The 72,089-nt window shown below is 42.5% G+C and overlaps 1 protein-coding gene across 2 annotated transcripts; it reads right to left on the bottom strand.

Annotated features, from left to right (window-relative positions):
* Positions 1–21,948: 21,948 nt before the first annotated feature.
* On the bottom strand, positions 21,949–48,648 carry LOC148036238 (uncharacterized). 2 transcript variants are annotated; one of them, XM_087678247.1, is made up of 5 exons: positions 48,275–48,648; positions 46,728–48,186; positions 24,671–25,110; positions 23,985–24,282; positions 21,949–23,894 (listed from the first exon to the last, which is right to left on the bottom strand). In XM_087678247.1, the coding sequence occupies exons 2-5, from the start codon at positions 47,929–47,931 to the stop codon at positions 22,846–22,848; spliced, it is 2,991 nt and encodes a 996-aa protein (XP_087534373.1). In that variant the 5' UTR covers positions 47,932–48,186; positions 48,275–48,648; the 3' UTR covers positions 21,949–22,845. The 2 variants fall into 2 exon arrangements, with proteins under 2 accessions (XP_087534373.1, XP_087534372.1); XM_087678246.1 differs by having other exon boundaries at positions 46,728–48,648.
* Between the last annotated feature and the right edge of the window lie 23,441 nt (positions 48,649–72,089).

Genomic DNA, 72,089 nt, shown 5'->3' on the forward strand with positions numbered 1-72,089 from the left:
GGACCACTCGACCCATTGCAGTAATCGACTTAGACCAGCTCGTCCGATTCCCAAGATCGAACCAGCCCATCCGATTCCTAGAATCGGACCAATTCACTAAAACTTTAATAGAAGGTTTTTAAACCTGCCCCACAGTCCTGGCCACCTTGGTCACATCTCTGATCCCCCAGGGAACCCAGTTTAGCCTTAGAAGCCAAAGGCCAGACATGATAATCGAGGATTCACCCCGAACAGCTAGACACTGAGCAAACCAAATTTAGAAATTGACTTGACGTTCGGTGACCAGCCAACCAACCAACCCTAAAGCAGAATAGAGAATGCAGCAGGGACTTTCAGTAAAACTTTAGATCAGCCAGAACTTGGGCTTAGAGCCACATCAGGCTACGAACATGAGGGGAAGAGTGCAGTTTGCATTGAGCATTTCGTGCATCCGCACCTCACTTTTTAATTTCATCACCTAAGGTGCACTACAAGAAAAGGAAAAGCCTGTTTTCTCACTGAGCATTAGAAAGCACAAAGCACAACTTGTGAATAAGATTGACGACTGCTTTTAATAACAAGGAGCTTATTAGGAGACATAATAACATCAAGGAACCCACTACTAGGAGAAGATCCCAAAACATAGTTGGCTACTTGAGAGCCCCATCACTAGGACCCTAAGAGGACACGAAGATCCGAAAGGCGACAACATAGAGGATTGGACGCTGCCGGAGCTACTCAAATTGATCGACCTTGTGGAGCTGGAAGTGGGAGCAATGTCAGGATCACGAGGCGGACAAGGAGAGGATCGACTAGACTTGGGAGAATTCCCAGTCATAGTGCAGGAGTTAGTCAATGAGTATGACTTGTTGACTAGGACGGTAGTTCAAGGTAGGCTAGTAGAGGAAGTGATAGCAAACCTAGAAGAGGAAAGAAAGGTGATCAGAAAGGCACTAGAGAGCATAATTGCCTATAACCACGAGCAAAAGGCTAGGAAACTCCAACAAGATGTAGACATGTACGAGGCCCGGCGTGTGTTAGACCTAGCTGGTGCAGCCAAAGCAGGACCAAATGCAACAAGATGTAGACATGTACGAGGCCCGGCGTGTGCTAGCCCTGGCTGGTGCAGCCACAGCAGGACCAAAAGCAAAAGGCTAGGAAACTCCAACAAGATGTAGACATGTACGTGTGCTAGCCCTGGCTGGTGCAGCCAAAGCAGTACCAAAAGTAAAAGGCTAGGAAACTCCAACAAGATGTAGACATGTACGAGGCCCGGCGTGTGCTAGCCCTGGTTGGTGTAGCCAAAGCAGGACCAAATGCAGAGAGAGAGCGAGCAGTAGAGGCTGACTTATCATTGAGTGAACTTGTAGCCAGGCGGCTTATGGACAACTCGTCCGCTGAACAAAGCACAACAGCCTTAGCCACATCATTACTCTCAGGATTAGAGGTCACACAAGGGGCAAAGGGGCAATCTAGGATCCCTGTTGTAGCAAAGCAGCTAGACAAGTATGAACCTAGCAATGACCCATATAGCTTTGTGGAGCAATTCGAACAAGTTTGTGAAGCAAACGGCCTCACGGACCTTGTACAACGCTCCCAAGCTTTCGGGCTATGTTTAGGTGATAAGAGGAGAATTTGGTACACTAGTCTAGATGCAGCTGAGCGTACGAACTTTGCCCATCTCAAAGACCATTTTATCAAGAGATTCTCTGAGGCAGGGTACTCTGATAATCTCATCGTCCGGTTGATGAATGTCAGTCAGAGGAAAAAGGAAGACGTAAGAGACTACATCACTCATGTGCGTAGCCTCTTCAAGAGGATCCCGACCAATGAGTGACCTAACGAGAAGGCTGTGTCTACAGTGTTTATAAATGGAATTTGAAGCGAGGATCTCTACAAGGCCTTGTCTAGTAACTCCACCCTCCAAGATCACTGCACGTCAACGCTTTCTGGGAAGGCACAGAGATGCATGTAGTCTTACCTATCTTAGCCTTGGGGGAGGCAACACGAAAAGGAATCGTAGACACAAGCGCTGTGGTCAGTGTCTTGAGCCACGCAGTTCTACAGGCCTGGGGAAACCCACGTGTGGAAGCGGCTAGGTTCAATGTTACATTGGCCAACGGAATGAAGGTCAGACCATTCGGGGTCCTAAAGAATTGGCCAATGAAGGTTGTAGGAGTGCAGTTTTCCGTGAACTTCATTGTCATGAAGGGAGTGGACTACGACATACTACTAGGCCGACCCTGGATGAGGAACGCGCGAGTTATTGAAGATTGGGGGAACAATCTCATATTCTTGGGGAATAGAACAAAAGCGGTAAGGGTTGAGATGGACACATGGAAGACTACCCCAACCGACCTCGATGCTATCTCAACCATGCTAAAAGGTGATGCCCAGGCAAGCAAACCCTATGGGTCATTGACCAAGTATATCCCTTGCCCTGAGGACGAGCGGGATTGGATGCATGTCTTGGCAACCGTTGACCTACCGTTCTCAGATGAAGAAGAGCTATATAGGCAAGCTGTAAAATCACCAAGCATGCCAGCAAAGGAGCCCATCGTGCCACTCTGCATGATGGCAGGAAGCTCACGTGACCCAGGGAAACCAGTTTCGTTCCATATCCCCACCAACAAGCTCGAGCTTTAGGAAATCATAGAGTGCCTGACCAATAAATTGAAGGGCAACATGGCTGCTAATCTAAAACCCCTAAGTGATCTCTTGGCTGGGCCTGAGTGGAAATGGACCAAAATTCACGATCTTAACCTATTATACAATTGGGCTTTAGTCACTGACGAAGAGGAGATTGGAGAGGAAAACCTGGGGGATGACGAGCAGTTAGAGGGGCAAGATTCCGATGATGAGGGGTACGAGGATTGTTGCTCTGTGGGGGACGAGAGTGAAGAAGAGTCAGACACGATAGAATATGACACTGAAGGGAGAGCAATAGAACAGATCAAGGCAAACTCTAGGCCTAGAAGGAAAAGGGTAGGCTGGAATGAAAAAGGAGTCATGCTGATGGAGTGTGATAGGTCCTAGTTGGAGCACATGGGAGCCATGGATTACGAGCAGGCAGGGGTGGTGCAGCCACACTGGTAGCTCCAGTACTGAAGATGCATTCACCTACTGAATTACAACCCCCTGGCGAAACTTCTTCCTCAAGTGAGGGATGTGAGTTTAACTCGGAGTTTGAAGTCAGTACAGAGAGTGATCCCGAAATACCCCAACCCTCTAAGGTCAGACGCACCAAAGGGGACTTGCTAGTCCACTAAGACGTGGATGGCTAAGGGAGGAGGCCAGGAAGCAAACTAAAGACTCTAAAGAAGAGAGGCAAAAGAAGCCGCAGGATCTCCCCAAACGCTTCACGAAGTTTAAGGAGGGTGATAGAGTGGTGATTTTGCTAGGAGCAAAGAGACAAGGGTAAGCCAGTGAACCAATTGAGGGACCCGCCAGGGTCAAGGAAGTTGACGTGGTAGGGGAAGGCGAGAAGCCTTGACCTGCATTCATCGCTGATGACCTGACCAAGGATGAGGAGGTTAGACTTGTTGCTCTCCTACGGGAGTATGTCGATGTGCTTGCATGGTCCTTGGAGGAACTTAGAGGAGTCGATCCTAGGGTTGTGACCCATAATATTCCAATGGTTCCAGATGCGGTGCCAACAAAGTAGCGACCTTACCCTATGAATCCCAAACACGCCCATGCAGTGAAGGAAGAAATCGATAAGCTCATGAAGGTGGGATTTATATATGAGATTGAGCACACGGATTGGGTATCGCCCATAGTGATCGTTATGAAAAAGAATGGTAAAATTCAAGTGTACGTGAATTACAAGAAAGTTAATGCCTCTACGAAGAGGGATAACTACCCCTTACCATATATCGAGCACATGCTGGAGAGAGTGGCAGGCAAAGAAGCCTACAGCTTCCTGGATGGTTTCTCTGGCTATAATCAAGTGCAAGTGCACCCTGACGACAGGCACAAGACTGCCTTCGCCACGGAGTGTGGTGTATTCGCCTACATCGTTATGCCCTTTGGGCTAATGAATGTGCTTGTAACCTTTCTACAATTAATGTGCACCATCTTCAAGGATATGTTGAGATGCAAGTTAGAGGTGTTCGTAGACGACTTATGCATACACTCTAGTTGGGTCGAACACTTAGAAAAGTTTGAGAGCTGTCTTTGAATGGTATCGGTTATACAACCTCTCATTGAACCCCTTAAAGTGCTAGTTCTGGGTGAAGCACGGATGTATCCTAGGGCACGTAATGTCAAGGAATGGCATTGCCACCGACTTCTCAAAAGTCAGGGTCATTGTCGACCTACCACCACCCATTAACTACAAGGGCGTTCAGTGTTTCTTAGGCCATACGGGATATTACCGACGCTTTGTATTGAATTATGTACTGATTGCTAGACCATTGTACAAGCTACTAGTCATATTCGAGTGGACTGAGGAATGCCACGGTGCATATGAACAATTGAAGAAGACTCTCACCCCCACTGCACCAATCTCATGAGCCCCAGACTGGAGTATAACATTCCATGTACACATAGATGCCTCTAAGTTTGCTATTGGAGCTGTTCTATGCCAACCTGGTGAACATAACCTTGATTACCCCGTGAGCTTTGCCAACAGGCAGCTCACCGAAATGGAGATGAATTATTCCACTACAGAAAGGGAACGGCTAGCCATGGTGTTTGCTGTGAAGAAATTTAGGCATTATCTGTTGGCCACACCCTTCGTCTTTTTCGTTGACCATCAAGCCTTGCTTTATCTTGTGAACAAGCTGTGCGCTACAGGCCGCATAGCGAGATGGTTACTTTTCTTGTTGGAGTTTGATTTTTCTATGGTTGTATGTAAGGGAAAGTAGCACTACATGGCTGATCACATGTCCCGCATACCCACAGGAGAAGCTGCTGGACAAGGCATACCTGATGACTTACCGAACACTCATCTCTTTGGCCTATCTAGCGAAGGAGACTTGTTTAGGGCTGATTTGACGCCATATTAGGCTGATGATGTAGTTCAAGTGCTAGAGAACGATTTGCATGAGAGACCTATTGAGAAAGCCAGGCTAAGGAGACTTATCTTAAAAATCCAGCCATACCAACTGATCGCCGGCTAGCTCTATAGGTTAGGACAAGACAGTTTGTTACATAGATGTGTGTGTGAGCACAAGATGCACGATGTATTGAGAGAAGCGCATGGCGGGATAGCTGGAGGACACTTTAGTGGGAATATGACCGCCCGCACGGTGCTACAATCCCAACTATGGTGGCCACCCTATTCCGTGATGCTACTAAGTTTGTCAAACATTGCGATGAGTGCCAGAGGACCAAGGTGCCCATGCGCAAGGATAAGATGGATTTGACCCCCGTAATAGCTCGACAACTCTTCGAAAAATGAGGCATTGACTTCATTGGACCTATCAGTCCTACGGCACAGTACTCCCAGGCACGCTACATCATTGTGGCAACTGATTACCTAATGAAGTGGGCGGAGGCAAGAGCCACTAGAAAGAACGACGCTAGAACCATTGCGAAGTTTCTATGGGAGCAGGTCTTTTCACGGTTTGGTTGTCCAATCAAACTAGTGAGTGATCAGGGCATGCACTTTAGCAATGAAGTGATATCCCACCTGCTCTCAACCTTCCTAATCATTCATAGAAGGTCCTCACCCTACTACCCTCATGCAAATGGCCAAGCACAGTCCACGAATAAAATCCTAGTCAACGTGCTTACTAAAATAGTATCCACATCATGAAGAGACTGGGATAATAAATTGATGGCGGCCTTGTGGGCCTATCGTACAGCTTATAAGACGACTGTAGGACAGACGCCCTTTAAGCTGACTTATGGAACGGAGGCCATTCTACCCTTAGAGTTCTTTGTCCCTAGCTTAAGGATAGCAGCTCAGGAGCGTTGGGAGGGAAGAGAAGCTTGGACCGACCACTTAGTGGAGTTGGACTGTCTCACAGAGACTCCACTCTTAGCCACCCACGCTCTGATTTGTGAGAAGACATGACGAAAGATGTGGTTTGACAAGCATGTCAACCAGCGCAACTTTGATCAGGGGGACCGCTTTCTACTATACTTTGTGAAATGTCACAAACATAAAATGAAATTTCGAGGACTGGGACCTTTTCGGGTACGTACAATTAGTAGAACGGGCAATGTCGAGTTGGAGACGCTCGAAGGGGAAGGAATAAGCTTCTTCAATGGCAATCGCATGAAAAAGTACTATCCTCCTTCCCATCCTTTGCACGAGCCACCTATGCTTGAAGCCCCTGTCAACGTCTGTGTGGCCACAATTACCGAACTAATAGATCAAGACGAAGAAGCAGTAGCACCCGCCTACCTACGAATCACGGTCACTGCAGAACGGACGTATTCTTTTGATGCCGTGATCGACGAAGGTGCCGACTGTAACATCTTGATGCATGACCATTGGACATGCATCGGTCAGCCGAAATTATAGCCCACAACTGCTAAACTCAGCCCATTTGGGGGCAACACTTACTCACTCTTAGGAAAATGCAAAGTGGCTATCTCCATCGAGTCTAATAGTATCCCAGTCTTCTTTTATGTGTTACCAAACACTAAAGGGGCCGGTAATAAGTCACTACTAGGTCGCACTTTTAAAAAGTAGACAAATTGCAATCTGGACTACAACCTAGATCGCATCCATCGTGTTGTAGGCAATGTGCCCATAGTGACTACTTTCAGCAAGGGTTATCTTACACCTCCTATAATTGCAGAGCCATCGATAGAGACCCCCACGGCCACGCCCATGACCAAGCCTAAGCAGAAGGGTAGGGATATCTCACCCCATGCTCAAACTACTAGAATCAAGCCCACCCAAGTCATTCACAAGGCCAAGGATTCCACGCTCATATGGGTGCCAAAATGACGAGGGCCACCTCCTTGTAAACTGCAGAAATGTGCTTCTAAACACAAAAACTATCAGCCGCCACAGCCTAAGAGGTAGCTTAGATGCTATTGACATAGGCACACTACCATGCCACGATGGATCCCCAAAGATCTCTTGTGAGCACAAGGATACTATGAGGGAAACCCCTGGATATGGGTGCCTAAATGTGGACATTCAAGAGGCTCAACTCTGAGTAACCCCACTCCAGCTAGACAGGCTGGCACATACAAAAGCACAAACTGCAAAGAAAGTTGAACTAGCACCAGTGGTGATTAATGACTCCCAACACATTTACCATCCCAAGCTGGATGCCCCAACATCATCTAGGTCAGAGGAGTTGCTCACCCCCATGCCGACTCGAATATAATGCAGCACGCTTCCTATGCCACTGAAGCCCACTACAGCATATCGAAGTGCTCCAGAGTGCAAAGTCCCATTTGTGATGCCAGCAATGGAGTCATCACTGTCTAGCCCAATTGCACCATCACCACTATTAGGTCTTAGGCCCTCATACGAAAGATAATCTTTCCTGAGATGTGTTAGCTAGAGTTTTTGAAGAGGCAATAAGGGTGGACGATCAGCTTAGGGAAAGAAGCATGAGGAACTCTAGTCGGGACAGTACAAGCCAGAGAGCTCCAGAGCGGACAACAGCTTTGGGAGAGAGAGAGAATTCTAGCATACGGGATAAGGGAAAAGGTGTTGACCAAGGCCAAGAGCTTGCACGATTGCAAGAACAGATGTCAAGGAGTTGGATGACACCTTCACCACATTCGCTAGGAGCTATGAGAGGCTTGACCTAGGACTTCTTGACGAACCCCTTGCTTTTGATGTTTGTGCGTTGCCATGCACTTGGGAAGACTATGAGTTTATGACCATCAAATTTTCCAAAATTTCCGCCGAATTAATCGCTAATGGGAGCAAGCTGTTCTCAAAAGACTAATCACGTCTTACCGCAAGCCCGCTCACTCTACACCTGAACAAGAACTGGAGGAGCTCACGCAGCTTGCCGGCTCTGCTTCTTCGTTCTTACAACCGTGGTATGCCTTACGACTCCAATGGGAGAAAAAAGGCTGTCGTATCATGACCAATGCTGAGCAAAGGAGGGCAATCAAAACAATTGAACGCGACCCTACTTATGTGGCACCTCTTTCATTTAGAGTTTTGGCCATTACACGCAACATACACTTAGATGATCAGGTATTGGCCCATCCCTACATTGACCAGTTCCTCACGGAAGAGGAGTTGCACATTGCTAGTTGCCTCAACTCTAGGGACATCTTTCATGATGTCTTGACCTACATTACTCAAGCTTCCATATGACCATGTGAACTTGATCATCATGCCTAGCTTGAATACAACCCTAACCTTTATACTTGGTTGTTGGCCAAGTAGCTCGCCCCACACAGCCCATGCGAGCCTTCCTCCTCGCCTTGCTAATCCTAGGAAAGGATTCCATTAACACTTGAGGAAAGGGGGGGGAGCGAATGAGAGCCAAGTGATGTAGCAAGATGTAAATTTTTTTTTTTAAAGGGATGATGAAAATGATCAACTGAATTCAAATAGGAAAGAATGCAAGGAGGAAATTGATGTTGGTTGTGAATTATTTCCAAGTTTCATTCCTCTAAATCAGCACAGCAAACTATCACACGCATTCTTTTTTGGTTTTGCTAGTAATGAATCAAGTTATAACGCTAATGTTGACTTGGTGTGATGATAGGCACCTATCATGGCAGGACAGGGTAAACTTCCATTCACGAAAGCGGAGCTGACAAAGTATGGAATCAGCATCGAGACACGTGGGTTTAGCCAATTCATGTTCAAGCATACCATGAATCTAGATGAAGCATACCATGAAAGAAGGGTGCAAGTGCCCCTTAACGCATACATTGTCGAGAGAGCCCTGGGGCTTGTGCCCAAGAAAGAGAGGTGCCCAAAAAGAGATGTGTATGCCATGATGGGAGTCAGAAAAGAGGACGTGCACATGGTCGATGGAATCAGTTTGGCTGACATTCCAGACCCTGCGACGAGGATGCAAGCTAAGATGATCCACGCTCGTTTCTCGGGCCACAAATACAATGCACTAATGAATAGAATCAGGGTGCCACTATTGGAAAGCATTGCGGCAAGAGTTCCAGAGGAGGTGGATTGGAAAGGCTTTGTCCAAAAAACTATCAGGAGGTGGAGTTCCAGAGGAGGTGGATTGGAACGGCTTTGTCCAGAAAACTATCAGGAGTTCACCCGCCCTTCTAGCTCCAGCCTCAGCACCAGCTGGTGGGGAATCTCTGGCCTCTATTGCACGATCCACAAGAAAAAAACCTACCACAAAAGCCTCTACAATCAGATATGGAGGTATCCTCATGGCAATCATCGACGAGGCTATCAAGGATGCCGGCATGGAGGAAGAGCAAGCTAGGCACCAAAGCTCACCTCACCACAAGGAAGAAGGCTCGAGAGTGAAAAGATGACAAGCGATGAAGGAGAGCCAAAAATACCACCCACTCAAACAGCCAAGCCACAGAAGTAAAAGAAGACCGACAAGAGCCAGAAAAAGGAGGAGGAGAGATTGAGCAAAGAGGAGCAGGCCGAGGTGAAGAGGGCTCAAAGAGAGTCAAGGAGGGTGGAGGAGCAACGAAGGAAGAAGGAAGAGGGAGAACTCGAAAGAGTTAGAGAAGAGTCAAAAAGGGCAGAAGAGGAGAGGCAAAGAAGGGCGGAGAAGGAAGCCAACGAGCTAAGGATGAAAGAACTGGCTGAGTTGGTAGAGGCCACTCGTAGATCTATTGAGGAAACCCATGGAAAAGGAGAGATCAACCCCTTGAGTCCCCACCATGAGGCCGAAGCAAGTGGTAGCGCGGAAGCAGCCACAGTGATTGTAGGCAAGGGCAAGTCACTGTTGCACCCCCTGCCTTCCTCCTTCATGCCGGTGCCAACCGACACCACAACCGCCCCGCAACCCACGCCCTCTCTAGACACGGCCCAGCTAATGAGCATGATGCAGATGCTTGTCAATAAAGTGGCTGAGATTGTATCGGAGACTGGAGCGAAAAGACCCGCCACTGCAGATGCTGAGTCTAGGAAAGATCCAAAACGGCAAAAGCTAGAGGCGTCAACCACCATAGCCCCTACTCCCATGCCACCTGGTGCGGACTACGACGCTTACATGGCTGAGCTCCTGGCACAGTTGGATAAAGCAAAGGAAGAAAAGAAGGTGGCCCTGGTGGAGCTGGAGAAGGAAAGGGAAACTTTGGCAACCTTGAGGCTCGAAGTTTCAAGGCAAGGAGCCAACCGAAAAAGGGAGGTGAAAGTTCTACAAGATCAACTGGAGGCAAAAACAAAAGAAGCCCAGGACAATGAGAGCCACCTGAGACAAAGGCTGGAGGACAAAGAGCAAAACCTGGTGGTAGAGCAGCGGAGCTTAAAGTTGCTAGTGCAGCAATATGCTGACCTGGAACAAAGAACAACTAGACTAGAAGGGTATGGATAGTTAGCAGCTCAAGAAGGTGAGTCGAGCGAGTGGCAGGAGGATACCATACCAAAGCTATGGTATGAACTCGAGGAACAAAACAGGCTGGAGAGAGAGATAGAGTTCCTAGCACGGGAAAGGCAAGTGATCCTCGCAGCAGAAGTACAAGGGCGGCAACAGGAGGCACGACAACTGCAATGTGCATGGGAGATTGCCAAGGAAGACACAGAGGCCCTCATGGCCATGGCCTTCACACAACAAAGATTGCACCTTGCAGAGATCCAAAGCCACGAGTAGCTAGCGCAAGAAAAGTCAGAACTAATCGCTGAGGCAGAACAGAGATTCAGCATTGCAAATCAAGCAAAAGAAATCGTTGAAGAACAGCTGGCTCCGAAATCCAAGGAGTGGCACCAACTCTAGGTCTTAACAAATGAACATCAGCGTAGTAACCACATTGGCAAGTGAGCTAGAAGAGGGAAGGAGGAAGATGGACGAAAGAGCCAACAAGTGGGAAAAGAACAACTTTGAAAGGGTTAGGCAATTAATGGAACGCTTGGCGGTGTGCTGAGTGCGAGAGAGTGCTTGCCGAATCCAGGGCAGAAGCAGCCGATGTATGCACCAACGCACAAAGGCAAGCTTTCTCAGCACAGTACTACATGTCACCCAAGCAAAGGGAAATGATTCAATGGAGAAGGTAAAAAGGAAGCTGGAGTTGACTATCTGAGCGCTAAGATATGGCCTTCAAGAACAGGAGCTTCCCACCGGCAACACAGGAATCACGAAAGAGCGGCAATTCCACTACCTGCGTCGTGCCGGCCTCTCCACTTTTGAGCTTAAGGAACTAGGGTTCGAAGAATAGGAGAACAGGAGCAGTCAACACCACCACCACAAGTGGCCCCAACAGTGGCCGAGCAGAATGTCTAAGAGGGTCCAGACTTGGAGCAATAAGCTGAAGAAGAACAACGAAGAACACCCAGTCCGCCTCTACCAGACCCCCCGCCTGAAGAGCCCGATGACGCCCACATGCTGAGCGCATTGTGGCAGCCAAAGAAGAAGGCAGGAAATGGTAGAGGAAGCACAATGCAGAGTGCGATCACTGCCCACCAAACAATTCCCTGAAGAGCCGGTGCCACTACGAGGGGATCCCAACCCTATCGATTGGCCCTAGGAATTGATCATATGGCGTGACCGGGAGTTCTAGACGAGACCACTCAAGCTTTCATTTGCTTATCCACGATCACTGGACCGTGCATTGCCTCTAGGCATTCTAACCAAGATCAAGGACTTGGCCAATGATCTGGCGAACAGATGGATAGAAGAGAGGAGCCTTATAATAACCAGGTGGAGGCAAGAGCCTGCAGATTACTGGCAGGACAAGGTAAACAAGGTTCCCAAAACCGTCCAAGGCTACAAGGCACAACCAAAGCGGCGAAGGAGGATTTGGGATGCCAATTTTGACACTAGACCGCCTTCTGCAACTCACTTCCTGAAGAACGCAACAACCCCATCTACATGCCCTATCCCCATAGGCATGGAGTTGATTATGGCCACCTATTCATGGGGATTTTGACTTTCCTAGAATATATAACGTAAATGCCCGGAGTCCTGAGGACAAGCTAGTTTTTAGAGTAGAAGATCTCCTTCCATCCATCAACCGCTTCCTCGCGGATTTTTCTTCTTGCCCGGATCCAGCCTTCCTAACCACTTGTAATTATCTTAGGCTTATCAAATTCCTATTAATGCAGAGACCTACAGCCAAGGAAGTCCACCTTCCCCCCCTCTTTTTTGACATCAACCTAGGGATAGATAGTAGGGTTATGACTAGATTAATGATGAGGGCAATCCTGCTTCCCTCCTTTTGCCTAGAAATCTTAGAGAATATGAATGATACCTGCTTCACGAGGTGTAATCATCCCTTCTTGTCATCCACACCTTTGAAGGCCCATGCCGCTATTAAAGAATACCTACAAAGCCACGCATTTCTGTCCCAATGCCTGCGACCACCCCGTGCTTCGGATGAAGATGATAGGCATTAGCCAAAACACCTTCATGAATGTAATTCTCCACAAAAGAAAAAAAAAGCAGCACGAGGGCTCACTTTTCTCACTACACCTAGGGTTCACCCCTAGCCCCTCCCCCCACTTCACGCTTAGGGCACATCAAGGGCAGGACTTCAAGACCTGTCACCCTAAGCTCTGCACTGCACCTCCAACAACACATGAACTGGGTCCTCAAGTGTGGGACATTACCGAGGGCCTACCTAAGGTTAGACCCATCTCCCAGTTCCACTGCACATGCACTTACACCACACCGTGAGATAGACACACCCCTTAGGAAGTGCACAACTTTCTCTTGCAGGCTATGATCATAACCCAGTGATGGACCCACCATTGGCATAGATCTTGGAACCACGTGATTCTTAAAATGATTATGGAGCCCTGATTTTGACAGTCATCGCAGAAGGAAAGTTACAACTGTGTGACAAATGCCGAGCATCTTCATGAAGATCAAAGCACGCTGGAATCTCTCCCAATCATCAGGAATCAACACTCCATCATCTCTCATTCACAACAGCACCTTTTTTATTATGGTCATCTACCCACCAATTCCACTTAGTAGCAACCCCAACTACCTTACTATTCCCACCCCAGTGCCATGGGACTGGCACTCAGCTAGGAGGGGGTAATGTTTACCGCAGCACAGAGGATAGAAAGATGGAGCAGAAGTGTGGGAAAAATGGAAGAAGGAGATAACCAAAAAGGCACAGGACAAAGGAAGGAAAAGGCGCCCCTGGATGGAGGTTAGACCCTGAAAATTTGAATGACGACCTCTCCAGAAGGCTTCAGTGTCACCTCGAGAAAAGAAAAGAGTAAAAGCGAGCCATTAAATATGAAGGCGCTCCCAAATCCTTGTAAAAAGAGTGCCGGACTCACTCATGTGCAAATTGTATGCATTAGTGGGAATGGGATAAGTTAGAACGGTGGGAAATAGGAAAAGAGGGCCTAGGCTAATGGCCGACCATGTAAAAAGTGGGGATGACTGCCCAAAAAGTAGGGCATATATATAAAGTTCAAAAGTGAATGAGAAGCTCATTCTTGTGTGTGGCCAAAGCTTCTTCTTCTTCCTCTCTTGTTTCTTGCCTTCTTGCTTGTGCTTGAGTGAGGGAGTGTGAGGGAGTGAGGAGTGAGTGTGTGAGAGGGATCGTGGAGAAGAAGCTCCCCATCTTCTCTCTTCATGTTCTCTTCTTCTCTTCTCTTCTCTTCTCTTGCATGGCTATGGAGGATGGAGCTTGACGGAGGGGGCTTGAGGTTGCTTGAGCTTGCCACAAGGATCGTGGAGCTACCAGAGTGCAAGAGAGAGGAGGGAACTCGATCAAGCATCAAGGTAAGCTCACTACACCCGTAAGGTAAGCATTGTGCGTCGGCTATGTGAGAGGTAGCCATGGCCGCTCGGCTTGAAACGCTTGATCAATAAGCAGTCTGTAGGTCTCGAGGTAGAGCTCCGTAGCTCCCCTCCAACTGCCTTCTTACATGGTCACATAGAATAAAAATTCTATATGCCTCAGCTACCAAATTTTGTTGATCCAAAATTCCCTACACATGTCTATCTACTACATAAAGTTCTTTATGGCCTAAAATAGGCACCAAGGCAATGGTACACTCGTATTCTTTCTCACTTAATACATAATGGATTTCGGGGGCTAGAAATAGATCATAACATTTATAGTCTTCTTCACAACAACACCGTCATTATCATGGGTCTCTATGTTGATGACATTCCTATTCTTTTCAACTCTCCTCAAGCAATGTCCAAAGCCAAATCTATCATATCTTCACAATTTGCTATCACAAACTATGGTCCTATGCATTACTGTCTTGGCATTGAAATTGAACAGTCACCCACATCCATCAAAATGCATCAACATACCTACATTATGTTTATTCTCTCCCGTTGATCCATGCTAAAATGTAATCCCATGGTCACTCCACTTGCCCAAAATCTCCAATTGAATCCATCCTCATCTCATTCTCTTTCAACTAACTAGGCTCGTGAAATGGAGACTATTCCTTATATGGAAGCACTTGGATATCTTCGATATCTAATTACTTGTTCCCATCTAGATTTATCTTATGCAGGACACATTCTCTCCAAAGCCATGCATTAGCCCACTTATGAACATTGGAGGCAGCTCAAACGGGTCTTACAATATCTAAAGGCAACATCAAATGTGGGGATTTGTTTTACAAAAGATATCAATGATTTTCCTTTACGAGCATACTCCGATGCAGATTGGGGTGGTGACCTTGCAACCCAAAGATCTCCCACTAGCCTTATCATTACTCTAACAGGAGGTCCCATCTCTTGGAGCACCAAACACCAACACTCCATAGCACTTTCTACTACTGAAGTTGAATATGTGGCATGCAACATGGTTGCTCAAGAAATAATTTTGCCTGAAGAAACTCTTGGAAGACATCAATTTTGGATATCAGCCTCAGCAAATTCCAATCTTCATCGACAATAAAGTATCAATCTCTATCGTTCAAGGCCCAAAATTAAGATAAGATAAAGTTGTGGATAAGGATAAAAGTTTGGATAAGATAAGGGCAAGTCAATATGTGGACAAAAGGATCTGATAGATATCCAGTCTATAAATATCTCATATATTTGGAGATGAAGCTCACCTACCTCATTTAATGTACCATGTATATATACAACTACTAGCAATAAAATGTTCAACTGCAGTTCACTCCATTTCTATGTTGCCTTTATCTCTTTCCCTTATTGTGCGCAGTATTCTCTTATCTACAAGTTCCTAGTTTTCACTACAGAGCTAGCTCGGATGTGTCTTTGGATGTGTCCACAAAAGTTTGATGGACTAGTAACTGCCTTAATACTCATGTGTGACCTCAAGCTTTGACTTTTGAAGAGTTTTGTGCATTATTGATGGAGGAGGAGTTGAGGTTGAAAGTCCGAGAAGGAAGCAACAATGGAGATGTTGTATTCTCTGCCAATGCCAAAAAGGCAAAGGTGGTTCCTCCACCAAAAATGATGGTGACAAAAAGAAGAAGGGTAGTAAGAAGAAGTTTCAAGGAGAGTGCTTCTACTGAAAGAAGAAAGGACATGCAATCACAGATTGTCATGTCAAGAAGGCATATGAAAAGAATGGTACCCTTAAAAGTAAAGGGAAAGAGACAGCTAATACGGCTAAAGCAGAGTTGGAGTTATTCATGGAAACCATTGAGGAAGTGTGCTCCTCAATGCAAGAAGAATCTACCACTGACTCATGGGTGTTGGATAGTGGGGCCTCCTGTCACATGACCAACAAGAAAGGTCTATATAGTTTTATGTAGCCTCTACAAGAATCCATCACTGTGACGATTGGAAATGATGCAAAATTCATTGCTGCATGCACAAGTACTATTTATTTTGTTTCTGCAAATGGTGAAGTCAAAAAGCTTTCAAATGTGTTGTATGTTCTCGAAATTAGGAGAAATCTATTATTAGTTGTGTTGCCATAATTGATCTTAGTCATGAAGTGAGGTTCAAGAACACATGTGCAAAAATTCTCGACAGTGCTGGCAAAGGAGAAAGAAGGAACAACCTATATGAGTTAAGTGCTCTTACAACCACCACCACTAGAGTGGGCACAAGTAAGCTTTGGCATGAAAGGTTTGGACACATTGGATTTGCAATGTTGAAGGAGATGCACAAGCAAGGTATGGTTGCTCACCTACCTGCAGTGACTTAATTGAAGGAACCATGTGAAGCTTGTATGATGGGCAAGCAACAGAGAAAGGAATTTCCACATGAAAGCAAGAATAGAGCACAGGCTCCTTTAGAGTTGGTGCATGATGCTGACTTGTGCGGTAAAATGCCCACATAGGCCTTGGGGGGATCTTCTTATTTTATGTTGATTATCGACGACTACAGTAGGAAGATATGGATGTACTTCCTTTGTGATAAGGCTCAATCTTTTGGTAAGTTTAAAGAATGGCTAAAACTTGTTGAGAATGAAACAGGAAAAAGTATGAAGAAATTTAGAATAGATGGTGGTGGTGAGTTTAACTCAAAGGAGTTTGAAGACTTTTGCAAGAGCAAAGAGATCAAGCATCAATTGACGATGCCTCACACACCTCAGCAAAACAGTGTTGTTGAATGCAGGAATTGCACCATGTGTGGAGATGGCAAGATACATGCTAAAGGGCAAGAAATTGCCTAGGGCTGAAGCTATTAATACTGCAGTCTACATTCTAAATTGGAGCTACACAAAGACTCTCAAGGGAAAACCATCTCATGAGGCTTACACTGGTAAGATGTGTGTGCAAGAAACTATCTGTTTCACATTTCAGAATTTTTGGATATGAATGTTATGCACATGTTCCAGATGAGAAGAGAAACAAGTTAAAACCAAAAAGCAGAAAATGTATCTTCTTCGGTTATAATGATGAGCAAAAGGCTTACAATTTATATGACCAAGAGGCAAAGAAGATCATCGTGAGCCGTGAGGTGGTGTTCAAGGAGCAGCCACATACAGAGGAGGAGAAGGCAAGTTATTCCACTTTATAATCAAGCAAAGAAGTAGTCCACTATGAATCTGTCCTGAGAGTTGTCCCTATCCTTAAGGAGGACGAAGCATCATCTTTAGATGATGAGGAAAAATTTCACCAACATGACATCACCCCACCAGAAAAGCCATTAGTGCATTGGGTGAAGCAACTCTATGACCACAATAATCATATGCCTACATCTGTTGAGGAGAAGGCAAATGGACCAAGGAGATATTAGAGAATAGAGAAGCAAAGGAGGGCTTTTTCTCACATACTCAATATGGCCTTGATGGTTGAGATTATCAGAGAAGCAAAGGAGCCAATTGACTTAGAAGAAGCACTTGCAGATCTAGCATAGAAGGTAGCTATGCAAGCCGAGTATGACAGCATAATGAAGAATGGTACTTGGGAGCTAGTGGATCGACAAGCAAAGCGGAATGTTATTGGCACCAAGTGGATCTGGAAGGTAAAGTACAAGGCTGATGGTACTTAAAAAGGTACAAAGCCAGACTGGTTGCATAGGGATTTTCACAGGTTGAAGGGTTTGATTTTCAAGTGTCATTTGCCCCAACTGCTAGAATGACCACTATTCGCACAGTACTTGCAATGGCCAGTTTACAAAATGGATGTTAAGTCAACGTTCTTAAATGGTGACCTCAAGGAGAAGGTATACGTGGCTCAGCCACCGGGGTTTGAGGCCCCCCCATTCTGAGAACAAAGTGTGTAAACTGAAGAAGGCACTGTATGGGCTGAAACAAGCCCCTAGAGCATGGTATCGACGGATAGATAAGTTCTTTTTAAACTTAAACTTCAAAAGATATGCCTCATACGCTAACTTGTATGTTTACAGGGATGGTGAAAAGTCTGTAGTGATTGTCCTATATGTGGACAATCTTATTATTATAGGTGACTATGAAGATATGATCAACCAAACTTAAAAGGCTTTGAGTTCTAATTTTGAAATGACAGACTTGGGCTTGTTGCACTATTGTTTGGGGATTGAAGTAGGGCAAGAGCCAGTAGGAAAGATGATCATCTCTTAGAAGAAGTATGCATGGGAGATTGTGGAAGGCATTTGGCATGACCAAATGCAAGGAGATAGATACACCTATGGAGGTGAATGCAAAGTTATCCGTTGAGGATATATCATCACTAGCAGACATTGGGAGGTACAGGAGGTTGGTCAGCTGATCTACTTGTGTAACAACAAACTAAATATCAGTTTTGTTGTTGGTGTTTTGAGCACACTCTCAAACAAACCTCATGAGAGTCATTGGAAAGCTGGGAGACGGGTGCTCAAATACTTGAAGGAAACTCTTGACTATGATATCACATACAGTTCTGGAACTTCTCTTGTGGGGAACTGTGGCTCAGATTGGGTAGGAGACAGTGATTCTAGGAAGTCAGTTTCTGGTTATTGTTTCTCTTTGGGTTCAGGAATTTTCTCTTGGATTAGTAAGAAGCAGCCAACAGTGGCATTGTCTTCTACTGAAGCAGAGTACAAGGCAGCTTGTTTTGTTGCATGTGAAGTAGTATGGTTGACAAGGATCCTATGGCATATGGGAGTGCAGGATGAATAACCAATTGTGTTGAGATGTGACAATCAGAGTTGCATCGCCATTGTAAAAAATCCAGTGTTTCATGCACACACCAAACATATAGAGATCCAATATCACAATGTGTGTGATTTGATCAAGGATGGGATAGTGGAACTGGTCTACTGTCCAACATAGGAGAATGGAGTGGATATCTTCACCAAAGCACTTACAAAGGATCTGCTTCAAGTTCATCTTCAAAGACTTGTTAGGCCGAGGAGATAGTTCACCTGCGGGTGGGGACATTGAGGGGGGGTGTTAGATATGCTCAATGTCCCAGCCTCATAAGGTGCCACCAATGATCCATGGTGCTCAAAGTTGTAAGGCCCTCATTATGAGGAGAAGCCATATGTGAGCCCAAATATTGGTTGAGTCCTGACTTGAGTTAAGCTGGTAGCAACTCTAGGCACATTGCATCGAGTTGCAAGATAAGGGAGTTATCAAGGGCCCTCCTACAGCTACGCATGCTTGAAGACGTACCAAAGACGACACATAAGCGGAAGTATATGTCTGGACTTCTTGGACATTACTACGCTGAAGTGAACATGTTCAAGCCTGCTACCCTTGAAGACGCCATCTCCTTAGCTCACGACACTGAAGATAAGTTACGCGGAAGAGATAGACGACCACAGCAATTCCAAAGCCAGTGAAAATCAGAGGTGTCCAGTTCTTGGTTGACTTTATAGTCATGAAGGGTGTGGACTACGATGTCCTATTAGGTCGACCCTGGATGCGCAATACCAGAGTCATCGAAGATTGGGGTAATAGCTTAATCTTCCTTGGCAATAGAACGGAAGCTGTGAGGGTAGAGATGGACACTTGGAAGACCTCACTAGTATACTTGGATGCCATCTCCACGATGCTTAAAGGGAACACTCAAGTCAAGAAGTCCTATAGACCCTTGACCAAGTATATTCCATGGCCAGAGATGATGTTGAAGGTTTATGTTTTGCTCCGATTGATGCTAGAGTGCCATCACCACCTACTCTTAAGAAAATTCATTGGGATGACAAAGATGTAGAGGTTCATGCTTTGATTTCATTGTCAGCTAAACTACCATGGTCCCACATACTCAATCATGTAAGATAGCTAAGGATGCTTGAAATATTCTTGCACATTTATATCAATGGAAAAATGAGGTCCATATTGCTTGCTTGTGTAAGTAGATAGAAAGTGAATATATGGATGAAGGTGGTTCCATGGACAGCTTTTTGACAAAGATCAAATATCTTAAGGAGTAGTTGATTGTTGGTGCAAATAAGATTTTACCAAATAGTTCACTTATGCAAATTGTTCTCAATGGTCCCTTGATTCTTATCAGAGTTTTACATCTACTCTTTGTTTGATGATGATAGGAAATTTGAAAATTTTGTCATTTGATGATCTGGTCTCGCTTTTGTTGCAAGAAAAACAATCAAGATAAAACAAGTACATTGCATATGTTGGAGACTAAGCTTTTTTGGCTAATTAATAAAGTGGAAAGCTTCATTTTCTACTCATAAGCAAAAATCTAAAAATATTACTAAGACAAAGAAGGTTAATAAGGATGAGAAAAAAAAAAAAGTTAGATGTTTTATAGATATTGTAAGGCAAAAGATCATGTCATCAAGGACTATCTTAAATTGATTGTGAAAGAGGCTAAGAAGAAAGAGGCTAGTATAGCCATTGTGCAAATGCCTCTCCTTCTAAGTTAGAATTTGTAAATGTTGTGCAAAATACAGAATGGGCATTTAGTATGTAAGAATCACTCCTTTAACCTTCGCTTTAGGTACTTTGATCTTTGATATAGGCCCCCCTTTATCCTTGCCATAAGTCCATTAACATTGTATGTTTGTTTTTCTACTCATTTCAACGTACGCTCTATGTAAAGGAAGGGATATGTTCCTCGCATTGACCTTTTCATGCATATTCTAATATATTTGTTATTCTTTAGTGTTACCATAATCACAATACCTAGTTTATGTGTCTTATTTATAAATAAATCCGGCTTTGAGTAGTTTATTCCACTCTTATGTACATTTTGGGTTTAAAGGACAGCTCAACTTAACCAACTTTGCATCTAGTACCACAGAGATTATATGTGTAACAAGATTGGGTGGCATTCCCTTTGTGTGAAAATTCATTAGGATATCTAGTTGAACATGGGATAAAACACCAATTTACAATGCCATATACACCACGATTAAATGGTGTAGTTAAGGGGAAAAATAGATCACTCGTAGAGATAGCACAATGCATAATTAAAAGTCAAGTTTTTCCACATAGTTTCTAGCTTGAAGCTAGTTTATATGCAGCATATATGTTTAGTAAGTGTCCCACTCCGTCTTTGCAATCTATCATGCCATATAAGGCTTACCATGGTTAAAAACCATTTGTACTCACTTGTGTGTTTTTAGTTGCTTGGCTTATGCTTTGTAATAACACAAGAAGTTAAATGACAAGATTATAAAATGTGCTCTTGGTGATAGCATTGTAGAGAAGATATTTTTTGGTAAACCTCCATATGTATACTTCAATCTTTGGATGCAAGATGTTCTTCCATGTTCCTAAAAAACTAGCACAAGAAGTTGGATTTGAAATGCATCTTTCTTAGATATAGTGATACAAGTGAAATAAGCTATCGTCCCTAGGATCCACAAGCTAAGAAAGTTATCCATAGCTATGATGTTTGTATTCCATAAGAATAAGGTATATAAAAAATCCAAGTAGAAGATCAAGATATATTAGATGATCTTTTAAGAAAAACCTCCTATTACTTGCTACATGGCCAACCCTTGTTAGATGTGAAATTATTATTGATGTTTCATTGGTCTAAGATCCACCTATTATGCAAAATTATATTGATGTTAGATAGAGAGAGCATGATATATAAACTCCATAGCTAGTTTTGCGAGGCCCTACTAGAGCCTCGCATCCTCCTAATGGTTAGGAGCCTTTTATGGATTATATCATGGTAATAGATTTTGCTAAGCCCCTTACTTTTTGAGAAGGCTGTGTAGAGGTGACAATTATTGGAAGCAAACTATACAATTTGAGTTTGACTCATTGCAAAAAAGCCATACGTGGGATTTAAATACCCTACCTAGTGGAAAACATACATTGTTATGCAAGTGGGTGCATAAGCTAAAGAGCACCCCTAGTTGTTCTAAGCTAGCATATAAGGCCCATTTGGTTGCAAAGGGTAAAAAAGAAAGTTGAGTTTCATGAGATCTTCCCTTTTGTGGTGGTCAAAATGACTACCCTTCACTTGGTTTTAGCCTTGGTTGCATAATTAGATCTAAACGTATCAAATGAATGTTAAGACAACTTTTCTACATGGAGACCTACATGAGGACATTTATATGTAGCAACCTGAGGGCTTTGTGGAAAAGAACAGCCTCATACCTTATACATGCCCTTCGGCATTATGGCCTCTAATTGAGAGAACCCGCCTTTTATTTCCACAGAAAATCTCTCCAACAAGCTCCAACTATTTTGCCCATCAGTTATGGCACCTTAAGCCCTTCCTTGATAGCGCATATACATGGACGAATTTGTGTGGGTTTGAATACTAGCTTTTTCGTGAATACATGGACAAATTTGTGAATACATTAGTTATGGCACTTTAAGCCCTTCCTTGATAGCTCGTATACATGGACGAAATTGTGTGGGTTTGAATACTAGCCATTCAACACTCTGATGCCACTATTGGACATGCAGAAAAACTTAATCCAGTTGCTGGAAGTCAAAAATTTTCAGAAACAATGCAGCAACCAGAAATGGCCAAGGGACGAGGAGACAACAGAATAAGAGGTTATACAGCACAAGGCAACCAGCTAACGCTACAATTTTGGCAAAATATTTAAGCCCAAGTATTGCACATTCTCATAAGCACAACTCTTGACTCAAACTTAGATCATATTAGGGACCCCATTGCTTCAGTGAAATAATTTGCTCTATCCATAGCCATTGTGTGAAGCAAATGAAGAACCACTGATTTGGAAACAAGAAAAGGCTTGCAACCATCCACTACCATTCCCCTTTTTGTCCCCTCAATTGTATTCAGTGATCAAAGATGTTCCTCATCTTGCACTGGCCAGATTTTGATGCCAATTGAGCTACATGCTTCACGGCATCTGCAAACCCCTTGCATTACCCAGTCTCCTGCCTGAAGAGGCATTGGTGGTAACTCGTTTACCATGTGCTCTGGAAAGTGAAGCTTCATTAAAGAGTCAGCAGTTGCTTCCATATCCTGCAAACTGGGTCTTAATGTCCAGCTTCTTTAATGTTTAGAATAGTAGAGACAGGCATCCCATCGATAAAAAGCCACTATCAATGGCCAGAATGCAGCAGTTATACAATATTAATCCTTTCAAAAGATGCAAGCACAGTTTGAGCATCTTGAATGATTGGAGAGCCCCTTCTACTCTTCTCCACAATGCGCTTGATCAACAGTTGACCAAGCTGATCATCCAAATCTTGAGAATCATCATTGCCCCCAGCCATCGTCCATTCTCCAGGGCTCGAAGTAGATCCATGTTGACCAGGGCTACCTAGTGCTTCTAAAACCTCTTGACCACTATAAATAAACTGTTTCTCCTGTTTGTTAGGAGTATTTGCTCCAGCAGGAAACAAAACTTCTTGGTGCCACTCAGGAAACGGAATTGCATCATTCAGCACTTCAGCTCCAGATTGATTGTTGCTGTGACCACAACCAACCGTTCGCACATCCATGAACTTTATAGAGCATGGAGTGCTACCAGATGTGTCAGCAGTCTCATCTGATGAATCAACTGCTTTCAGATTGGCACATGTTTGCTCGGGCTCTGGATGGTTACATTTGTGGCGAGAGTTTCTTCTCCTGGCAATAGGTCTTCTTTTTGATGAGATATTACTGAACCTTGGCATACCTTCATTGATTTCACAACCATCACCGCTACAGAAATCTTCTGCTAAAGATAACAAATCAACTTGTTCCCAATAATGGTCAGGAGCCAAATTTACCTGATCAATATCCTTTGGCATGGAGTCCTCGAAAAGTTTATGAGGAAATTTATGATCAGTATCTACACCAAGTCCAGTTGCATCACCTGAGACTTTGGAAAACTCTTTGCATGCTTCATTATATGCATCTAGTGCATCACCTCCCAAAGTAATGAATGCAGTCCTATCTTTCATTTTAGACCCTTTATTCATTCTAAACAGACCATCCATATCTTGTGTGGCAACATGCCCTTGGGAAATAGGAGAAGCATTGGGTGAATCATGAAATGATAGACTCTGCAGTTTCTTGCTGTGCAGCTGTATACTTGATGGGAAGTCTTTCTCGTCACTTGGGGAAAAATTTTGTGAATCTCTGCCAGCTTTTGTATAAGCATCTCCGACACATCTCTCTCTCTCATCTACAGAATTCACATGACCCAAAAGAAAAATGAAAACCAATGAGCAAGGAATTCTACAACCAAAAAAAGCAAACAGTACTTAAACCATACCATGAGTAAATCCCTTCTTTCCCCGTAATTGAATTTCATCTTCTTTGGTCTGCAGCGTTTTTCTCATAAGTTGAAGCTCAGCCTCAAGCTCCAGAATCCTTTCTTCCTGCCTTACTTCTAAAACCTCGTGCAAGCGCCTTGATAATTCTCTTGGAGACACAGCATAGTTGCTAACATGAAAGTCATCATGCAATGAGTCACTTCCCTCATCATCTTCCGAATCTAACCCCGTTCCACAAGGCAGGCCACTGACTGAAAGTTCACCCTGTACAAGGCTCCCAGCAACCTCTGTTTCAAACTGTGAGAAAGCACTTTAGTATATCTATCACCATCTTTGGAAGTCTAAACCCTCACAAACGGTATAATATGCCCTAACAAGCAGACTCACTTATCAGTTCCCACAAATAGAGGAAATTCAGGCTAGAATGCTACGCTCATACTGACTACCTCAAAAGAAGTCCAGACTTTATGCAACCAACTCAGTCTGAGGTCAACCAGATGGAACATGCTCAATGTGCACAGAGAGAGAGAGAGAGAGATTTAATTTACGAAAAAAAAGAGAGAGATATTTAACAGTCCACACAAGCCAACCAAACAGAATGTACCCAAAACACTGGCAACACAAAACACTATGACAAATAGCTAACAACAATTATATAATACAAAGCATAGCTGAGTCAACTTACATCACTTGCAACAGAGTGGTTCAATGGGTTCCCAACATTCAGGCTGAGCTCCATTCTCTCCAGCTCGGCTTCTAGTTCTGCTTCCAACTTAGCCATGTCTTTGGACTGTTTGTTCCCAATAGGCAAGGATTCATCAGTGAGGGAAACCCTCATGCTGTTAAGAATCTGTGAAGCACTTCTCACTTTATATAGGGTATTCACTACAGCAGTTTGCCTTGTTTCAACCACATCTCCTTTCTCAGGAGTCGCTTTAAAATCACATACTTTCAAGGTCTCCCTGCCTTCAAGCTCATTTTCAAGGTCTTTGATTAGGCATTCAGCCTCTCTGAGCAACATGGTTAGTCTTTTGACTTCACGCATGTTGGACAAAACAGTAAACATCATACCCACTCCAACTCCAAAGTTGAATAATAGACCTTTCCAAGTTATTTCAGTTGATCCTACAGACATCACACAGGAGAAATTAAAGCATCATACCATAGAATGTCTGCAGCAGACTCGAGAATATTAAACTTTATAAATTTCAGTAAGAATAAACTGTGACGGCACGTGTCATTATTTTGTGCATTGAAGAAGCCATCAAACTTCAAGACAGGGGCAAGACTCCAGAAAATAAATGAATACTAGTGCCTGAATATACAGTATCTTATTACTAAAACATTTCAAGCTGAGACAAAGTCAATTCCTTACCAACCAGAAAAAACTCCCAATAATTGATCATTCCTTGTAACACATGCCTACACTCTCCAAAAAAACCATGCAGTCAACCAGCATTTACAAGCAGCAAAGCAGAGGGGCAGTCAGCAGTCAAATAAATAGGGCTTGACATAAAGACCTGGTCTTTTGTGTTGAGAAACCACTTCTTCTCTCTACACACTTCATTTAGGGTTTCGCATTGACAGCCAAAAAGGGCTGATGTCCACAGGTCACTTTTTCAGTGGGCATCCACTCAGTAGTGCGCCACCCTAGACAGCTTATGTCTATAAATAGGCAGTCACTTCATTCATTCTCACACACCACTTCAGTCATTCTTCACCCCTCTTCTCCCATAATTCCAATATCCTCTCTCCTTGCCACTGCTGCCCACACCCCTATTGGAGGACATTGCAATTCGTGATCACCTTTCACCTTCCATTCATCCCTACTACTGCGTTTTATTGCGGCATTCAGTAGCTTGGTCATCTTCCCGACGTCTAAGGACTGCGCTTCGCTCCCTCAACACTTGGTGATCATCTTCTTCATCCCTAACGGCATCAAAGGACTACGCTTCGCTCTCTTGATAGCTGTCCTTCACCTTCCATTGATTACTTCGATAGCCCACTGCCCGAAGGACTACGTTTCGCTCTCTTCATTGTGCAAATTCCCCATAGGTGCTACTGCATGATTCAGACAAGACAGTGCAGCCATCTTCTAGCTTTGGCTCCGTTGCATCAACTTTTCTTCTCATAGCATGATTTTGTGTATCATCACCGTGTTCTTGTGTTTTTGAGTTTCTCTTCTCTCTATGTTTGCTATGCACACACTGTGTTTCTCCCTATAAACCCTAATATCTCTCTGCACCATTGCATATTTTGACATGGTATCAGAGCGCAAAAGCTCAAAGAGCTAAAGACCCTATTCATCAAAGAATACAAAGATAAGTTGCAGGTTTGGCATCATCTACTGATTTTCCCCCCTTCTACTGCACCAACAAGGAGACTAAGATACCCTTCTCTTCCTCTCCCTCCCACTCTCCCTTTTACAGGTTGACACTCCAGTGCTATGACTTCTCCACAAGCAAATGGACAAACCATTGGGTGCTCCTCTTCCGGCATCACCAAACCTCCCACCAATACTTGCCGACATGGACCTTTGCTCCCTACCCTGGGCCACAAATTTTATTTTACATCGGCTTTCAAATTTTTATGCTCTAGGCCATAAGACGCATCTGATGTGCACTAAGTCCTCTCCAGCAAATGGAGGATTGTCAAGCGCCACAACCTCCTCACCACCGCTGTAATGTGCTACGGAGGCTACTTCTACATCTTCTAGGGTTTCAAGAATTCCAAAGTTTATTTTACATCAGCTTTCAAATTTTTATGCTCCAGGCCATAAGACGCATCTGATGTGCACTAAGTCCTCTCGAGCAAATGGAGGATTGTCAAGCGCCACAACCTCCTCATCACCGCCGTAATGTGCTACGGAGGCTACTTCTACTTCTTCTAGGGTTTCAAGAACTCCACCTCAACAACCTATGGTTCTACAATCCGCTGCTCCCCCTATTGGGTGTAAAGTCCCTTCGTCTCCGTGTACATAGTCATATGGGTGTGAACACACCCTTATTGTACCCTAACATATAAATACATTCTTTTATTCTTTGTGTACCATTACAATCTAGTACACCTATCTTTGAGCTCACTCTCTCTAACTCTCAACTCTGTCACTCGCGCCTCGATCTCGCACTCATTGCGCACTCTCTTCCCTTCAAACTGGTATAAGAGCATTGGTAACGATGTTCGCGCTTCCCAAGAAGTGCGAATCAGGTTTGCACAAGAGAAGAAGCTTGCTTTTGCACAGCAGTCGACAGCTAAGGTGACACGTGTAAGTGTCAGGTCCAAGACAAGCAGTAGTCGACAGGTGATAGGGCAGTCCTAGCAGACCGAAGACGACAGGCTGTAGACGTCGACGGACTGCTATGCAACACGCGACTAACACATGACTAGCAACTGCTGCGCGATAGGTGACATTTGCAAAGGGGCAGGTCTAACAGGGGAACCAGTGTGGCAATTGGCGGGCGACTGGAGGCGTACGTGTCAAGCAGTTGGACGAGTGACAGCCCATCACACGACGTGACTGTACGGACGCCAGCGGACCGTCAGTCACACCACGTGACCCACCTAACGGGTCAATCGACCCCGTCACTCCAATTTTTTTAAAGTCAAAAATCCATTTTCCTTCAAAATCTTCTTTGAATTTCACCTTGTCTTGACGGGGGTTTGCATGCGCAAGCACAGTGCGCAGATTTCTACAGGTTTAGGCCTAAAAATTTTGGGGTTGTTCCAGATTTAGTGTTGTTCATGCATAACTGAGGCATCTGCATCAGAAATTGTAGACATTGTGCGCATTCAAATTGGGGATTTTGCCAAATTTAGTGAAATTTTGCTCATTTGAGTGAATTTCTCAACATTGAACCCATAAAATTTAGGGCTTTTGCTGTATTGGTGAAATTTTGTTCAGCTGAGTCAGATTGGCTAACATTGGTGTACATTTGGACCCGAGAAATTTGAGGCTTTAGAAAAATTTTGCTAATTTTGCCCATTTTATGCTTTCAGGAACATGTTTTAATGCAATCGAGGCAGACCGGTCAGTGAAATTTTAGGGCTTTTGCTGAAATCTGTGGATTTTGGCAAAGTTGATGCGTGAAATGCACTTTGGGAATATTGCTGAAGCAATCTTGTTGCCATAAGCACAATGATTTGAGCATTTTTTATCTCTCACTTGTGCAATTTTGGAGAAATCGCAAGGATTTCTTGATGTTTTGTGTATCAGAAGTTGATACGAGCACATATGTATGTGGTACACATGTTGGACAGCTCCTATTGAGTTGTATTGCTGATTATTCATGTTGCAGCAGTCTTAGTGATCATTTGCAGATTTGGGATTGTTGCAAATGAATTTTTGGTGATATTGCTGAAGTGGGAGTTACCTTGCAGTGATGTATGCATTTAATGTATGCTGAAATTGCAGTCATACTACTGAAAGTCATTTGTTCTACTGCTGTACATGTACTTGGACTGAATCTTGCTATTATTTGCTGAAAATTTGGGCTGAAATCAGCTGAATATTCAACTCATTTTTGCTGTCATAAATTGCAGCATTGAATTTCTGGTATATTGCTGAAAAATGGCTACAAATGCTTCTAGCAGCAGTGACACTAAATCCCTCTTTGAAATCAAGAGGTTTGATGGCACTAGAGCTTTGACTTGTGGAAGGATAGGATGCAAGGCATTTTGTTTCTAAAGGACTGTGAAGATGCTCTCTTGGAGACTAAGCCTGCAGCTATAATAGATGTGGACTAGACTAGACTTAACAAGAAGGCCATTGCATACATTAAGATGGCAATGTTTGATGATGTACTTTCAGACATCAAGCATCTTGATACATGTTATGCTATAAGGAAAAAGCTTAAGGACACTTACGAAAATACAACTCCTCTAAATTAAGTGCATCTTACGCATAAACTTGTGAACATGGGGCTAGATGAGTCTAAGCCGGCATCTGAGCATTTGAGTGTTTTCACAGGGGTTTTGAGTCAGTTGCAAGACTCTCGTTTGGCGGCTTTCAATGATAAATTGAAAGCTATTTTCTTATTGATGACTTTGCCTGACAGCTGGGAATCTTTGGTTGTATCACTTAGCAACAACTCCGCTTTGACTTTTGATGGTGTTAGAGGTTCAATCCTTAATGAAGAAATTAGAAGAAAGTCTAGTGGTGAAAGCAATGGCTCAGCTTACCATGTAAGAGGCACGTCTAAAAAGAGGGGTAATGTAGCCAATAAAGGCAAAATCAGAAGCAAAAGCAAGGGCAAACAGCAAGATGTCACATGCTATTAGTGTGGGTGTTAAGGACATAAAAAACCCAATTGCCGATACTTCAAGAAAAAGCAAGAAAGAAAGAAACAGTAGGATAAGAAAAAGAAGGATGATAAGAAAGATGATGACAGCTCTTCCTCAAAAGAAGTTGCAAAGGCAAATGTTGCATCTAGTGTGGTCATTAAAGAGCTTCCTGACACTAAAGAGATACTTGTTGTAGCCTCATGTAATGATGCAGATATTATGGCAGCAACAGGTGATATGGCATCACCAAAAAGGAGGTAATTGATACCTTACTTTCAGCTCATGATGAGCTGTCACAATCATGGATAGTGGACAACGGTACCTCTTTTCATGATTCCCCCTCTTTGAAGTCATTTTTTGAATACACTGCAAGTTGCCTAGGCAAGTTTAGTTGGGTAAAAACTATGCACGTGAGATAGAAGGTGTTGGCACCATTCATTTGGCCCTTGAAAATGGCCAAGAGCTAATTTTACAGGATGTCAAATTTGTACCTAGCATAAAGAAAAGTCTACTATCAGTTGGTCAGCTTGATGCTAAAGGGTATTTTACTACCTTTGGTAGTGGATCTTGGAAGGTCCATAAGGGCTCTATGCTGATTGTTAAAGGCAGCAAAAGGGGGACTTTATATTACTTGCATTGCAAAGCATTACCTAGCAAATTCTTGGTTGTGGCTGAAGTCCATTCACAGATGGAGCTTTGGCACAAAAGACTTGGTCATATGAGCTAGAAAGGCCTTTAGGTTCTCTCCTCTTTAAGGAGATTTGATGTAAACGGCTCTAGCTCGAATTTTGTAATAATTGCTAATATGGAAAACAAGTGAAGTCTCCTTATTACTCTGGTGTTGTTAAGAAGTCTAATTGCTCTTGACTTCGTACACTCTAATGTGTGCACTATGCCTATAAATTCGTATGGGGGTACACGCTACTTTGTTACTTTCATTGATGATTTCAGTAGAAAGTCATGGGTGTATGTACTTAAGAGCAAAAAGGAAGTGTTGGATGCTTTTAAAAAGTTTCATGCTTTTGTTACCACACAGAAAGGGCTTAAGTTGAAAGCCATAAGAGCAGATAATGGGGGTGAGTATGTCTCAAATGAATTTAACAAGTTTTGTGAGATGCAAGGCATTAAGAGGAAGTTGACAGCCCCTTATAATCCTGCATCAAATGGCGTGGCTGAAAGATATAATCGCACACTTTGTGAGAGTCACATGCATGCTGTCCACAGCTAATCTCCTGCAGTAGTTTTAGGGAGAGGGTCTTAAAATTGCAGTTCATGTATGCAATCGCTCTCCCAAATTCATTGGAAAGCATCCCTGAAGAGGTTTGGTCTAGCAAACCTGCTTCATATGACCATTTGCGTGTCTTTGGTTGTGATGCCTTTGTGCATGTACCTGTAGAACAGAGGACTAAACTAGACATGAAATCCATCAAGGGCATCGTTATGGGATATGGAGATGAGAGAGAGATGGGTTATAGAGTTTGGCTTTCTCAGGGCAGGAAGATAGTACACAGCCGAGACATAGTATTTAATGAGGCAAAGTTGCTTAAAAATGCTACGCACGGTGATCTTGACAAAAAGAAGGTCAAATTTTAGCATGAACAGCCAGCCATTCAATAGCCATTAGCTGAAAGTTCTGTCCCTTTTGATGCTAAAACTGAGCAGCAACCTATTGTGCTACAGCCAGAAGATCATGGACAGCAAGTTGATGCATAGGATGAAATAGGACAGCAAGAAGAACATGCTGAAAACAGATTACAGCAGCAAGAAAATGCTGAAAATCAGCCACCTGGTGATGGTGTGCACATTCCTCAGGAGGTAGGCCCACAACCTGATAATACAGATCATTGGGTAAGAAGGTCTACACGTGTCAGAAGGCAGCCACAAAGGTTTCAGCCATCTTTGGATTGCATTTTGTTGACTGATGAGGGTGAGCCCCAGACATTTAAAGAGGCACAGTCATGTGAAAACAAGAGAAAGTGGAAACTTGCTATGCAGGAAGAGATGAAGTCTCTATATGCAAATAACACATGGGAGCTTGTACCTTTGCCCAAGGTAGGAAAGCTATTCCTAATAATAAATGGATTTACAAAGTGAAATGTATTGATGGGAAGCCCAAGTTCAAGGCATGGCTAGTTGCTGAGGGCTATACACAGAAGGAAAGCATAAACTTCCAGGAGGTTTGTTCACCACTGGTGAAGATGACTACGCTCCATGTTTTGTTTGCTCTCACTTCATCCTTGGATTTAGAGTTGGATCAGATGGATGTGAAGATTGGTTTTCTTCATGGTGACTTGAATGAAGAGCTGTACATGAAGCAGCCATAAGGATTTGCTATTCCAGGAAAAGAGCATTTGGTTTGTAAGCTGAAACGCAGCTTATATGGGCTGAAACAAGCCCCTAGACAATAGTACAAAAAATTTGATACCTTTATGCTCAGCCATGGATTTAAACGTAGTCATGCAAATCACTGCTTATACACTAAAAAGGCTAATGATGGAAGCCTTATTGTGCTGGTTTTATCTGTGGATGACATGTTGATTGTAGGAAAGCATAAGAGTACTTTGAATGCTCTTAAGAGGCAACTGAATTCAGCCTTCTCCATGAAAGATTTGGGGGCAGCTGAACACATTTTGGGCATGCGCATTAAAAGAGACAGAGGGCAGAGTTTGTTGTTTCTCTCACAGGACAAGTACATTAGCAAAGTACTTGACAGGTTTAATATGGCTGATACTAAGCCTCTTAGTGTGCCTTTACCGCCACATACAAAGCTTAGTAAAGCTGATTGCCCTAAGGATGATGCAGTTGCTAGTGCCATGAAGGCTATACCTTATGCATCAGCTTGTGGATCTTTGATGTATGCCATGGTTGCAACTTGCCCTGACATTGCTCAGGCAGTGGGAGTTGTTAGTAGATTCATGTCTAACCCTGGCAAGCCACATTGGGAAAAGCAGTGAAATGTATCTTTAGATACTTGAAAGGTACAAAAGAAAAGTGTATATGCTATGGAAAGGGTACACTAGAGCTACAGGGATTTTGTAATTCGAACATGGCAGGAGATCTTGACACTAGGAAATCTACCAATGGGTATGTTTTTACTTTGGCTCGTGGGGCTATCTCTTGGTGTTCAAGATTGCAGAAAATTGTGGCATTGAGTACTATAGAAGCTGAATATATTTCAGCCACAGAAGCTTCTAAGAAAGCTATTTGGCTTGGCTGTCTGGTCAAGGATTTTGGTCTTTCTTCACGTACTCCAGTGCTTGTTTGTGATAGCCAGAGTGCAGTATGTCTGGCTAAGATTGCCATGTTCCATGCACGTACCAAACACATAGATGTTTGGTATCACTTCATTCGACAGGTCTTGGATGATGGTCTTGTCACACTGACTGAGATCAAAACCCAAGATAACCCTGCAGATGTTCTCACTAAGTGTCTTGCAAAGGCTCAACATGAGCATTGCATTCGTTTAGTAGAAGTTGGTTAACTTAAAGGTACCACTTTGGGCCTTTAAGAGGGAGGTTGTTGGGTGTAAAGTCCCTTCATCTCCGTGTACATAGTCATACGGGTGTGAACACACCCTTATTGTACCCTAACATATAAATACATTCTTTTATTCTTTGTGTACCATTACGATCTGGTACACCTATCTCTCAGCTCACTCTCTCTAACTCTCAGCTCTGCCACTCGCGCCTCGATCTCGCACTCATTGTGCACTCTCTTCCCTTCACCCCCAAGAGATAATGATTGTTGGATACCGTCCCCTCAGTAGTCTACTCCTTCGAGAGACAATGGCTATTTGACACCTTCCATTACTTCAGCTCCGTAGTCCCCTCCATTGAGAGTCACTGATTATTACCCACCCTTCGCTCTGCATAAGCCTCACCTTTTCCCACCCTCAACTACTCAAGTTCAAGAGGCCATCTCTAGGAGTTCTTCGACATCATCGACACCCCAAGTACATTTTTCAACATGACCAACAACCCTTTCTTCGACATCAGATGATCCAATGTTTGTCTCTAGCTATTTGGATATACTCAATCATGATCCAGTGTTGAAACCAAGACCTGGTAGATAAATGTGCTCCTCATAAATGCCTTCTCCTCATCAAGGGGGCCCACAAAGATAGAGTCAATCATTACCTACATAGTTACATGAGGGGTGGGTGGAGCATTGATCTCCAACACACATTTGATTGATGCCTAAGCCAAATGCTAAGCAAAGCATTAAAAATACATGTCTCTGTGACAGCATACAATTATGGCAACTATTACCTCAACTATACCTCTTCACCGTATCCTTGCTATGGACAATCGACTCAACTAACCTTCACATGAGAAAATAAAGGATAACTACTAAGCTTAACATCCTACATATGAAACTACTCAAGGACCTTCTGGATGTACTCCTTTTGTGACAAGTAAAGGAGTCCCTTAGCGCGATCGTGCGTGATATGTACCTCAAGAATATGTGAGGCCTAGCCCATGTCTTTCATCTCAAAGCTCTTCTTGAGCTAACTTCTTAAGGCATCCAGCTCATCATGAGCACTTCTTCAATGTGGACTTGACATAGTGCAATATGCACCGCACTAGATCCAAATGTGGCCTCCATGGAAGCTTCATAAATTGACTCTCCAAACCAACCATATAATTTAGGTTTGGTCATCAAATAGATAAGGTTGCCCATAATCTTCTGATACATAGTAACATCCTCAATCAAGTCACCCTCATGTGCATTGAGCTTAGTATTAACATCCAAAGGTACAAAAATAGGCTTGCAATTAGCCATATCATACTTCTTCAACATATCCAATGCATTATGTCTCTGTTAACCATATACCCTCTAGAGTCTTGATTATCTAATCAACATATCATCGACATAGAGTACCAAAATCATAAGGCTGTCATCACGAGCTTTCTTCTTATATAAACATGGATCCATATCATTGCAAGTATATCCTTGTGAATACATGAAAGCATCAAACTTGTAGTATCATTCCCTAGGTGCCTGCTTAAGGCCATAAAGGCTCTTTCTCAACTTACATTCTAGGTGATCCCTACCTTTTTCCTCACAACCCTTACGCTATCATTTTTCCTTTCAATAGAACAAATGCACCCCCAATTCTCTTTTTATTTTTTAAGTTTGTGCATCTTCAATCCCTTCATTCCAACCAACCAAGCCTTTGGCCGTCTCATCGCCCACTATGGCCCATACTCTTCCAAAGGACACCGCCAATTCACGGATCCTTGTTTGAGTCCTGCCTTGCTATCTACGGCCCCTACACAAATGGGGAAACCTGATTTCCAGCCATCCTACTACTACATTTTCAATCTACAGCTGCCACCCCATGTTTCTTGCTCTAGTAGCTGCCCAATATCAAATCAATCCTCTATAGCTGCCACCCTCACCTCATCTACATTTGGTTGTTGGTGGACTTCTTGAAGCCAGAATGTTCATGGTTGGTCTTATGCTTATATACATAGCATTTCAAAATAACTAAGGCAGTAGCATTTGCCTCTTTAAACTGCCCATCTATCTATGGATCAAACGAAGATGAGAACTTTAGGGTTGTACCAATGTTCAAAAATATGCCTCTCCAAAACAAACTCATCATGCAAGGATCCCTGTCACTCACAATAGACTATGGAATGCCACAATATTTAAGGATATTTTGCATGAGTAATCTTGCCATGTGGATCCACAATTATCTTCTTCCTCACCAAAATGAAATGAGTCTATTTGCTAAACCTACAAATGTCTTATCTCCTCATATTTCCTAGGTGTCCTAGGAAGATCAAAGATAAAATCCATGGCTATGTTATCCCACAACCTATCAAGGATAGGCAAAGATTGCAACAAACCTAGTGCCTTCTAACAATCAAACTTGACCTTCTAACATACTATGCACATATGTACAAAGTGATCCATATCACATCTCAAAGCTGCCCAATAAAGAAAGTCTCAACTGCTTTCATTGTAGCATCAATGCCACAATGCCTGCACACAAAGGTGCATGACTTTCAACCATAAGCTTGGCCCTTAATGGCTTTGTGAAACATAATCCACCATGCATCATAAGAAAGCCCTCTTTGAATATATAGTGCTCGAGGTGCTAATCATTTGATAGCAATCAAACACCTTAGCAAAGTCCTCATACTCAAAACAATGCATCAACAACATCATTCTTTTTACCTTCCACGTGCACTTTCTAAAAGTGAAACATGGATAAGAAGTTCATATTGAGCTAAAGTAAGCATTACATGCTGAATTAGCCTCTTAAATAGACCCAAAAATGCTTAATTAATGAAAACCCTAAAATGATGCACGGTTCAAGAGAGTTTTAAGAAAGTGCATGGTACGAGGTCCCAAAACTTTCTATAAATAGGTACACTGCCCTTCATTCAGCCCAATCACGTTTTTGCAGGTTTCAAGCTCTCTAACTACACTACCTAGACCCCATTCGCGAAGGACATCTCAGCCAAAGCTACCCATTGCTGTCTACATCAATTTGGCGCTTGTTTCCAACCTCCATCTTGCTGCTTTCTCACCTTCCAGCCATTGCCTTGCTGGCCTAGCTCCACTGCTGCTGCATTTGCAGCGTAGCGACTTGTTCCGCACCTAGCAACTGCATCTAGACCACTCCCCGTGTGCAGCCAGCGACCTCTACACACTATCGTTTTGCTAATTCTGTTGTTGCCTAGCTTGGAGGAGTGAATCAACATTTGCATTTTCACTCTCCTATTGCTACCTTGGTGCCTAACACTCTTCTGAAGGCTATGCTTGCAGATTTTCTCTCTTCTCACTACCTATCTACCACCAAATCCAACATCCTCTATTGCATATGCTGGCGTTTGACACTCAAAAGGTTACCTTGCTACATTTGGGATCCATCTAGAGTACGACATACTCTCTTGCTCAGCACCTTTGCCTCAATCCTTGAGACACGAGAGTTCAAGGTACAATTTTCACTCCCTATACAGTTTGTTTGCTGCATGAGCATTGTATATTCAATATTCAATCATTCGTTCAAATTTCCATTGTGTTCATTGTCTCTCAATTACCCTAACCCTAATTATGTTCTATTGAGTTTATGCTTTGTCGTACACTTGCACTTATGTCTTTGCGTTATGGTATTTGTTCACATGGTATCAAAGGAAGATTTTCTTCCACAAAAACTCAACCTTTGATCTGAAAGCCCTTCACAAGAAGCACGAACAACAAGAGGGCAAGATGACTTCAAACATAACTTCACCACATTATCATGATGCTCCTAAGCCTAGCACATCGACACACAAGACAAAGTGGGCTTCACAACTTCTCCTCCTTCCAACATGGCCGGAGAGTCTTTGAACTACCATGGCATTCATAGACTATAAGAGATCTCACCAGCCAAACACGATCACATCCTCATGTATCTAGCTCAACAGTAGATTGAAGGTAAATTTGAGTTTTTCCCTTTAGGTTCAGACCACCAATTTAATGATTTCACAAAAAGGACGAAAGCACAAGCCAAATACGATCACATCCTCATGTATCTAGCTCAACAATAGATTAAAGGTAAATTTGAGTTTTTCCCTTCAGATTCACACCACCAATCTAATGATTTCATAGAAAGGACGAAAGCCTCACAACAGACTAGCCATCTTGATGTGGGAAACTAGCATGGAGTACAAATCATTTCCCTCTCTACCACCATCAACTCCATCCTTACCTCTTTCATCTTTTCCCCACACTTCTCCACCTTCATTCACTCCTAGGTCAAGTACACATTACTATTTCTCAATCATTTGAGTTTACTTCCTCTTTTCCATAAGATATAGGTGACGCTCATTAAGGAACTCTTCAAACTAAGTATTAGTTCATTAGCTCCGAAGAGAATAGATTTTTCCATTTGTACTCAAGAAAAGGTAAGCAAAGGTTGTAGGAATCTATGGTGAGTACTCCTCCATCTTTTCTTCAGTTTTTACATCTCATGGTCAATTGGATTTTGGTGATTCATATTTTCAATCATTTACATTTAATAGACAAAGGGAATCTAACACATTTCCCATAGCTACACAAATGACAAATCCATTTAATCTTGCACCCATCCCACCCACTAGTTTTACTCCAACTTCCTTTCAACCTCCATTAAGTCCACCTTTCATGTCTTCGCACATCACACCAAGGTCCTTTACCCGTAGGCTCGCCCTTTAGCCCCTCTTCTTTTCCTTATCCAAGTGGTGTCTCCATGATGGAGGTTCATCCTCCCATCTTCACACTTTCGGGTTTTTCACGGCTTGGCAATGCCACCCAATCATTACCAACCTCTTAAACAAACCCAAAAATGTTGAATTAATGAAAACCCTAACATGGTGCATGATTCGAGAGACTTTTAAAACGGTGTGTGGTACGACTCACGAGATCTCGAAACTTTCTATAAATAGGTAGGGTGTCCATTCAGCCCAATCTCGTTTTTGCATGTTTTAGGCCCTCTAGCTATGTTGCCCAAACCCTATTCATACAAGACATCTCAACAGAAGCTGCCCATTCCTATCTACATCAGTCTCACTCCTATTTCCAACCACCTCGTTGTTTTCTCACCTTCCAACCATCGCCTTGCTGATCCAGCTCCATTGCTACTGCTTTGCAGCATGGCAATCTGTTCCACACCTAGCAACTACATCTGGTTCACTCCCTGCAACAGCTAGGGACTGTCATGAGGACATGTATTTTTGAAACCTCACTTAACATGTGGATTAATTTTAATCACATGATTAAGTAAATGTTGCACATGTGAGGTGCAAGTGGGGTTAAAGTAAATTTATGAGCCCGGAACCTGAAGAAATCACGGAACAACGAAGGCAAAAGTTGCTATAAGTTATACCACACAAGTACTTGGTGGTATCTGGTGCCAGTTATTGGCCTAGATCATCCATTTGGCCATAAGTGTCAATTGCTGACACTAGAGAAGTGGCGTTTAATGGTACCTAAAGCTAATCTGATGGTCAAAGATGACACAGAGACACTTCGGAATGGAAGTTGCCTAGCCAATTTAATTATTGGCCAATTATATTATTTTTCAGGGCACCCAAATAATTATTAGATTAACTTTCTATATTTAAAGACTGAAAATAAATATTTAATTGCTGAAAAAACCATTTGGGAAGACTGTCACTTGTCAAAAATGCCCATGCAAGACTTAAAAACGTCTTTAGGGACTGGAGAGAAGCATTTCTATAAATTCAGCCTGCAAAGAAGAAGGAGGGGAGGCTGCTGGTCTAATTTGCAGCCATTGGAGGTCCTTCTGAGGCTGCTAGCAGCAGGAGAAGACCAATCAACAACAGGAGACAGCATCTACAAGCTGTTGAGACAGGGTAACAGCTGTAAATGACTGATTTTCTTCAATTCTTTGCATCTACAAGTTGTTGTGGCAGGGCAGCAGCTGCATTTGACTGATTTTCAGTCATTCTTCACGACAAAACTCTGATTTTTCTCTCTCTACAACTTTTCTTGTCACAAGGGCGTGAAAATTTGATGCTTTGCTTATGTTTAATTCACATTTGATTAAAGGATTAATCAAATGTGCAATTAAAAGACGCACATGTGTTGCACATGTGAGGTGCAAGCTACTTTCTCACAGTTGAAGACCGAAGGACCCTATGAAAAAGATGGGTGTCAAAGGCAAAAGTTGTAACAAGTTACACTTGTTAAATTCTAGGTGAATTTTGGTGTCAGTTTACCCCTAGGACCATTAATTGGCCATTAAGTGTCAGTGGTGACACTAGGGACTAGGCATTAATTAATGGATTAATGCTTGTCCAAGGGTCAATTAATGCATGTGACCACTTTGGGTTGCAAATGGCCTAGCCAATTAATTTTTGGATGGGCAAGGTCAATTTTCTAGGCATGGATTAAGGGCTGAATTAATGCTGGAAATTCCTGAAAATGGATTAAGAAAGCTGCCACTTGACAAAACTTTCCCATGCAAGTGGGGAAAAGGCTAAATAGGGCTGAAGGGAGAGGGAAATCTCATTTTTTCATTTTGAAGCTGTTGGAAAGAGATGTTGGATTGTTGCTGCCAGCTTTTGGGGCCAATTCCCAGCCATTGGAGACCATTTTGGTGATGGAGATTGCATATTCTTGACCTTGGGAAGCTAACAATTGCTGCTGATGCACTTTCTCCTGAAGATCACAATCTCTGATGCTCCTATTGTTGTTGGTGCATCTGTTTGGGGCTGGTACAACAGGGCAGCAGCTGATTTTGATCAGTTCTTCGCGACAAATCTCAAAATTTTCTCTCTCTACAGCATTCTCTCATCTTTTTCAGCATATGCTCAGCCATTCTCAGCAATTCTCAGCCATTCGGAGGAGATCTCAGCCATTTTTGGTGGACTGATCTGTAATTTCTGCAATAAACCCTAATTCACAACAGAAATTAGAGTTTAGCCGCCACCTTGGGATCCGTGCTAGAGATTGAAGGCTCAAGGGACTGAAATCAGCAGCTGATAATTGAAGATTATCAAGGGATTTCAAGAGCCAGCCCATCCCGAATTGATTTGGGGCAGCATTTGGCCAGCCAAGGGTCAAATTGGAGAAGAAGTCCTGGGTGAAACAAATGGCAAATGACCTAAAAGGCTTGCTGGACATTTATGACAGCAAGAGCAATTGGTTAGCAGGAGGAGATTGAAGAATCTCAAGTTGTACTCCTTCCAATTGAATGAAAGCTAAAGAAATACCGCAAGGGGAGCCAATTTTGGGGCCAACAGGGTATCTACTGTCCAAGAATGTTATGGTAAAGTGTGTATTTCATTTTATGTGCATTTATTTATTGCTGTAATTAACTCTTAAATCAGGTTATCACCACCCATTCCAAGAAGGAAGGCTGGTTTCATTCCCTCTCATCTCCCAACCATTTCACAGCCTTGCTCCGAAGATCTCAGCATTTGGACCCTTGGGGGCTGAGAAATTTCAGATTTCTCTACTGTAAGCCCTAATATGCAGTAAAAATTAGGGTTTAGCAACAGCCTCAAGAATCGTGCCAGAAATTGGAAGCTCCAAGACTTGGATTGAACAGGGCTGAAGCTGTTTTTAGCCTATTCAAGTGGAGGGACCGGCAAACAATTGAATTTGGGGCATTTTCCGTTTCCATCAAAGCGGGTAAAGACAAATTGATTGCCCGAATCAAGGGGCAAATCGGATTAAAGACTTGCTGGTGATTCATCACAGTAAGGGGAGTTGGAATACCGAAAGGGATTGGGAGAATCCCATTGTATTTCAACTTATTCTTCAATAAAGCTAAAGAAATACCAAAAGGAGTGCCAATTTTGGGGCCAATCGGGTGTGCATTGTCCAAGATCAGTAGGTAAATTTGTATTTTCAGATTTGCATTAATTGTTTGCTACTATAATTTAGTTGTAATCAAGGATTTACCACAGAAGGAAGGCTCGTTACAGCAACCATCTACACACTATCATTTTGATGATTCTGCTATCACCTAGCTTGGAGGAGTGCATCAACATTTGTGTTTTCACTCTACTACTATCACCTTGGCACTTGACACTCTTTGAAGGCTACATTTGCAGATTTTCTCTTTTCTTATTACGTGTCTGCCACCAAATCCTACATCCTCGATTGCGTTTTCTAGTATCTGACGCTCGGAGGCTGCCTTGCTATGTTTTGAGATCCGTCAGGAATACGACAAACTCCCACTCAGCACCTCTATCTCGGTGCCTTGCTATGTTTTGAAATCCGTCAGGAATACGACAAACTCCCACTCAGCACCTCTATCTCGGTCCTCAAGACACGAGTTTGGGGTACAATTTTCATTCCCTGTACAATTTATTAACTACATGGCCATTGTACATTCGATATTCAATCACTCATTTAGATTTCCATTGTGTTCATTGTCTCTGAGTTACCCTAACCCTAACTATGTTCTGTTGAGTTTTTACTTGATCGTACACTTTCTTTTATGTTTTTGCGTTAGGGTATTTCTGTGAGAGTGCGCAACGGAAGAAGAACACGAACACAAAGGAGGAGAGAGACAGCAGAAAATGAAGGAAGAAAATCTGCACTGACTGTAATGAATGCTGAATACAAAACTGTGGACTGATCAGCCCCTGCACGCAGCCCGAAGCGTCAGTGAGGGCACCAGATCAGGCTGATGATGACGGCAGCACCGAAGACGGAGGAAGATGACGGAGTCAGAGTGTGCACCTGCCAAAGGAGGAGGGAAGATGATAATACAACTGACTACCAAGTGGGAAATGGCTATAAATAGCCAAAAAACCCAAAAACTGGCCGACCTGAAATTTGAGGCCATAAATATGTCCGACCAGCATTTAATGCTGGTAAAAATGCCAGGAATGCTCAGAAAAATCCCGGAAAGGGTGGACAATGTCCGACAGGTGAGGTAGGCTGAAGAATGCAGAAACTGCCCCGGGAAATGCACATAAAATCCCGACTGGAGGAGAAAATGCACTGAAATGCAATAAACTGAGTACTCTAGAATGAGCTACCTCCTCCGTCAAAACAAGTGATAGACAAGTCAGAGCTCCTAAAGTCCTCATCTGACTCAGACTAAGGCTCACAGGCAGGAGATGACAAGGCATGACAAACATGACTGCTAACACCCCCTCTCAGATCCTGAATGTGGCGGAAGGCCAAGGGAGAAACGGATCCTGGGGTGGCAAGAGGAATGCCAAGGTCGATGAAGTCCGTCGATGTTGACTGCTGCTGAAGGAGCTCCTCACAATCCTGGAAATCCCCGTCTAAAACACTAGGGGCCAGGGAATCCACAGCCGCATCACCGAGATCGTCCCCCTCTGAAAGGGATGGGAGGTACGAGGGAACCACCAGAGGAGAGGGTGGGGGATGGGAAGGAACCTGTGGAATAGAAGGTGCACAAGCGGGAACGGGTGTAGCAATAGACTGCCTCGGAGGACCCTGCATTAAAGAAGGGGAATGGAACCTGTAAAGCCCGCTCTCCTGCCAACCTGTAGATAAGACAACTCCTGTAAAAGAATCCTCAATAACAACGGCATGCTCGGTGAAGATCACTCGTGTGCCAAGCCTCGTAAGACCATAAACTGAGAGGAGGGGAAGGCCCAAATCCGGAACATGTAGGGCCTGGGAAAAGGAGCTCGAAGGTCGGTCGGTAAACAAAGGCAATGTGCCAACACCACTAATAGGCACCGATAAAATGTCACCAACAGTGACTGAACCCTCTGATGGACGGAAATCCTGTAACAAATCACCTCGGGGAGTCATATGACTAGAAGCTCCACTATCAACCAGCCAAGGCCTCTCAGAAGATGAGGCAACCATTGAAGAAGGCTCCTCCAAGTCAACAATATGAAGGAACACTGACTCATGGGTAACCGCTGGAGTAGAGGTAGAAGGCTCAGATATTTTAGCTCCATCCTTCGCTCCTGGACGAAGGTGAGGGTACTTCTTCCAACATTTCTCCTCTGGATGTGTCCCTTTCCCACAGTGTGGGCACTTCGGTCTCTCTGAATCTGAGTCAGAGCCTGAAGAACTGTCCGTCTGCTTAGCCTTTGACTTCATCTTCTTCTTATTCTGTCCTCCCGAACCTGCAACAAAGGCTCTAGTGGAGTCGGATCCACTAGCACTGACCTCTCTGAGTCGCTCATCATGCTCCAAGACAAGCGGGGATAGCTCCTCCCATAGAAGCTTCTCACGGGTCCTCGATGTAAGAAGGCTGGTGTAGAAGACATCAAACCGAGACAATGGCAGCTAAGTCAAAAGAATCATAGCCATGTCTTCAGAAGATATCGTCCGACCGAGGGATGCAAGCTCATCCCTCATATCCTGTAATCTGTTGATGTGGTCCTTCATGGAAGAACTATCATCAATAGCGAGCATCCGCAACTTCTTTTCAAGAGATATCCGGTGGGCAAACGTCTTTTGTTGATAGAGAGACGCGAGCTTTCTCCACACGTCAGCTACAGTCTGCAACCTGTGAACATGAACAAGGACAAAATCCTGCAAACTCAGAAAGAGGAAAGATCTGGCTCTAGAATTAAGCCGATCCCATAAGGCTGCACGATCCATAGATGTCCCATCTGCGGGATCCACCTTAGGCCGGGGAATAGGAACAGAAACAAGCTCCCAAAGATCGAAGGAGGCCAAGATACACTCCACCTTGCAGGACCATAGAGAAAAGTTGGAGCCATCCAACCGGTCCTCTTTGGGCAGCTGAGGAAGTACGGGTACCTGTACAAGGGGTACCAAAGGCTGCATCTTCGGCCCACTGGAAGGGGACCGCCGAGATACATGAATAGAAGGGGGACGGGAAAGAGGAATAGACTCCGGACGACGGTCCTCGTGATAAAAATCACACCTCCGTTCAAATGAGTGTCGAGACAAAAGCTCATCATCTGAGTTATCAAAGCCCGTAAACTGATGAGAAGACATCTTCCAATCTGCAAAACACCAAACACCAAAGAAAACTTTGCCGATGCCGAATAATGACCAGCAGTCTGGTCACCAACCACCAAAACGCAGGCTGTGATAGCCTACAAACACCTGGAGCTGCAAAACGCAAGGATATCTGATGAAGATCACCAGAAAAGAAGCCGCCAGCACCAAAACGTAGCCTAGGAGTGGATCGCCAGCAGGAGATGAGCCACCAGGAGTGGAAACGACCACCAGATCTGCAAAACGCAGCTTGATGATGTGTCACCCAGCTGAAAGAGGGGCTGCCTGATGGAAAACGCAAGCAGAAGTCGTTTGATGACGTGGCAGCCTTTGGAGAAGTCGTCTGCAGCAAACGCAAGAAGAATGGCCACCTGGAGGGGCCGCCTGGGCAGTTGGAGATGAGGTGACAGCAGCAGAAGAGGGGTGAGGTATCTCTCCACAAGGTTAGGTCCTCCGTGCTCTCAGTCAGGCTCTGATACCATGTGAGAGTGCGCAACGGAAGAACACGAACACAAAGGAGGAGAGAGAGACAGCAGAAAATGAATCTGCACTGACTGTAATGAATGCTGAATACAAAATTGTGGACTGATCAGCCCCTGCACGCAGCCCGAAGCGTCAGTGAGGGCACCAGATCAGGCTGATGATGACGGCAGCACCGAAGACGGAGGAAGATGACGGAGTCGGAGTGTGCACCTGCCAAAGGAGGAGGGAAGATGATAATACAACTGACTGTTGAGTGGGAAATGGCTATAAATAGCCAAAAAACCCAAAAACTGGCCGACCTGAAATTTGAGGCCATAAATATGTCCGACCAGTCAGCATTAAATGCTGGTAAAAATGCCAGGAATGCTCAGAAAAATCCCGAAAAGGGTGGACAATGTCCGGTAGGTGAGGCAGGCTGAAGAATGCAGAAACTGCCCCGAGAAATGCACATAAAATCCCGACTGGAGGAGAAAATGCACTGAAATGCAATAAACTAAGTACTCTAGAATGAGCTACCTCCTCCGTCAAAACAAGTGATAGACAAGTCAGAGCTCCTAAAGTCCTCATCTGACTCAGCCTGAGGCTCACAGGCAGGAGATGACAAGGCATGACAAACATGACTGCTAACAATTTCTTCACAGTTGACCCATCGCATTTACTTCTCAAACAACTTAATCTGAGCAAGAAAATATCGTAGAGTTTGATGGCCTATCTATACAACAAAATCAGCCCTTGACATATAGTGTTTCCAAGTAGAAAGAGCATGAACTACAACAAGCAACTCTCTCTCATAAACCTGCAAACTTTTCTCAGCACACTGTAAAATTCTACTCTCATATACTATAACATGTTCTTCTTACATTAAAATGGTACCCACGTCATTCAAGCATGCATTACATTGAACAATAAAGGCTTTTCAAAGATCTACCAAGATCACACTAGATCCAAAGTAAGCTTTTCTTTCAGCTTACTAAATGTTACCTGGCCATGTGAATTGAACTCTCTTCTTTTGCAATGCATAAAGGGGTGAAGCAATTTCAACAAAATAGAGTATGCACCTTCTACACTACAAACAAAACCCTAACAGTTATGTACATTATGCAAGGTCCCCAAATGAGGTTAGGTTCAACAAAACATAGTATGTACCTTCTACAGTACAAACAAAGCCCTAAAAGTTGTGTACATTATGCAAGATCCCCAAATGAGGTCAACTCTGTATTGCTTCCACTTTTGCAAGATCCATACAAAAACACTCATATACAAAACTCAAAAACAAAGAAAATGATGAATCATGTACAACAATGATACAATGAAAGAGACTCGAGGTTCCATTCTCTGGGAACAACACTAAGGTGAGCAACGTCAAGTCAATGACACAACGATCAAGGCTTAGAGATGATTGCACTTTCTTGACTAACCAAGTCGACAACACCTATACAAGAATTTGCTTGAGGGAATGAAACATTGTCCTTCAAATAGAGGAGTCGATGATGAAGATGATGATTGCTCCAGATGAAGACATTTGCAATCTAATGATATGGACAAGAGGCAAGATCAATGATGAAGACCTCCAATAGGCAGCTATTGGATACGAGGGGCTAAGACTACTGTAGGATGATCAAAAACACAAAAGTATTCAGAGGAAAAATCTCCGTTAAAGTGGCTACAAACAAGCAACGAGTGGTCTGCCCTTCTGAAGAGCAGCTCTTTTGCAAAGGAAAACTAAAAGGTAGCAATCAGTATATGCCTCCAAAATATAAAACACAAGGTTGTTGATGAAGAATCAATCACTACCCATTGATAAGAGGTAGGACACTAGTGTGGTGGCACATCCTTTTGACTCTTGAGATGAGATGACATGGAACCAATCATGATGGAGATACTAGAGAGGGTCTCTAGAGGTGACCTATTGAAAGCCTTGCTTTATCTACTTGTTCAAGACTTTGACTATAAGATTAGCATTTGACATTCTATACCGTTCTACAAAATCACCCAAAATAAATGCATTTGAAACAACCTACTAATGATACCTGGGATTTCAAAAATCACCCCCAATCAATGCACTTGAAACAACCCTCACAATATTAAAGACCCATATTACTATCCTCTCTACCAAATGAAAAGCAAGAGTCGACAAAATCTTTTAGTACAACAAGTGAGATCTAGAGAGAATCTACAAACCATAAGCCTGCAGAAAATGTAAACAACATGACCTCCAAACAATAAAAAAATTGCCTCACTCTTAAGGATCTACACATTGCTATACATAGGAATGGGAACAGTGAGCAATGCATGGAGAATCGAGTTTAATGAGACCAATGAGGCTTTGGGCGATATTAGAAAGCAAATAATAACCTTTGCTTGGGGTTTTTGTGTTTCTTTTACCTCTTCTCAAACCATAGCCTGCGCCATCAACAACAATAATATGCACACTATAACTAACTTACTAAACACACATGTACAAAGAGAGAGAGCATCTGTGTGTGCATGTGTTTACAATTCAACCAACATGTGCTATGGGATATAAGCATTCAGTAGTTGTATTAAGTACTAAGGTAGCTTGCCTGCCACAGAACTGCGTGTGATATCTGACTTGGAAGATCTTCCACTTGAATGTCTAAGTGTCCTCTGTTTGCTGCTTCTTGTTGGCTTTTTTGACAAAGGAGGCAACCCAATTGCATAATTGACTGTTTCATTTAATTCTCTGCGCTCCGGAGGTCCAAATTGACTGTCCACATTTTTTTCCAAGTGGTCCATTAAAAGCTTATTTTCACCACTAGTAGAAGAACAGAACGATGACAAGGAACCAGCTGCGGAATACTCTTTATCTAATTGAGCAGAAAGACAGCTCTCAAGAGAGGACATAGGCTTTTGTATTACAAGATTCTTTCGTCTAGATGTAGAACCTCTACTTCTCGCATGTTTGCGTGGTGTCTTTATTTTTCTAGAGCTGCAATCCTTACTTCTAACTACCTCTCCTTGCTGTGCAAGTAGACTATCTGCATCCAACACAAAAACACCTTCGGAAACATCCCAAAAACCTGGCATCCATGATCCACCAAACACAAAAGCTTCATCTTGAGTTGTTGCAGGGCTAATAGTAGCATCCTTCATGCGTTTTCCAGAACCTGCTTCTCGGGCACTGTTTCCACCTATGGCTCTGGGTCCCCTACTCAAATCACTGGTCCGCTTTCCAGAAGATGACCTTGACAAAACAGGGCCACTAGCACCTCCTGACTCCCATCCTTCATTGATTGCACCCTGTGTCTGTCGACTCGATAAATCCTCAGACAAATGCAATGACCCACCACTATTCTCACTGAATGTACAGTTGTTCTCACTTATAGACTTATTCAGAGCCCCTGCGCAAGTCACATCTTTAGATTTTAGGTCTGTGTCAGATTGGCTGAAAGAGTCATAGCTTTTTCCACCCTCCTGAAGCATGTTCCTATCTTCCACATTGCTGCCTTTTGGTTCGGCCTTATTCTCGGATGAGGTTTCACCAACAGTATTCGCTGGGACTTGAGTACTCCTAGGGGACTGTCGAATCCATTGAGGATTCCCCTTCCCACAAAGTAGCTTTCCGGCATGTCGACCTGAGTTAGAAAAATGCCGGTACTTCCCCCTGATGGGACGGCTTGGCTGGCTGGATGACCCAGCAGTATCATTATCCTCCTCCGCTACTACTCCTTTTGCCTTCTGTGAATTCTGCCAACATCTTGCCAAGTAACCAGACCCAGCAGCAGCCAGGAGAATCCAAACCTCCATTTTAATAACACTGGATAATAATACACTTGTTGAAAACAGGTATCATGCTATTAGCATCATGGAGATCGTCATCAATACACTTATGCCTGAAGTGCTGACAGGAAAAGGACAGAAGCTTATCAGATGAAAAGGCCCTGAGAACACAGTCAACTAAGCTCATCTAATGCCGTTGGATCTGCCTTTTGGATCACTATCCCATCGATTCCTTTCTTATGACGCCAATGAGGGAACATCCGGTCTGGAACCATTCAATGTCTGTGAAAACGTCTCACCTCCGTGATTATAAAACAACAGAAAAAGAACCAGATTAAGAAAGCTCATTCCAACGCTGCCGCCACAGCACCTGGGAGTAAAGGAAGCCTGCTTGCGGCGAGTGCTGTCGTAGATGCAGATGCTGCCATCACATCACAAAGTAGACAAATTACCAAAACCTCGCCATTCCACGCGGGATACCATGTCTCATCGGATGGAGAGCAACAGCTTCAATGGCCAGCCAAACGGAAGCAGGCACATAATTCCCCTACAGCACTAATAAAGTCATCGCAAAATCCAGATTCTTCTTCATCACAAGCGAATGAAAGAATGTATGGCCTGCAACGAGGTTCTGCGAAAAGGGAAAGGGGAGGAAGAAGGAAAAGGAAATGGAAATGGAGTTAAAAGAGTAACAAAGCAGCAATTCGGATGATGGGAAAAGGGGGAGCGGGGGGGTGAAAGGAAGAAGAAGAAGAAGACAAAACCCTGCATTAGAAGCTCCATTACTACAAGAAAAATACCCCTTTCTATCTCAATGTCGATGTCATGACAGGCTTTCCCCAACAGTCATATCATCATATAGTAATTATTAAGATGTTCTTCTTATGAACTATGAATCAGTGTTTATGTTCCTTTTTGTCTCAAAAGCACAGCACACATCTCGTGTGTGTTGGCCAATGCCTCCTTTTTGTAAGTGCCATCAGTATTTCTAGCTATAAGATTATCCACTAGGTAGCACTCTAGGTTCCGTTAGTATTTCTAGTTATAAGATTATCCACTAGGTAGCACTTTAGAGCTTTAGGAATGGAAAAGAATGATGAGCATGTACAAGTTCTTTGAAGCCTTGATAAAGCGATGCTTCACTTCAATATCCTTGGTCTTTACATGAAAACAAGATTTGATGCCAACTAAATAGTGCTCTAACTGTCACTATGCAAAATAGCTTCCTCTCACAGTACTAAAATCTCTTACTAGACAAGAAACGATATAGCTTCCATGCATGCCTCAATGGTTGTAACATACTTGGCCTCAATATAATAGACAAAGCTATACATAATTGCAATCATGAGAACCATGAGACTTCACCTCCTATGAATGTGAGGGTGAAATCTTTTGTCAACTTTCTAGGGTTCATTTTCCTTGCAAGATCAACATCTACAAATTGAAGGATAGATCCTGAAGGATAGACACCTCCTTTCTTCCAAAGGATATGCTTATGGCTCTAGTGATGTACAAGGATCTTATGAGACTCTTCATTGCTTTCAAATGCTTCTTGTCAAGGTTTACTATAAACCTGCTAACCATTGCCACTACATATGCAATGTATGGACATGTGGTAACCATAGCATACAACAAACAACCAGCTCTAGGTCCATAAGAAACCTTGGCCATTTTAGCATTCTACTCATTTGATTTAGGGATGTTCTCTTGGATAAGTTTCAAATATGGAGGCAATAGAACAATGATAGCTTTCTCCCCCTCTCCATATTGAAATTCTCAAGTATCTTCCAAATGTACTCCTTTCAAGATAGATAGAGAAATGTCTTGTTTGTATCTTGCACAATTCGTATGCTAAGAATGTGACTAACACTCCCATCCACATCTGTAATGTGTCCACTTGTATCTTCAAGACACGTCTTAGCAGTCCATCGGAAAGGACATCTAGAAAGCTCCGCCCAGCACTCCCATGGAATGTTACGGGGTTTGCGATCTAGGGCTTTCCGCATCTGCCATGTAGCGGAAGTATTCCGACCGTTCCCACTTAGGATCGACCTAAATTAGGGTTTTCCTTATTGGTCATTTCCTAACGGCAACTAGCGTCGGACCCAAGTGAACTACTTTACGCAGAAACGCCAGGTCCGAAGCGGATTCACGCTGCACTTGGTTCAAAGAGAATGGGAAACGAGAGGGATGCAAAGCTCAACCTCTCTGCCATAAGGCATAGTCCCATTCCGTTCCCCTAAAACAGCGTAAATCGGGATCAATCATAACTCTAGGTCAACGCTTTTGTTGTTTGTGTTCTTTGACGATCTTCCTACTGTCCATCGTGATTTGAGAAAAGTTCCCAGCCAACCGGGACCACCCATCTATAGGACGGACCTATGGCCACATCCACCGCACTTTCCTCAAGTTGTTTTAATTATCTAATTACCTAACACATTTAGTTGAACATGTAACAATCAGCTTCTTTAAATTAGCCCGTTAGGCACTGGTTCTTTCACGTAATCATATCACTTGACATAGAAAAACAATGTCAAACAAGTTCCTTATTAACAGGTTATTATATTTATCTTTGAAATACAACAAGTCCAGCCCGTAGGCTTATCCACAATCCGCATGAAGGCTATCCAGCAATCCACACGGATCACTAATCCAAGTTTCTGCCCATAGACTAGTATGTGGGCCTCAAGATCCAATCCCGAGTCACATTAGCCTCTTACACAGGGCCCGAAAGGCGAGGGATTTACGGCCAGAGTCCCCCCTGGCACCCAAGCGTCCTCCTACTCCAAGTAGTGCTCAACGGAGTGACCTCTCGCGGCGGGTTCGGTCCACTTTTCTGGCGCGGTTAACAACCCCCTTAGTTAGGGTCAGGCAGGCAGTCGGGGGTAACTGAAGCTGCCTCTCCCTTCAAGCCTTCAACCTGAAGTATTAGATATCCATTTAACTTTAATTCATTGATCAAACAAAGCCAAACAATGCTCTTAAATTTGTAACAAGCACAAACATTTCCATTGGTCACATTTGTTGGCAACTGCTAAGGAATGAATCCTTCCTTTCGAATACATCCAGCACTCGATCCGGGATGACTTGCGACTTGGCAAGATCCCCTATATCCTGGGTTAGGGCGTACTCTACTAACCCGACTTGGTCAAACCTTAAGTTCATAGATTATTTTAGTTTATCGACTGGTCTTTTGCTTCCAAACAATTATCTTTACTCAAGAAAGATACTATCTTAGGATGATTATTCATCCTTTTTCAAGATAACTTGCGTAAGGACCTACCAACCTCATTGCGAGAATTGGCTATTCCCTTGTGATCCAATCACAAGATCATGCGACTCCGCACTTGTTGCACAAGTGTCGCATCGAACTATGCGACTATTCTACTCATCGAATGGAGTCACGAACAATATGTTCCTGATTACATTAGGCTGACGTCGTTAGTTCTAGGGTTCCAAGTTCCATCTCGTAAGATTCTTAGGGACAAACCCTAAATCATTTCCCAAATATGTTTCACTGTCCCTACATTCGGTGAATACGGGCAAGTATTTAGGGTATAGGAGTTTCAGTTTTAGCAATACGTACGATTAGGTCACGTATTAATTCCTAGTGAATTTCTTGGAATTCAACTCATTCTAAACGAGTACTCCGGGGTTTAGGTGTTTAGGTTTGTGCCAATTTGTTTAACTCTTGAAGATAGTTACGTTAGCATTTCATAAACACACAATTCGTTGTCTACGCGTAAATTGATTTTTTAACCTTAATTTATCGATTAAGGTCAGGCATAGGTTAGGTTGATTCCAACTAATCTTCCTATAACTTTCGAACAAAATTCATGCTAAAGAAGCAACCTTTTACTTGATAATTTATGTAGTTGACAAACGGTAATTGCCTAGAGTTATGCATCGTAAGAAACATTTCATGCCTTGCACTTTCCTAAGGATTCCTAGCACTTTCCATGATGATTCATTGCGAAGAGGATATGGGTTAATAATGCGATACACAGTTTATACTTCCATGTTTAAACGAGGTATACTATTTTAATTCCGTTCTATAACAATGGACATTAATCTAATTTTAATTCATTGCACTGCATAAAGCTATTTACTAGAAATGCATTTATGCTCCCTTTATTTTGCTTGTTCTATTGAAATTATTAATGACTAAATTCCTCTGTCATGAGCTAATTTTTCTAAAGCATTTAAGACAAAAAAAATGCATCCTATTTCCAACAACTATCATTTACACGATTGAGTTATAATGATACCAAATAAAAATGATGAAGAAAAACCTAGACTTGGGGTGAGATGTCCACGTGGATGCTAGGAGACGACCCTCCTGCGGCTACGCCTTGGGCTTTCTTAGGAGGCATCGCGAATGCAGTCCTTCCGTCGTGGATGCAGCTTTACAACTCCTTTTTGAAATTCCACCGTGGCTTCCTTTTCGAACTTGCACCATCCGCCGGAAACGGTTTTAGAAGACTTCCTCGAGGGCTTTTGAATGGGAAAGGAAGGTGTCAAAAAGGACCCTCAACACTCTTTTTCTTTTACGTGTGGGAGGGAAAAAAACAAGGTATGGGAGAGCTAGATGGGTTATTTTTGCATGGCCTAAGGGGCCCTTAAAGGGATTTAAGATCCGGGAAGGAAAAGACTTTAAGGTAACATCTTTTGGTGGAAAAAGGGCTTATAGAGCTTCAAGGGGAAAATTGAGGGGGGGAAAGGAAAAAGGGCTAAGGGGGGTCCTTAGGGGGGAAATTCTAGGGGGGAAAAAAGGGTAGCCTTAAAGGCTATGGGAAAGGGGGTCCTTAGGGGGGGGTTTTTTAAAAATACGGGGATAACAAGGACCTTGGGGGATGAAAGGGGGCTTATGAAGCCCTTTAGAAGCTTCTACACGTAGGCAAGGGGGGCGGGGGGGGGGGGGGGGGGGGGGGGGGGGGGTGTAGTCGACAGTCGGCCCTCAAAACTGGTGTAAGGCTTCGGCGGTAGGGCGATCTCCTTTGGCAGCGCCCTATCTACGTTGCTGCTACAGCTCACGGTCTCTTCCCGCGCGATGACCACCTCTCTCTCTCGCCCAGCGTAACGACAGCCAGAATCCGACAACTTCGATCTCTCCCTCACGAGTCTCTACACTCACACCCTCTGAATTTCGATGGCGACCCCCCCTTAAGCATTCATGGCAGCGCTTAGCCGTCCCCCTCTGTCCTTTCCTCCCGCTTGCAACCCCCCCCCCCCCCCCCCCCCCCCCATTTATATAGGTAAGGGGAGGGGGATCCTCCCTCCTTGCGTGTCAGCGGGCATGGGCACAAGCTTTGGCAAGCTCCAGCAAGGAGCTTGCCCACCATACTAATCCCCTCTTCCTCCAGCTCGATAGTCGACTAGAGGAGAGGGAAAATAATTTTAAAAAATTTGCTTTTATCTAAAGTATAATTCCATTATCTTCTATTGAGTAGTTCACGCGTGCCTACACCTTCGGAATATTACAACATCTATGAGTGATTTCCCAACAATAATCATGTCATCTACATAAAGAAGCAAGTTTATAAGGTCACCATCTGTAGCCTTATGTGTGTGTAATCAATAGTCATGGTGAATCCTTGAGACCTCATGAAAACATGAAACTTATAATACTACTCCTTGGGAGCCTATTTCAATCCATATAAGCTCTTGTGGAACTTGCATACCAAATGTGCCTTACCTTCAACAAGAAACACCTTTTCCTATTGCATGTAAATATCCTCATGTAAATCCCCATGTAGGGAAGCTATCTTAGCATCCATATGTAGAAGTTCCATATCTTCCTTGATAATAGATGCAAGTACCATATGAAGAGTTGTTATATTGACTAATAGTAGTGAGGAGATCTCATCAAAGTCTATACCCTTTTCTTGCTTGAAGCCCTTGGCTACCAATCTTCACTTATACTTAGGCAATGCATCATATTAGTACATTTTTTACTTGTAAACACATTTACATGGTAAGCCGTACTTGTCCTTAGGAAAAGAAACCATTTCTCAAGTAGTATTCTTGACCAAAGAGTCCATCTCTAATTGTATAGCCTTCTTCTACTTATGATTGGTTTCCTTGATCATGTCTTAAGAGACTTGAAAACTTGGAGACCATAAAGATGGACATCAAGTTGAGATTTGAGAGCCATTGTAAAACCATAAGAGGATCCTCACGTTGCTTCTCTAGGAGGACCCTTTTATTGAAACTCATACCTAGGGTAGAAATGCCTTTAAGTTTGCAAAAGGATCCATAAGAAAGTAATAATTGAGCATGAACATTCTTGTATACAAGCTGATGATGTCATTGATTGATACTTAAACACCTTCAAGTATGCTTGTTGTAAAAGTAATGAAGGTATGATGTGACTATCATAAAATGGGTTGGTTGCTTACAAAGGAGTAGCCTTGTCCTTGACCGATTATTGTGCTATGACAAGTGAAAGCTAAAGGATAGTTCTTCTACATATACTCTAAGTGTGGAGATCCTCTTAGTTGTTGTATTTTATAGGTATTTATGGTTTAGGAAGAGGCTTGAAATGCATTAACTTGACTCAATCTAAGTATAAATGGGATTGTTGTATGTGTTGTATCTCAAGTAGTTGCACTATTTGGAGTATTATGTTGACAAACTTATTGACCCTTGTGGGATGCTCAAAGGAGTTGTTTGAATTCTATTTTCTTGTCATGGGAAAAGATTACTTTTCTTAATCTAAAGATAGGTTGTTTACCTTGCTTCCATTTGAACCTTGAGAATCTCCCAAGGGGAAGTGCTATACTCATTTCGAGGGTTTATTGGATGAGTATTTGATGCATGGGTGGACCACCTCCATGATCGCACAATGGAAAAAGAGTAAAGGCAAGAAACCTAGAATTGTAGTAGTTGATACTTTGGCCGAAGGCGACTAGTGTGAAGGCCACCACAAAATGTTTTTTTTCTCCTACAATAGTATGTGGGTCAAGGCTATGGACACCCCATGTTAGACCTAAGATGGATATAGAAAACCTCCATGGACTAATGTCTTTGGATGTTGGAAGGCTCTATTCTAAATAAATGGTGGATCATGTAGATTGTGTCCATGGAAGTTGGACACATATATCTAGGTGTGCTTTGGATACAAGTCTCAATGTAAGTGAAGGAATGCTAGATTGATATCATAGCTTGGAAAAGGTGCAGATAAATACATTGTTTCTAAAAAATTATATGGCCTTATCTTTGTGTTTGTGCCTAAATTATGTGAAAGAATCTTATGCCAAACAAATTAACAAAAGAAGCTACTTTTTAATATCAAAATAAATATGCATGGTAATTAGATAGTTAAATAATCTCGTCATAAAAGGAAGAGGGAGGGTGTGAATTTCCAAACAGATCCATCCTATGGTTGGGTGGTCTCAGTAATCCAAGAGGTTTCCCTTAGAATAATGGAATAGGTGTAAGTAGAAGGACTTGAAACATTGACCACCGTAGGAAGATTAGGTTAGAAACTAATCTCATGTGTTAGGGGCTTGGGATGAGACTTTGCATCATGGGCAGAAGGGTTGATCATGCGCTAGCTTCCCTTTATTTCCCATCCTTTTTGGACCAAGTGCGATACATGACTACTTCAATTTGGGTTGATTTGCACAAGTAGCTACTTATGACCAACACTAGATAAATTGCTAGGTACCTTAAGCATTATTTTTAGGAACCTTATTTACAAGTCCATCCTCATGGGTATGGGGTGAAGTTACCCCCTACGAGGTAGACTTGATTGATCCTAGCCAACAAAGTTTATGATATTCAAAGGGAGTTTCAAAGGGTGTTGCTTGGGCTTAGGCGATCAAAATCATACTGTCAAGGGAGCATTTGATAAGCATGCTATCAAAGTGAAATAATATAAACAAGCTAGCAAAAATCTATGCATGTGTTCCCTTAACATTTTGACTTGTAAGCTCAAAATCAAAATAGTTGAATATGATTGGAAATCCTATAAAGATCTTTATAAGATAAAATAAGGTTTAATGAATCTCAATTTCATAATAGTAATGGATCCATAGTATATTTCAATCGATTTTCTTTTGACTTCATCATGTTACCTTGAAGTTTGAGTACTTGTGTGTAACTAGAGTAGCACAACGAAAGCATGGTGGGTCCTAAACCATAGGCCCTATGATATAAATCACGCTAGAGCACAATAATCCCAGCTTCTCTCAAGATGAGGGCATCTCAATTCCTCCAAGGGGGAGAGGATGTGATATCTCCCATGCTTCCTACATGAGAATGGGGGCTTGTGACAAAGGAACAAAAGCTAAGGTTATTAAAAGCCTTAAATAGTTTATAAGATTATCAATTCATTTGAATGAACTAACCTATTGTTTTTTGAATAAGGCATTATCATTATCAATATCTTTATCCTTGGCCACTTCACTAGGACTACAACTGCCATTGTGATGGCTGTTAACACAAAACACATTGTCAACATTATCAATGTTGAATGCATCGATAGACTAATTGTTGTCATCTGCATCTCTCTCACATAGTCATCATCATCTCCTTGCTCTTATTCTACCAAGGGCTTGAATGCTCAAGAGAACTCACCATGCAAGCAAACCATTTGTGTGTGTGTGTGTGTGTGTGTGTGTGTGTGTGTGAGAGAGAGAGAGAGAGAGAGAGAGAGAGAGAGAGAGAGAGAGAGAGAGAGAGAGAGAGAGAGAGAGAGAGAGAGAGAGAGAGAGAGAGAGAGAGAGAGAGAGAGAGAGAGAGAGAGAGAGAGAGAGAGAGAGAGAGAGAGATGAAGTAGCTAGTAAAATGGATGAGAAGTCCAAAGGTGAATTCTATGATTTAGAGATATTGAGGACTAGCAATGAAGGACCTTATGCTTGGTTATATTAAGACAACATGACTAAAAGGGTAAAAAAAATTATAATTCTGTATATCAACTTCACCTAGCAGAACAAGTTGATATCGGCAAATATTCTACTACATTTCCATTGCATAAAGATTCCCATAGCAATATTATTGATTATCAACATCAAAAGACATAACCCTAGATTGTTTAACAAATACAATAAGAGAAAATCAATGCATTGATGATGCAATACACAAAGTTAATGGTTTTAATGAGTCATTTCTTTAAGTATATCTCAAACTTTCTTTGGATAGAGAGGAAATAAAACTTGAAGATATATTTTTTGCATAAGGGTCGCAAGCTTCTTTAACTAACGATTTAGATGAGGAGGAAGTGGAGAAAACAATAACGTCAAACTTAGATAAAGCTTTAATAGATGGTTTCTCGAGCAAGATTGGAGAAAATAAGTGCTGCTAAGGATAGTTTTGATGAATCATGGATAATTTACTTGTGATATTTCCTTCATAGGTAGACGTTATGCATTTTAAATTTGACTTACTTCCAGTGTGGTAGCTAAAGGGAGTTGATTGTCAAAAGTGGAGGAGAGAGAGAGAGAGAGAGAGAGAGAGAGAGAGAGAGAGAGAGAGAGAGAGAGAGAGAGAGAGAGAGAGAGAGAGAGAGAGAGAGAGAGAGAGAGAGAGAGAGAGAGAGAGAGAGAGAGAGGAAAACCAATGATTTTTGCAGACCTTCATAATGGCCATCATTCAATAATGATAAGGACAATCCATCCTAGGACATGAACAAATGGGAGTGTAGCACTAATGTATGCGAGAGTAAGAGTGAAAGAATAATCAAGAAATTGAATGAGGTATTGGAAAGTGAGCAAGAAGCAACAATTGACTAATCGTCAAACACTCCATGCACAATATCCATGTGATTAAGAGCAAATATTTCAGTGTGAATTGCTCCATTAAAGCATCATTCAAAGTAAAGGCCAGTAAGGGTTTTCTAATTATGATTTGTCATCCTAATACAAATAAAGTAAGGAATACTATAAGATTCTTACCCAATTTATCATATGCTTATAAAATAGAGAATAGTGTAAATTAGGTGTAAGGCATGGTTTGCTTGAAAATATTTTGATGAAAATATCTAAGGATGTGCCCATGATTCAACCCCATGGAATAACTTTGTTGTATGTTGATGAAGAGTTGAAGTGTAATTTATTAAAGGTGAAATGTGGACGGTAAATACTTAAATCTAGGAACTCAACCAAATGCAAGTGATTGGGAAAGGTCTAAAGAGGTGGTACGAGCATGTATTGGAGGGTTTGCTTAGTTGTATAAGGACCTTAAAGATATCAAAGCTAAACTTTGTCACAACACTATATTTATCTAGAATCAAGCACAAAATTTGTATGTCAACATCAATGAAGAGCCAATCTTGTGTGTGTAGAATTGGTGAAAGTTGAGATTACTAAGCTTCTAGTCTCATCATTGTAGTACCCAAGAAGAAGAACAAGTAGATCGGCATTTGTGTGGACTATCAGAAACTTAATAGTAGGACATGGAAATGTCATTTTTCTTTACCATTTGCAGATCAAGTACTTGACAAAGTTGCAGGCTATGAGCTGTATTCTTTTATGGACGGGTTTACTAGTATAACCATGTTTTGATCCATCCTAAAGATTAATCAAAGACTGCATTTAATGGGGTAATTTTCCTTATAAAGTGATGCCTTTTGGTTTGCGTAACATGCTCGCAACATTCCAAAGCATTATGATTTCCATGTATCAAGATCTTATTTGTCAATGGATGAAAGTATTTTTAGAGGACTTTGTGTCTCTATGAAAAAACCCAGAAATGCATTAGTTATTGTCCCAAGTGTTTGAATAAGCGATGAAGTGGGTATCTCATTAAATCTAGATAAATGCATCTTTGAAGTTCCACAAGGAATCTTTTTAAGAGATATTGTCTCTAATGAAAATATTGCAATGGATCAAGCTAAAACTGAAGCACTTTCACCACCCATTAATCATAAACAATAGTGGGGATTCTTAGGACTTTTAAATTATTATTGGTGCTTTACTTTCAATTTTACAAATGTGACCTTATCTTTAACAAGTTTGTTACGGAAAGTACTCCTTTTAACTGGGACGATGCCTACAGAAAGGATTTGAATTTCTTGAAATTAATTAAAGGACCAATATTAGCACCTCTTATGATTGAACTAAGGAATTTCACATTCATGTAGTTCCATCTATGTAAGTAGTGGGAGTTGTTTTAAGTCAATCAATTTAAGTGATGTAGAGCAGAATCATACTACTAGGAAAAAGAATGATTATTTGTGGTAGAGAAAATTACCAATATTTTTTGGGGAATAAATTTATATACATTGATTATGACACATTAAAGTATTTGATTAATAAAGTAGCACAAAAAGTTATATTAGCCACTTATTGATGGCCTATCCTCTTTAAATATGCTCATTACTATTGTAGAAAATGTAATGCATTTCAAAAGATGGGCCAAACTTCTAAAAGGTTTGCCACACCTTTGATATCTATATTGGCATTAGCCCCTTTTGAGAAATGGGCAATTGACTTAGTGGGTCCAATCGACCCACCTACAAAATATTGATCATCAATGTATCTTAGTTTGTATTGACTATATAACCAAGTGGGTGGAAGCAAAAGTGCTCAAAATAGATAATATCGATGTAGCCAAATTTGTATATGAAAATATTATTATGCATTTTGGTTGCCTACTAGAATTAGTAAGTGATTGAGGTTCCGATCTCTTAGATAGTTTAATTAGCAAGTTGATGGATTTATATAAGAGTAAGCATTGGAAATCAATGCATTACCAACCTAGAGCTAATGGCCAAGTGGAATTGACTAAATGAATTATTTGTGGTATTTTAATTAAAATGATCTCTTCTCGTAGACGTGACTAGGATGAGCATCTCTATGAGGCACTTTGAGCCTCTAAGGTGATTATGTAAAATGCATCATTCAATTTGATGTATTTATGGAACCAATGCTATACTCCCTGTTGAGAAAAAGTTTTCTACTCTATGAGTAGCTCTCTTGTTACATTTAGGTGAGGCTAAATCATTGAAAGAACCTATTTTACAATTGGTAAAGTTAGATGAGGAGTGATTGTTGGCCCTACTGAGCTTAGAGATGATACAAAAATGCAAAAAAGTATTGGCATGATCAAAGCATTAAAGTGGGGAGTGTAAAGAGTTTAAAGCTATTATAACTATCTTGAAAATATTATAATTTATTGCTTGGGACCCCTCAAGCTTATCATTTACGATGATGGTTCCATTGATGTGCAATGCATTAACTTGAAAAAAAGATATTTAGGGTTAATTACCTACAACTCAAACATTTTGTAGCTTAAGGTTAGCTAGTTATAGTTAGATTAGTGGTTGGATTAACCTTTATCTAATCTAAAATTTGGGATTCCTTTTCATTTTTGGTTTTGTTGGAATGGAGGTATGGAGATTTTATGGATAGATGCACTTACACTCCATCTCAATATTGACAATCCAGACCAAAAAAGTAGTTGGACCCTAACATAATTAATGATGTAAGCAAGCCACTTGCCTAAGATTGAGGCTCTATCCCACATGGTAAACACATTCTCTCTACATCTCTTTGGATCTATGAACATGAATATGTTTCTACTTTGCATCTAGTTTGTATCTTGCTCTCTTTACTCTTTGCACTCACATTTTCTCACACACACAATCATGAGCACTTTATGGTACCATCTTCCATAGCCATGTCCTCTAGTTCATGATCATGTGGATATTGCAAAATTCCAACATGGTATTAGAGCCATAGCTCTAGGCTTATGCACACATCATTTGTTATTATGTAGTTATTAGTCACTTACGCTAGCAAGTACAAAACTGTTCTAAAACAATGTGTAGTTTGCATGCAAGCAAGGTGTGGCCGAAAGGGGACATAACTTGCTAGTCTTCAGCTTGCTGGGCAACTTGGAGGTGAGGAAATTCATTGACAATATTGGCTAGGTGCCAGGAGGCTTCTTTTAGATGTAGGCCTTGCCATTTGATGAGGTACTCCTTGATGGATTGAGGTCTTAAGTGTTTATCTCATTGCCTAATGATTGCCTTAGGGATATATTGAATGATACATTCTTCGTCTATGTGGGGAAGTTCTTCCACATAGTCCATTGAGGTGCCAATGAAGGGCTTGAGCTGGCTAGCATGAAACACATTGTGAATCTTGGTGGTAGGGGGAAGCTCTAATTGGTAGGCCAAATCGCCGACTCTCTTAAGGATTCAATAGGGGCAATAGAAACGGTGGGCTAGCTTATTACTACTACCCTCTTTGAAAGTGGAGTAATAGGACTTAAGCTCTTTCAAGAGACCAACTCCTCCTCTTAGATAGAATTCCAAATGCCTTCTTTTCTCATCAACATAGATTTTCATGCAAGTTTGTGCCTCTTGAAGATTCACTAGCATTGTTGAAGCTGAGCCTCCATGGATCCAACTTGGATTTGCTTTGAGGGTTGATCTTATCATTGAATAAGACTATAGGAAGGGGAACCTTATGCCCATATAATGCCTCAAAAGGGGAAACCCCAATGTTAGAGTAGGTGGAGTTGTTATATGCAAACTTAGCCAAGTGAAGCCACGTATCCCAACTATGTTGTATATCATGGCAAAAGTGTTGTAAGTACATTTCAAGCCATTTATTTACTCTTTTAGTCTGGCCATCAATCTGAGGGTGGTATGCAGTGGATGGAGCAAGCTTGGTACCCATAGATGTGAAAACTATCTTCCAAAAGTTGCTCATAAACTTGGCATCCCAATCATGCACAATGACTTGTGGTAATCCATGCAACTTGAAGATACTCCATAAATTGAGTGGCCACCTAAAAGGTAGTGTATTGTGTCTTGGTAGGGATAAAGTGAGTAGCTTTGGTTAGGCGATCAACTACCATGTATATATTGTTCTATCCTTTCTTTGTAACAGGGGGCTCGTGATGAAGTCCATGGTGATGTGTGTCCATTTCCCTTCAGGAATAGGAAGGGGTAGCAAGAAGCGAAAAATGGGCCTAATTCTGTCCTTGTTTTGTTGACATGAAATACATTTGGTCACAAAATCCTTCACATCTCTCCATAAGCCTTTCCAGTGAAAGCACTTGGCAAGTCTATCATATGTTTTGAAAACACCCAAGTGACCAGCATGCAAGAATGCATCTCTTCCATGATCTTTTGTGTGAAAGGAGAAGTGTAGGGCATGGTAATCTTTCCATGGGACCAAATAAGACCATGCTTGAGTTGATATTGAACATGAGCTAAACACCCAAATGTGTCAAGAGAGTCTGTTAGTACAACTGATACATCCCCTGAGTAATAAGCAAGATGTACACACCACTAGCAAGTCCTGACAAAGGTTGGTGTATGCTCAATAAACATGGATCAAATCAACTCATAAGCATCCAAGAGTAGACATGGAAGCATCTACCAAGCAAATATCATAGTCAAGGATGTGTAAGAGATCCTAGTCTCAAATCTCAAGTAATAGCTCAAATGCATAACCCGCAAGCTCTGGCTAAATCCAAGACCATAAGCATAAAACTTCCACTGGCACAAAAGTCGATGGCAAATGAGCAACCAAGCCTAGAGATAGCATGTAAATGCATATGACATCTCATAGCCAAGACCTTACATCATGAGAGCACCAAGAGCATGTAAGCGATCAAGCATCTAATAGTATCCAAGTACATCATGCAATCTTTGACAAGCCAAGAAACATCCAAAAGAGGTTCCAAAGTATCCAAGTACAAGCCCACCTGAAGCTCCAAGTAGCAAAGAAGCTCAAACAATGTAGGTAGCACGCATCACTGACATATGCTTCAAAGCATGTAGCAACAAGTCATGCATAGACCATAGGCATAACCTCTGCCACAAAGCATGCCAGTGTAGTCCAATGCCAATCAAATGCCAACCAAGATGGAGCTTGATTGAAGCTCAAAAGGCATTCTGGAGCAATATAAGACATGCACCAACCTCCGTATACATCCGTGTAGTCATATGAGTCACTTGGGAAGCACAAATGACCAATAGGTAGAGCATACACTGACCAAATAGGCTTCAGCCTTGGTGATTATAGCAATAAATTCACTATCAAAATTGAGTAAATTAGTCCTCAAATGAAGCTCAAAGCCACCTCAAATCATGGGCATATGACATATCAATGTACTAGCATCAATAGTACACATTAGGAGTGCATATAGAACACCCGAATCATAGCCAGAAGCAATAGGCACATAAAATCCCTATTAATAAAAAAGTTTTAGGCCTTGCTGTATACAAGAGTGAATAATTGTCAAACCAAGTTATTTCAGTACCAAAATTAGCTCCAAATCCAATCCATAACATGGGCATAGCATTTCCATACATGTAGACATCACTTCAGCATAATCGGGCATCACAAGACCAACAAAGCTGACCACATAGAGCATCAAATAGAGGGCTTCCCTGTATTTCCAACCAGTAAACCTCGGCCAAAACAGAGTAAATGAAGTGGTTAAATCAGTCCAAAATCAACTCCAAGCAATGACATAGGTTCCCTGAATATATAAGCATCAACCACGCATAACCGGGCATCATCCAACCAATGGCAATGAGTGTAGTCATCAAAGATAAGTGCTACCCTATTTTATGACAATCTGTGGGCTGTTATAATAGTCCAAAATTGAATCTTATTGCTCAAATGGAAAGCCAAGGGTGGAAGGATCAATGCCAAGCATCAAGACCAAGTGTATAAGTGCTTGTATAGCTGCCCAATGAAGAAAATATGTTGTAGGAGATGAAAAACGTGAGTTGCTACTAAAAAAAGGGCTTGTTCCACACAACATGATGCTCCGCCAACAAGGTGAGGGCTATGGGGGCTGCTCCAACTTACTTGAGAAGGCTCCCAATAAGAATGCAACCCGATAGGAAGCTCGAACGGAGTGGCTATGGCTGCCAACAAAAAAATGACTGCTGTAGGTATTCGAATATGGAAGTTGAGAGTGTGCACCAAGCTCAAGCTCGCGAAGAAGAAGGCTCTGATATCAGTTGAAGGGAGGTGATCCCATTGTCTACTCACTTTAGCTAGTTTCATTCTATCATGAAGAATCTACTTCAATAGGGTATTGAGTTTTAGGATAATCTGCATCCTTTGTTTCTGCTTGGCACTTTACTTGAGTCTTGGGATGTATTTCACATTGCGATCTGTACCAACAAACTTGATGGGCTGAAATTGGAAGATGTAGAGAGTGCTCTTTTGATTGAAGAAATTAATAGGAAAAACAATGATGCTTCCCACAGTTCACATGCTTTATCCCATTAGAGGTGGCCGAAATGGCAAGAAAGATAATGATCATCATGGGAAGAACTCTCAAAAGTCTCGGTCTGAGTCACATGGTGGACGTAGCAAGTCCTATGGATGTAAGTCTGATCTTACATACCATTATTGTGGGAAAGCAGGACACATATGACCACACTACCATAAGATGCGCGATGACAAGCGCAAAGAAAAAGGGAAAGTAAAAGTACAGGAGAAATCCAATGATCGCATTATTATACCTGCAAAGTTCAGTGTAAAGATTGAGGAGATAAATGTCATGTAGCCTGAGTCCGATGGTGACTACATCTTAGCAACCTCTTTATATGATGCCTCTTAGCTAACTGAGGCTCAGTCTATTTATGTGTTGGGGTTAAAGATGCCTTCGCCTAGCCACTCGTATATTACTACACTAGCATTACCCGCGCCTGCAAACTGCAAGCGGTGAGCGTCCATCACCGTCACTTTATTCTTTATTCTTTTAGTGACATATGAATAAAGGGAAGGACGGTCACACATTGTGACTGTTTGGAGTTCCCACATTGTGAGTCTCTCTTTCTCTTTCTCTTGCTCTCCCGTGCAAGCTTCGATCCTTCTCACCTTTCAATCGGTATTAGAGCATGGTTGCTTGAGCATTCAAGCTTGGTCCATGACTCCTTTAGCATTCATTCAAATCCCTACACCATTGGTTCTCACTCTTGGCAGCCATATCTGACTCCTTTGAGCTCTGATCACTCCCCGTCTTCCCGAGCACCTACCTGGCCCATTTGGGCACCCTCAGGGCATTCCTTCAAAGGTATTGAAGCATTCTTTTGAGTGTTTATTTGAGTTTGCAGGGTATAACAGGAAGGGGTAGCCATAGCTCCAACCATTGGAGCTCCCCCATTTCATATCTTGGCTCTTGCATGATTAGGCTTGACAAGGCTTTGTGTAGGCCTTCTTTAGGCCCTACTTGAGCCCCCCTTCCACCCCATTAATGACATGTGGACCAACAGCATATGCAGCAACATCAGCCATGTTTGTGCTAGCTTGACGACTTGCAAAAATTCATTTTTTACTTCAGCCCTCCCTTAGCACGCATTGGCAGCTTGAAAACACTTCATTTGGCACTTGGGAACACCCCCTTGATGCTCGACATTGGTGGTTTATCATTGGCATTGATTTGTGGACTGATTGACCTCAGTCCAGGACTATTTTCCACAGTCCACAAGTAGCCACAAACAGTGTTACATCAGCACTTTATGTTTATGCTTGGATAGCATTGGCTATTTGATGCCCGAATGCCTATGGTTGATGCCGGATGTTTGGAAAATGTATGCCTACTGATTTGCTATCATTTTAGGATGATCTTGAGCTAAAAAATACTTATGTAGTGAATGTATGTTGGAAACTTCAAGACTGAAGTGGTTTTGTTAGAGGTTTCTTATACCTATTGCAATTGGAAGCTTTACATGATGTATTGATGCTTTGGGGTCGACATAGAGCTTGACATTGCTCCCGAATGTATTGTTGAGCTTGAGCTCCACCTTGGTTAGAATTTTGGATCTCCGTTTGGATGTACTTTGGCATGTAATACTTGATTGCCTTTGACATGCTTGATGCTTATGTCACCTTCACATGCTAGTTACATTGTTTGAACTTGAATGCTATTGGAGTTTCGTTTGGGCTTGAATTTGGATACTCTAGAGGTTATTTTTTTGTCTTACTTTGGCTCATCAGAGATTGATTGGGATTGTCTTCATGACATTGGATGCTATCATTGGATCCTTGACCGCTCAAATGCTTCCGATGTCTTCTTGATGTATGACCTTGGATACTCCGTCACATTGGTGCTCTTACATGCCTTGTTTGAGCTTGGGTGCTTGACTATTATGGCTTTTGTGCTAGTACGAGAGTTTATGTACATTGTCATTTGACAAACATTGAGCATGCGGGTTATGTACTTGAGACTGGGATCTCCATGTGGATGATGTATGCTTGATATGCCTTGGTCTGTGTAGATATACTTAGGCTCATTCAGCTTTGTATTCACTAAGTAGACATCGACTTGTGTCAGGTCTTGGCAGTGGTATGTACATTTTGCCCTGTTGATTGGGGGGTGTAGTGACTTTATTGATTGACCTTGTCTGACATGCTTGGGTGTTGGCTCATGTCAGTTTGATTGTTACATGCTTGTTGATGCCTGCTTGATGCTAGTTTTGCATTGACAGTCAATGTTTGACTTAGAGAGGACTTGGAATATTGTTTTTTGCCTATTGTTGGCTCTCATTATACACTGATGCAAATTATTATAGCAAGCATATATCTCCTGACTGTGATGTATTTTGCATGCTGAATCATCTTGGTTTGATGTATATTTGATGGTACTTGGTGGGCACCATCATTAAATACTCATTTCTCACCATTTTGCCTTGGTCTTGTGGTTTTTTGGTCATTTTCTGTAGTTTGCAGCAAGTAGTTTTGAACTATTTGCAGTGTTTCAACTTGCAGTATGGCATCTTCTTCCATTGATAGTGCTATCTTCAACATCACTAAGCTTGATGGTATGAATTATGCCTATTGGAAGAGCCAAGTTTGGCAGGTATTGGTGCAAAAATCGCAGATAAAGTCACTAAGGTTGAGTGGAGAGCATCCTGAAAGTATGACTAATGACAAATGGATGGAGCTTGATGAGTTATGCGAGTCCACCCTCATCTTTTTTCTCACTGAATAGGTGCATTACAATGTGGTTGAGGAAGTGCAGAGTGCTTGGAAACTTTGGAATAAGATCAAGAACCTCTATGACAAGTAAAGTCCTACAAGTCAAATGTATTGGCTGAAATAGCTTATGAATCTCCATGCATGAAAGAGAATGGACCATGTCAACTCATTTGAGCTAGTTTCATGATATTCTTAAGAACTTGGTTTTGTAGGGCGTTGATTTCAAAGAGGATGTCACTCCGTTGTTCTTGCTTCCTAAATGAGTCTTGGGATGTATTCTACACTACCTTATGTGCATTCACCACTACTTTGAAGCTATTTGATGTTGAGAGCTCTCTTCTATAGAGGAAGAGATAAATCGTAAGAATTTGGATGCCTCTTGTGTGTCTCATGCTTTGACAATTAGAGACCGAGATGATGGAAATGCAAAGAATGACCATGGTAATGGCTGTAGATGGGATTGTGGTAATGGCCATGGATGGGATTCACAGAAATCTCAGTCCAAGACACATGGCAAGTCGCGCAGTAAGTCTCATAGGAGAAATGCACATCTGACTTGCCATCATTGTGGGAAGAAAGGCCACATAAGACCACAGTGTCATGAATTGCACAATGAAAGGTGCAAAGACAAGGGGAAAGAGAAAGTGTTGGAAAAGTCTTCTGATCGTGCAACATAGTACATGCTAAGTCAAGTGTTAAAATTGAAGAGATCAATGTTATGTAGCCCGAAGATAGTGGTGGGGATTATATTCTTGCAACAGCTTCATCTAGTGCTTCGCAGATGATAGAGATACACTCTATGTATGCACAATGTTGCCTCTTGGACTCATGTGTGTCTTTTCATGTGACACCTTACTGAGAGTGGTTCCATTCATACCGTTCTATTTTAGGTTTTGTGCGCTTGGGTGATGAGAGGTCTCTTGAGATTGTCGACATCGGTGATGTTAGCCTATAGTTTCCTTTTGGTAGCAGTTTTGTTATGCATGATGTATGTCATGTACCTGCATTGACACACAGTCTCATGTCCACTGGACAGCTTGATGATGCAGGATATCATGTATCTTTTGGAGACTCTACATGGAAGATTAGTCATGGTAGGCTTGTGCTTGCGAGAGGTGCCAAGGTTGGCAACCTCTACCCCTTAGTTGTTTTGGATCTACAGTTGATCATGATTTGTATGTGGGGTCTTTACCTCATGTATCTCTTTGGCATGCTCATTTGGGGCACATGTCCGTTAAGGGAATGAAAATGCTTTTTGGTTTACAGTACTTACCGCCCCTTGACTATTCTCATTTTGATTCTTGTCATCATTATCTTTATGGTAGGCAGACTAGGTCTACGCATAAGAAGTCTGGTATGTCACGCATGAGTGAGCCCTTGGCTTTAGTTCATTCTGATGTCCGTGGGCCCATGCCCTGTTAGTCTATGGGTGGTGCGAAGTATTTTATTACTTTCATATATGATTTTTCACATAAAGTATGGGCTTATCCTATAAAGTAGAAGTCCAATGTATTGGCAGTTTTTCAGAGATGGCTTGCTTTGGCAAAAAACTAGTATGGATATAGGATGAAATGCCTAAGGATAGATAATGGGGGTGAGCATGTCTCATGTGCTTTTGAGCAGTTATGTGGTGAGAGGGGTATTAAGCATTAGTTGGCCCCTTACACCCCTCCCCAAAATGGTAGGGTTGAGTAGATGAATAGGACCATCTAGGAGAGGGTTTGTAGTATGCTTAGCCATGCAGACCTACCCCAGCACTTTTGGGCTAAGGCAATTACTATTGCCGTGTATATCATTAATAGATCACCCTATAGTGCCATTGATTTCTAGGTTGCAGAGGAGGTATGGACAAGAAAGCCTCTCTCTTATGTGCATTTACGTGTCTTTGGATGTGAGGCCTTTTTCCATGTGCCCAAGGACAAGCGTATGGGTTACCATCCGTGGGATCCGCTCGTGCAAAAAGTCATCCATAGCCATGATGTAGTCTTCCATGAAGACAAGATGCATAAGTAGCCTAAGAAGATAGTGGAGATATGCAAGGTTATATTTCAGGAGGAGCCACGAGCTCCCGTACAGTTAGTTGGACAACCTACATCAATAGTAGATTCTCATGGCTAGGGTGTTGGAAAGAATGTTGGGCATGTAGTAGAGCCTGCGGTGCAACGTTCTACTAGAGATAGACGCTCCCCTAACAGATTTCAGCCCTCGATACATTATGTCTTGGTTACATATGTAGGAGAGCCTTTCACTTATGATAAGGTTATGCGCAAGGATGACAGTGCTATGCAGTTTGAGATAGAATCCTTACATAAGAATGAGACTTGGGATTTGGTTTCCTTGCCTAGTGGCAAGAAGGCTCTGGCATGCAAATGGGTGTACAAGTTGAAGAGTACCCCTGGACACCCCAAGCCAGCTTATAAGGCAAGACTTGTTGCTAAGGGTTTTAAATAGGAGCATGGAGTTGACTTTGATGAAGTTATTTCTCATGTGGTTAAGATGTCCACCCTCCACTTGGTTTTGGCCTTACTCGTGCAGCTTGACTTAGACTTGTATTAGATGGATGTCAAGAAGACATTTTTACATGGGGATTTGCATGATGAGATTTACTGAAGTAGCCTAAGGGCTTTGCAAATCCTGGCAGGGAGTACCTAGTGTGCAGGTTGAAGAAAAGTCTTGAAGCAGGCATCTAGGGAATGGTACCATAAGTTCAATGCTTTTATGCAGTCTCATAGGGCTACAACCATAGTGCTATGGATCTGTGCTTCTACATGAAAAAAGCCTGTTATGGATCTTTGCTTATTTTGCCACTCTATGTGAATGACATGCTATTAGCCGGGAAAGCTCATGATGAGCTAGATGCTCTTAAGGATTAGCTCAAGAAGAGCTTTGAGATGAAGGATCTGGGACCAAGCCTCTCCCATACTTTGTATACGCATTAGACGTGACTGGCATCAGGGATTTCTCTACTTGTCTTCACAGAGGGAGTACATTCACATACAGTCTTCGGCATACAGGACGTGAAGCCTATTGGCTATCCATTATCTTCTTATGTGAAGGTATCACAGGACGATTGTTCGCAAATAGATAAGTAGAGGGCTGAGATGGCCGAGATGTCCAAGATTCCCTATGCATTCACAGTGGGCAATCTTATGTATGCCATGATAGCCACTTGTCCAGATATTTCCTTTGTAGTTGGTGTTGTGGCACACTATATGGCTACACCTAGAAAGAAGCATTGGGATGCTGTGAAAGGTATCATGAGGTACTTGAAGGGCACTGTAGATATGTGCATATGCTATGGCAACCATATGGCAGATAGTAGGAACTCCACTTTTGGCTATGTGTTCACCTATGCTGGAGGTGCTATTCTTAGATGTCCAAAAGGTGCAAAAGTGTATGGCTCTTTCCACCATTGAGGCCGAGCCGGTCTTCCATGCAAAGACGAAACACGTTGAGATGAGGTATCACTTCATACATGGGGTCGTGAGGACAAGTCTATTGACCTTGTTAAGATCTCCATGATTGACAAGAATCCTATAGATCTGCTCACCAAAAGCCTCTCTACTACGGAGCACTTTGCCTTCCTTAGGAGATTGAGTGTATGACATCTTTCCTCATCCTATTGTACATGTATACATGTGTTTACTGTAGAGCAAAGAAAGTGAAAAAAGAGGCATCAAGAGGAAAAGCACAAGGTGGAAAAAAGGAAAAGATGTCTCACAAGGGAATGGACCCAAAAAAAGTCCAAAAGAATGGCAACAACCAGCAGGAGTCCAAGGCACAACCATGGAAGCTGCAAAAGAGTAAAAAGCGAGAAGGTGTACCTCTAAATATAAAGGCACACCCAAAATCTTTGTAAAAGAGCTCCAGGCTCCCTCCTATGCAATTTGTAACCATGGACGGGATGGTAGGACTAAGCTAGGAAGTTAGGGCAAAGGGCAAAAGGGTCTAGGCCATGGCTGGCCATGTAAAAAGGAGATGACCGCCCAAGGGAAAGAGGGCATGTATATAAGCCAAAAAGTTAATGGAAACTCTCATTCTTGGTGTGTGGCAAAAAGCTTCTTCTTCTTCTTCTCTTCTTATTGCCTTCTTGAGTGTGCTTGAGTGAGGGAGTGAGAGAGAGAGTGTGTGTGAGAGTGAGAGATTGAGGAGAAGAAGCTCCTCATCTCCTCTCTTCATCTTCTTCTCTTCTCTTCTCTTCTCTTCTCTTCTCTTCTCTTGTCTCGTGTGGCTATGGAGAATAGAGCTTGATGGAGAGGGATCGAGGTTGCTCGAGCTTGCATCGAGGATCATGGAGCTACCGATGTGCACGGGAGAGGAGGGTACTTGATTAGGCATCAAGGTAAGTTCACTACACCCCATAGGTACGGAGAGTGCATCGACTATGTGAGAGGTAGCCATGAGTGCTCGGCTTGAAACGCTTGACCAATAAGCAGTCCGTAGGTCTCAGGGGGTGAGCGAGAGACCACCCTTTATTTTGGTTTTGTTGCCGAGATTGATAGATTGGAATCTTGAGCGCCACGCGCTTCGAATCGAGCATGGAAGTAGGGTTTCATCCCTGAACCGGTGCTTGAGGTAGATAGGAGGTTTAGGAGTGTTAATCGTCAAAAAAAGTAAGTATTTTTGGATTTGGATGTGTAGATTAGTAGGCTAAAGAAGCACAAACATTATCTTGTGATTTTTGTTTGCATTGGTTAGGATAGGATCAAAACAGTGTGAGCACATAGTAGGGTTTTTGTTGTTGTATAACAGGCTGAAACACGGAAAAGAAGGGAAAAAAATGAAATTTTGGGTTAAATGTTGGTAAGAGGAGCAAGATTAAGGTGAATGCAGACCTGGGCAGGGCAATAAGAAGCCAAGGGTGGCAAGAGAGACCTCATTTTTCCTTTGAGAGATTAACAGAGAGAGCTTGAGAGAGAGTGAGACATGCTACGCAGAGTGATTGTGGTACTCAATTTTGGAGCTCTCCCTTTGATCCAGGTATGCAAAACCCTCCTTTGTATATCATTGTTGCTATCCAGAAAGCCCTAAAGAAGGCCGTGTACCACACTTAAAGAAATTGTACTAAATTGTTGTGTTGCACCCCGCCACAGGGACCACTGTGTCTAGGTTCGACTCCCAAAGTTGGGCAGTTGGACCATCTGACTAGGAGCATTGGACCATCCAACTCCAAGAGTTGGGACCACAACCCCAGTTCGATCAAACCACCTGTCCAGTTAGATACTCTTTTGACAGTCGGCGGACCGAGCCCTTTGGCTCGACTGGTTGTCTAGTGGACTGGAC

The sequence above is a fragment of the Lygodium microphyllum genome, chromosome 5, assembly GCF_053477565.2.
Source record: "Lygodium microphyllum isolate KBCC chromosome 5, Lygodium_microphyllum_v1.1.10, whole genome shotgun sequence".
NCBI lineage: Eukaryota > Viridiplantae > Streptophyta > Polypodiopsida > Schizaeales > Lygodiaceae > Lygodium > Lygodium microphyllum.

Bases quoted from the DNA above. Each gene is read 5' to 3' on its own strand.
- LOC148036238 (XM_087678247.1), bottom strand. From the start codon at position 47,931: ATGGAGGTTTGGATTCTCCTGGCTGCTGCTGGGTCTGGTTACTTGGCA. The intron at 25,111-46,727 runs GCAAGCTACCTT...TGATGTCTGTAG, and splicing joins CACACGCAGTTCTGTGGCAG to GATCAACTGAAATAACTTGG. The intron at 23,895-23,984 runs GTATGGTTTAAG...TGAATTCTGTAG, and splicing joins AAAGAAGGGATTTACTCATG to ATGAGAGAGAGAGATGTGTC.